Source organism: Canis lupus, chromosome 14 (genome assembly GCF_048164855.1).
Source record: "Canis lupus baileyi chromosome 14, mCanLup2.hap1, whole genome shotgun sequence".
NCBI classification, from domain to species: Eukaryota; Metazoa; Chordata; class Mammalia; order Carnivora; family Canidae; genus Canis; species Canis lupus.
The window spans coordinates 47333022-47399517 of NC_132851.1; the positions used below are offsets into that span (position 1 = coordinate 47333022).

General features: G+C 42.0%; 2 long non-coding RNA genes across 3 annotated transcripts; one reads left to right on the forward strand and one right to left on the reverse strand.

Moving 5' to 3' along the window:
• Positions 1 to 16898: 16898 nt before the first annotated feature.
• LOC140603471 (uncharacterized) lies at positions 16899 to 17911 on the reverse strand. The gene is made up of 2 exons (XR_012006450.1): positions 17807 to 17911; positions 16899 to 17065 (listed from the first exon to the last, which is right to left on the reverse strand). It is a non-coding gene; the product is annotated as an uncharacterized lncRNA (long non-coding RNA).
• Positions 17912 to 46823: 28912 nt separating this feature from the next.
• LOC140603472 (uncharacterized) lies at positions 46824 to 51408 on the forward strand. Of its 2 annotated transcripts, none has more exons than XR_012006452.1 (3): positions 46824 to 46981; positions 47452 to 48545; positions 50420 to 51408. It is a non-coding gene; the product is annotated as an uncharacterized lncRNA (long non-coding RNA). The 2 variants fall into 2 exon arrangements; XR_012006451.1 differs by having other exon boundaries at positions 48481 to 48545.
• The last annotated feature ends 15088 nt before the right edge of the window (positions 51409 to 66496 follow it).

Genomic DNA, 66496 nt, shown 5'->3' on the forward strand with positions numbered 1-66496 from the left:
TCGGTTATGAGACAGCCTGGGGCCTCAATTTCAGACCAGAAAGGAGACATGAGCAAGCCAAGAGAAATGGGGGCCAGCGTAAACAAACTTTGGGAGCCCACCATCTGTTTGATGTCTAATGGGGCATGACCACTTTGCACTGGATCAGACCTGGCAATGATTTCTAAGAAATTTTAGTGGGTGGGTAGGCAATCCAAGCAGGATTACCTGGTTTTATGGATGGCAGTGCCTTGTTGCCAAGTAGAGAAATGGTAAGAGAACAGGAACCCCATCTCTGGTAATGAGGATGTGAGATGGGAAAAATATATAGGAGAAGAGCTACGCAAGAGGTCAGAGTCCTGGCCATACGGATTGCATTTGGATTAATCTCCAGGAAAGGATTCTAGGTCCAGTATGGGAAACTGGTGTGCTCTCAGCAAATCAAGGCAGAAGATGATAAAGAAGAGGTCATAACAAGATCAATGTGAGCAGACTAATATTGTTCTGATAAAATTTAGAGAGCATATAATCCTATAGGTAGTGAGATTCATTTCAAGAGCAATTAGTGATAGTTCTTGATACTGATTTTACTCAGGACCATCACACTCTGGAAGAGTTGAAAATTATAGGCCAAAGACACTCAGAAGAACCATGTGAGCAAGGCTGGGGAAGTTAAGGGCTAGAGGCACAGACCAGATGAAAAGACAAAGAGAAAAATTCACTACAGCCTCCAAACCACCTCTAATGCATTCTGTGTGGTTTTTGTGACCATAAATTCCATCATCTAAAAAGAACAAACACTGGGTGTTATATGCAACTAATAAATTATTGAACAGTACATCTGAAACTAATATGTTGGCTAATTTAATTTAAATTTTAAAAAAGCTAAAATGGTTTAATATTTTAAAATATTTTTAAAAAGAATAAAGACAAAAGGTTTTATACACTGATTTATACACTGATCAGTATTTATTCCAGAAAAACAAAAGTAGGTGGAAGTAGCTTTCGTGTCTTTGGATCTGATGGAACACTACTTTTGCCTTTTCTTCATCTCAGGGTTGTTGCCTCGTCTGGTTTTCTCCTCATGAGGCTCTACTACCATTACTGGTTCAAAGTGTGTAACATTTTATCAGGGCAAAGCACAAAACCGTTGTATCCCCTGCGCGCATCTAAGCAGGGAAGGCAATAATCTATGTCCCATATTTCAGATCAGTGGGGTTTCAAATCAACTTTCCCAAACCTCCCATGGAGGGGAAACCCTGCTATTCTGAAAATGTGTCTTGTGTTTTGTAATTAAAAATAACAAGTACCTTCTGTTTTCAATGCTTTTAAATCCTAGTGAATATAGTGCGTATGTCTCTGGGTCTGAGCCTGTACATTATATGTGTGCCCACAGATGCTTTATTTCTTCATGAGGCTTTAATCACATGAATCAAGAACATAACTCTTTCAGCTAGAGAAAATAACTTCCTACTTCTACATAGAAATCAATCCTGAAACATCTATACATATTTTCTAGAAGTAATTGTTACATTAACATAGAGAACTGAAGCCAAAGACTTCAACCTTAAGCAGTCTTTCTTCAAGGGTGAATGGAATCTACCTATATTTGAAATACTACATAGGGTTCTAGAGAACCAGTAACTTGAAAACAGAGTTTGTAATAAAACATAATAAAATCTTCAAGCAAATAAATCAACCCAAATAACAACAATAAACTTACCAGAAAACTTGGGGGAGAAATATATGTTTAGAAATACAGCAAATGACTCAAAAAGACCATTTTTATTGTAGCATTATTTCAAATAACCAAGATATGGAAATGCTCACAGACAGATGAATGGATAAAGAAAAGGCGATGTGTATACAATGAAATACTATTCAACCGTGAAAAATAATGAAATCTTGGGGCTAAGGGAAACAAGTCAAATAGAGAAGGACAAACATTGTATGATTTCATCATATATAAAATCCCCCCCAAAAAAATGCAAAAAGGAAAACCAAAAACCCACAAGCTCATGGACACACAGAATAGATTGGTGGATGACAGATGTGGGAGTTAGGGGGGTGGGAAAGTGACAAAATGAATGAGAGAGGCCAAAAGGTACAAACTTCCAGTTATATAATAAATAATCCATGGGGATGTGATGTACAGCATTGTGACTATGGTTAATAATACTGTAGTGTATATTTGAAAGTTGCTAAAACAGTAAATCTTAAAAGTTCTCATCACAAGAAAAAAAATTCTGTAATTGTGTATGGTGACAGATGTTAACTAGACTATTTTGCTGAATGTTTCACAATATATACAAATATTGAATCATGGTGTACATCTGAAACTAATATAATAATGTATACCAATGAAACCTCGATTTAAAAAAGAAACAGTAAATAGAATAAAAATAAAACAAACTTTTTCTGTCTCACTTTTGGAAAAGATTTCTAATTGTAAAAATAATACAGCAACCCTTTAAAAGCACTAGAGCCAGATGGTTTTACAGGTGACATTAAAAAAATGTTCCAAGAATGTACAAGTCCCGTGTTATAGAAATTGTCCCAGAATATGAAAAAAGTTGAGACTCAATTTTTGTTTTGTTTTTAAAATTGTTTATTTAAATTCATTACATCAAGTGCCCTCTGAGACTCAACTCAGTTTTAAGGCTAACCTAACACCGATTCTAAAACCAGACACAGTTGGTACAGAGAAGAGAATGGCAGGCTAATTTCGCTTTCAAACACTGATACAAAAATCCTAAATAAAATGTTGGAAAATCCAATCTTAAATAAAATGTTGGCAAACCAACTCTAGTAGTGGGTTGAAAGAACATTATATCATAACAACGTAGGATTTAACCTAAAAATGCAAAAATACAGTTCAAATTTTTAAGGATCTTTTAATGTTACTCACTGTGGCAACAGATTGAAGGATACAAACCACAGGAACATCTCAATAGATGCTAAAAGGTATTTTCCAAAATCGAGCAGGTATTCCTCATTAAAAGACACACACACACACACACACACACACACACACAGTAGGAGTCACTACCAGAAAACAGCAGAAAAGTATCATGCTAAAGTATGAAATATACAAACCAATGATGTTCATAACCAATTAGAAGGAAAATGATTCAATCATAATAGCAATGGTAAAATATTCAAGATGTACTGGAAGAAAGCTGCAAAACTTTACTGAAAAGACATTAAGGAAAGCCTGGATAAGTAGAGTAATATACAATGTTTCTAAAAGGGAACACAGAAGATTATAAATATACCAATGCTTCCCAAATTAATTTACAAATGTAATATATTTCTATTGAAAACATTAAGATTTTTCATGGAAATTTCAAGCTGATTATAATTTCATCTGAAAAACTGTAGGTAACAGACTTTTGGGAAACAGTAATGTGAGAGAGTGTGAAATACCAGATGTCAAAATATACTGTAAAGTCAGCCATCAAAATCAAGACAAGAATTAAGACACAAATACACAGATTAGTTGTCAGATACGAAGTATGAAAAACAGATTCACATACATGCATATGAAAATATAGTAACCGATGAAAGTGACATTTAATCAATGGCTAAACGGACTATTCAATAGGTAGTTTTTTGTATGAAAATATAATAATCAATGAAGGTGGGGCGCCTGGATGGCTCAGCGGTTGAGCATTTGCCTTAGGCTCAGGGCATGATCCCAGGGTCCCAGGATCGAGTCCTACATCAGGTGCCTTGTGGGGAGCCTGCTTCTCCCTCTGCCTGTGTCTCTGCCTCTCTCTCTGTGTGTGTCTCTCATGAATGAATAAATAAAATCTTTTAAAAAATAACCGATGGAAAATAAATAAATAAATAAATAAAATAAATAAAAAATAACCGATGAAGGTGACATTTAATCAATGGCTAAACATTGGACTATTCAACAGATAGTTTTTTGACAGTTGGCCATCCAGTTGTAGAAAAAGGAAAACAAGATTCTTAACTCATATAAAAGCAAAATTGCAGATAGGTTGAGCAATCAGGGTGTCCAGTGTGGCTGCAGGCATTTCAGAGATTGACTGGGAATGATACACATCTCGGATGGCTCTCGGTTGTTGGCAGGATTTAGTTTCTTGCCCGCTGGTAGATGAGACCCCCAATACCTCACTGGCTATCTTTGCAACTTGGGCGGCTCACAAGATGGCAGCAGGTTTTATCAGAGTGAGCAAATGAGAAAGACCCAGAGACCACGCCATCAAGACAACAACAGTCACAGGTTTTATAACCTAAACTCTGAAGTGACATCCCATCATTTTTGCTGTATTTTGTGTGTTCAAGGTGAGCCATGAGGGGCAGCCCACTCTCGAAGGAAGGTGATCACCTAGGATGTGACTGCTAGGAGGAGGGGATCATTGGGTTCCATCATATTTTGTGCTCAATGCCCACCTCAGCAAGAAATGGTCACAAATGGGAGATTCATAGAAGAAAATGAAAGCCCAGCAAACATAATACAAAACGGACAGGATAATTCAAAACAAGAACGTTCAACTTTCCTCCAGTTTGACTAGCAGAACACAAGCTCTGGGGTCATGTCCCAGTTACTATCCCAGCTTCACCACTTGCTAACTGTGTGACTTTGAGCATTTGCTTGACTCAATGGCCTCTATTTCCTTATCAAAGGACAATAGTACCTACCACGGATGTTCAATAGACATTATTTATTTATTTATTTATTTATTTATTTATTTATTTATTTTTATAAATTTATTTTTTATTAGTGTTCAGTTTGCCAACATATAGAATAACACCCAGTACTCATCCCATCAAATGCACCCCTCAGTGCCCATCACCCAGTCACCCCCACCCCCCGCCCACCTCCCCTTCCACCACCCCTAGTTCGTTTCCCAGAGTTAGGAGTCTCTCATGTTCTGCAATAGACATTTTTTAAAAAGCCTTGTTATTCGAGGTATAGAAAAATGACATGTACTACTTGTAATATAAATTGGTAAATATTTTTTGCTATGAATTTACTATTAATTCACTAGTTAATTATATATCCCCTTCCACCCCAACAGTTTTGCTTGTCTAGAGTTCAACTCACAGTTTCTTGAAAACACATGTTCGCAAATGTTTATTGTAATTTTGTTTATAACAGAGAAAAAAATGGCCCATTAAAATGTTTGTTGATAGGGAAAGGGTAAATAGACTCGAATATAGCTGTACTTTGTAATTCTCTGATTAGAAAGACATTTTAAAATGTAAGTAACCCAAACCCAGAGTTACAAACTGACAGCAAACATCGGAACCCATTTATTTATCCTGGTACTTAATTAACATTTATTGAGTGAATGAACCACTAAATTAAAAAGAAGTAATTCTGTAAATACTGAAATGAAATATCAGTATGAAATTAGGCTTCTAAGAAATATTGTTATCAAAAAGAAAGAAAGTGCAGAATAGAATGTTCAGGGTGGCACTATAGATACACAAATGACCACAATTTACATATATGTATATAAATGCTTTTAAAAAGAAATGACACGGATTTGGGGTGATAATGCTATGTTAATGCAGGCTCATGGATTGTAGGTAACAAATGCACCACTCTGGTGCTGGATTTTTCTTATGATTTATTTATTTATTTTTAGAGATAGAGAGTTTATGTGTGTGCACGTGGGCATGAGTGCCCAAGGGGGAGGAGCAGTAAGAGGGAGAGAGAGAATCTCAAGCAGACTCCCGCTGAAGGTAGACCCCACTCAACATGTGGGGCTCGATCTCATAACCCTGAGATCATGACCTGAACTGAAATCGAGAGTCAGGCACTTAACCAACTGAGCCACCCAGGGGCCCCTCTGGTGCTGGATTTTGATAGTGGGAGAAGCTGGGCATCTGTAGGCAAGGAATATATGGAAATTTCTGCACTTGCCACTAAATTTTGCTATAAACCTAGAAAGTCCTTGGAAATGTATTAAGAAAAAGGATCTGGAAAGATTCAGGCCCACCTGATGGTGAATATGAGCTCTGGGGAAAGGACTAGGGTCACAGGTTTTGGTCCGGGGAGACTGTCCATTTATTTGTATTGCTTGAGTTTTTCACAAGGGCCTATGTGTTATATATTACTTGTGCACTTTTTAAAAAAATAAAAATATGTGTTTATTTTTGAGAATTTAGAAAACACAGGAAGCCATCAAGAAAGAAAATTTAAAGTGTCTATAGCCTTGGGGTTCCTGGGTGGCTCAGTGGGTTAAGCCTTGACTCTTGATTTCAGCTCAGGTCATGATCTCAGCATCCTGGGATTGAGCCCCGCTTCAGGCTCCCTGGGCTCAGTGGGGAGTCTGCTTCTGCCTCTGCCCCTCCTCTCCACCCATGCTCTCTTTCTGGCTCTCGCTCTCTTTCTTAAATAAATAAAATCTTTTTTTAAAAAAAGATATGTGGGCCATGTAACTAAGGACAAGCATAAAAAATAGAACAGAAAAAGTGGTGCATGCATCTATCAGAAAAGTGTCAAAAAGACTATATTCCAAAATGTGCTAAATATTCTAAAAAAGAAGTCGATCACCAGGCCAACAGAACAGCAGAGATGAGGAGTGGAGGATGGTACAGCTGGGATCGTACACAAAGAGATTTGATGGTGGAACTATGAATTTGGAAGAGCAGTGGGAATGAGGAGATTGAGGAAACCAGCCCTCTGCTTTGAGCTAAGTGGGTGAGAAGAAATAAACAACCTTCCTTCCTACGTCCCTGGAAGTGATATTGAAAACCCTAAATTTGAAAATTGGAAAGCTGGTCCTAGAGTTCATTTTATTTGGGAATTCCTCTCCCAATAGTGATTGTAGGCAGAGGAGACCTCCGTGAGATGAAGCAGGACACACTGGGTTAGAGGTGACAATGAAGCTTTGTGTCCCTCCCTGAAAGGACAAGATCCTTCGTATACATATGTTTAAATGGGTACAAACACACATAGAAAAAACCCAGAAAAAAAAGAAAAAAAAAAAAGAAAAAACCCAGGAGAATATATCACTAAATGCCAATAGTAGCTACTTTTGTGCAGTGAGACTATGGATACTTTTTTTTAATTTATTATTTTTTTTTTAGAGAAAGAGAGAATATGTGAACAGGGGGAGGGGCAGAGGGAAAGAGAGAGGGAGAGAGAGAGAGAAAGAGAGAAGGCAAGTGAGCAGACCAGAGGGAGAGGGATAGAATCTTAAGCAGGCTCCACACCCAGACTCTTAACCGATCGAGCCACCCAGGTGCCCCCCACATATCTTTTCTTACACATTCCTTTCAAATTTAGGCTCAGAGAGCCAGGGTTTCTTTACATAGCTTTGCTTGCCTTCCTCATCAAGATCCTTGATGGTTGTTTTGCCAGAATTCAACTTTAGAGACTCTGATCCCATTTTAATTGAATTTTTAAGAGTTCCTAACCCTGGTATCATAGCTATCATTTCTCTCAACTTTATCTAGAGTCTGTATATAGCTGTCTATAATCACCATACTTATTATTATTATTATTATTATTAATTATTGCTATGTTAAGATATGTGATTACTTGCTCCAGACTTACTTTTACTTCCCTAGTCAATCTTTCCTATTTGGTTGACATCAAGGCCATAGTAATCATTTCCTTAACATTTTGTTCTGATTCCTGAGGGAGTTCGCATTGTCCACATGGGAATCAAAGTTTTGCCTAACACTCTTCTTTGAACAATCTGAGGCTTTCTGCAGAGGTCTACATACCACTCCTTGTTGCAATGCAGTGTGTGTATGTGTGTGTGTGTGTGTGTGTGTGTGTGTGATTTGTATCATATGGTTCATTCATCCTGCTGTCTGGCTTGTTATCTGTAGTAAATTTCCTTAATTAAACCATTGGCTTTGCCCTCTGCATTTTTTTCCTTTCAATTTTATTGAGCTCTAACCGATGTACAGCCCCCTGTAGAAGCTGAGGTGTACGGCATGATGTCTTGACTTACATATATTGTGAAATAATTACCATAATAGTTATCATTCACCACCTCATACAAGTACAAAAAGACAAAAGAAAGAAAAAAAATTTTTTCCTTGTGATGAGAAATTTCAGGACCTACTCTCCTAGCAACTTTTGGATGTACCATACAGCAAGCAGTGTGAACTATAGTCATCATGTTGTCCATTGTTTCCCCAGTGCTTATTTATAACTGGAAGCTTTATTTTTTGACAACCTTTTCACCATTTCCCCACCCTCTATCTCTTAGTTTGCCTTCCCAAAACGATGGGGTTCTAAGAGCTTTTGGGTTGGTGAACACAAGGTGACTTGGAGAGAAGGAAGCATTGGGAAAGCATAGGAGCTCTGCGCTGCCTCCCCATACCTGCCCTATGCACCTTGTCCATCTGGCTATTCCTGAATTATAGATCTTTTTGTAATAAACTGGTCACCTAGAGAGCAAAATGTTTCTCTGAGTTCTGTGAGCTGCTCCAACAGGGTTGGACCTAAGGAGGAGATCACTAGAATCTCTGGTCTATCTATAGCAGGTCAGTCAGAAGCACAGGTAACAACCGGGACTTGGGTTTGGTGTCTTAAGTGGGGAATGAAGGGCAGTTTTGTAGAACTGAGCCTTTAACCTGCAGGATCTGAAGCTATCCCATGGTAAATAGTGTCAGAATTTAGTTGAATTATAGGACACCCAGCTGGGTGACCAAAGGAGTAGAGCCCAGAAGAGTCACAGTCAACAGAAATAAATCTTTGCTTTTGCAAACTACAAAAATATGGAGGCCCTTTGTGACCACAGCAAAGGCCATCAATATCCTTTTGGTTAGCCACCTCTATTCATCACACAGTTACCCCTGTACCCCAAAGATGGGAGATACAAAACTCCATTTCTTGGGGCATCTGGGTGACTCAGTCAGTTAAGCATCCAACCTTTGATTTCAGCTCAGATCACAGTCTCAGGGTCATGAGATCAAGCCCTGTGTTGGCCGTGCTGAGCATGGAGCCTGCTTAGGATTTTCTCTCTCCTTCTCCCTCTCCTTCTGCCCACACCCTCCTCACTCTATTTCTTGTCCTTCCCTCCTGCGACCAGCCAGCAAGATTCATCCCTGGGAAAACACTGTTCCATGGAGCATGGGAGTTTAATTCTTTTTCTGAATGTGCAGATCTGTCTCCTGCAAAAAGAGGCTCCTTGTAGAACAACGCCAGCAGGAGTATCTTCTCTTTCCCTCCGTGTCACAAGTTAATATTCAATCCTTGATGTGAGATTTAGTTCTCCTTGATTCCTTGAAATCTTGAAAAACAGAAAACAAAAAAATCTGCTTCCTTCTTAGAAGGTTCCTTTCATCCTCTCCAGAAATTCTTAATATTCTCTAGGGAGCAGAGAAGGGCAGGCCAGAGGGTCCCACAGTGGCAAACAGACAAGGCTCTACCGTCATACGTTGATGTTCTAGTGGAGAAGATGGGCAAGAAACAGTAACATCGCATGTCACTGGCTACATCGCACGATGTCACTTGTCAACATTCCTCAGCACTTACTGTTGTTGGCTCCTCTAGCACATTCTGGGTCTGTCCCACCTGAGAATACCCACCAGCCCCCCACTTCAATTCTACTCACTGAATATTTAGGGACTCCTTTCTTAACTCTACACCAAGATATTGGCTACTGACCTCAGGTTTTGTTTATCACATTATTTTAAAATATTTCCTCTTGCGCCTGAGATTTTTGAGTGGAACTCAAGAGGGCACTGGGGAAATAAAAAAATAAGTGAGAAGAAATATTTTTATAGATTGGCAAGAGAGCACCCAGAAGCAGCCTAGATGTGCTCCTTCACAACTTCATCGTCTCCCCCACCCCTGGGCTTGGGGTTCATTTATGACAAAGAAGCAGCCTGGTAAGAAACAAACATAACTTATCTGTAATATTTCATTCACTTTAAGAAAGAAAGACTGGAAACAAATAGGACTAAACTTAAATTACTAATTTTGCATGGTAGAAAGGTAGGTGTTTGTTACGTTCCCTTCCGCATTTTAAAAATGCCTTTTAAAAAAAGTTTCTTCCAGGACACCTGGGTGGCTCCGTGGTTGCAGATCGGCCTTTGGCTCAGGTCATGATTCCAGGGTCTTGGGATCAAGTCCCAGGTCGGGCCCCCTGAAGGGAGCCTGCTTCTCCCTCTGCCTGTGTCTCTGCCTCTCTCTATATATCTCTCATAAATAAATAAATAAAATCTTTTTTAAAAAAGTTTCTTCAGGCTCTTAAGGACAGAGAACAAATAGATGGTCACCAGAAGGGAGATGGGCATGGGGAGGGTGACATAGGGGATGGGGATTAAGAAGAGCACTTGTCATCATGAGCACTGAGTAATGTATAGAATTGTTAAATCACCATATTGCACACCTGACACTAATACAACACTGTAAGTTAACTATATGGGAATTAAAATTAAGAACGTAATTAAAAATTTTTCTTAAGGAGAAAGAACATACAATGTAGGGTTCAAAACCTTTGGCCTCTGCCCTTGCACTACCCTTGCCTGGCTGTGTGTCCTTGAGCAGGTAACTGAAATCCTCTACACCTGGTTGGCCGTGCCTGTAGAGTGGGGATGATGAGGCCCAATGTTGAGGTTGTGATGAATACACCGTGAGAAGATGTATGCAGAGCACCCAGCATTAGATGAGTCCGTCCTGAGTCTGTGGTGGCCGTGTGGTTACTCTGTGATTTCCCAAAGTGGGTCTATGGGACACTAATATCATTAAGTGGTCTCTGAGCGAAGGGCACCAAGGTCATTGAGGTTTAGGAGACTATACATTGCAGTTTCTTCTTGGGGACTCAGTGACTTTAGGATATTAATGGTCCTGAGAAGTTCTATAGTAAAGAGATCTGCTTTCTTGTTTTTCTTTTTTCTTTTTCTTTTTCTTTCTTTCTTTCTTTTCTTTTCTTTTCTTTTCTTTTTTTTTTTTTTGTTGTTGTTGTTGTTGTTGTTGTTTTTTCATTTAAATTGGTGTTTCCAGATTTGGAGCATGAAACACCGGCCTACAGTGTCCCTGCCTAAAAGGCCCGAGTGAGGCCACCCTGGTAGCTGCTTAACTTAGTGAGAAAGGCTCCTCTTCCTTGAAGAGTACGTATGGCACAGAGGCTGGGGTGCTAACGGTGAGCGTGTTCTTCCTACCACCGTGACATGTGGCAAACTGAAAGGCATGGTGACACGAAGCTGCACCTGACGGGGAGGCCACCCAGAAAAGCTTTGAAGTACCCTGGCGGATGCCCATTAACTGGTTGAAAAGAATCCCCTAAACTGGCATCCTTCCCAGTTGGAAAATTATGGGAAATTTGGAAGATCTCAACCAAAACAAACAAAAAATAAAAACAAATGGAAACCCTACATTTTAGATGAGTATGTATTTCTAGCTACTAGTAATGGCCCAAGAGGCAAGAATCGATGTCAAGTGAAAGCACACATTTTGTGCCCTGATTTTCAGGGAAGAGGTTGTTAATAACGGCCCCACCGCTAATCCTACTGGCAGATTGTCACTCAGCATGAAAATACCAAATATAGATGAGTGTCTTGCCTGGAGCTCATTTTTATGATCTGTTTGAGAGCTTAAGAGTTTGACCATGAAGGGGCTACGCCCTCCCTGCTCTGGGCTGCATATGTGAGGACCAGAGAGCCCAAGTGGGGGCTGGAAGGAGGCTGCATTATTCCTGGCAGCCGGTCCCAGCTGGGTGTGATCTCAGAGGATGCAGACAGACCTTCAAAATTGATGACAACATGTCTCCAAGGAGGATGAGTGGCCAAAGAAAAAACAACACGCCCAGAAGCCCGGGCAGGAACAGAAAATAACACAGACAAGTATCTCGTTTCCAGAGAGGAGGGCTTCTCTCACCCAGTGTTTCTTTCCATGCAGCAGAATTTTCTAAACAAGGCAAGACTGGAAGTGGGGAAGGGGTGAAGGGAGACCCTCACTAGGTGTGGAGGCTATGGTCAGGGAAGTGGCCACCCTCTCTAAGGCTTGATCTAACCTACAGAACAAGGATGGTAATCGTACCTCCCTTGGGGGGTGGTTGTGCGGATTAGGTGAGATTAACCCCAGAGTCCAAGCACGGTACCTGGCATGCAGGAGGAGCTCTGTTGCATGTAATTTAGATCGTGACAGTAGAGGATTCAACTTGTTGGTCGCATGTCATATGCTGGCCACATTTACCCTGCCTCTCCCAAGAGGACCTGTGTCCCAGCAGGTTCTTGGCTGAAGCATGCTTGTTGTAACTGAATCTAGGGTCTGGTCGTGCTGTGTAAAGAATAATTGATATGCAGAGACTCTGAAGCAAGCTTTGGGAATCAAACATCTGGTTTGGAAGGCAGCCTTGTAGGCCAACCCCCTGTAGACCCAGGGAGGAGAGGAAAACAGGAAGTTTTATTCATCTTACTTTCTTGGTTTTTCAAGTTACAGTCTCCAGCTGTTTACATCAACTTTGTTTTTCCTAAAGAAAAGAGAGTGGGGTGGGGGGGGGGTCGCTATAAAGCAGCAAGTCACAATCTTTCCATGAAGTAGCCCTTTGTGGAAAATCGGAGTTGTTCTTTTACTTGGCTAACTCATCTTTTATTTTTCTCTTCTCCTCCCAAAGCAAATATCTGCTCTCTGGGTCCTCTTCAGGCCTGAATAAGTCAAGGAGAAGGAAGAGAGAAGTTTAGGGAGAAAGAAGGTGAGGAGGAGGCAGAAAGAAACAGGAGAAAACTCTGGAGAGGAAGAAAGGAAAGGAGGTCACACCCCTGGAATTTAAGATGTTTCCAGAATTGGCAGTTTTGCCCCATGGCTGAATGTGAATTCAGTGGGACACCGCAGATGTGGGTCGTCGTTCTCGGGGCTGAGGAGGATGGAGGGGGAAGAAACACTCCCAACGAAGGCCAAGGAAGGTCTGTTGTCTTGTTTCTCAAAATAACTGAGATTGAAGTTATTGTCCCCACGTCAGCCAAACATCAGTGCAAACATTTCATGCGGCCTGTCCTAATCTGCCTGTGGTTCTCCTCTCACCTCCACCTTCCAGAACAGGGGTGAAGTGAAGGGTCTCTGGCCTTAGGCTACAGGGGTTCAAGCCCCAGCGAGGGGACTTGCAAACTAGGCAACCTTGGACAAGCCACCTGCCCCTCTGGGTCTCAGCATCCTCATTTGTAAAGAGGAGGTGATGATAAGGATGAAAATGATGGTTTGCCTCTAACCGAGGCTGTTATGAGGATTTAAAGAAGTCGTCAAGGATAGAGTACCTACCCTCGGGGTAAGTGCTCTATGAGTGTTAACTGTCATCAACCTAGCCCACTTTGATTCGAGTGTTAAATCCCACCCCCACGAAGTGCCATGCATTGGTCATTCGTAGCATTGGCTATTTGCAGCCATCCTACGGGATACTTCACATAGAAGAAATCATTTCACATCACACCAACCCTAGGAGGCAGGTGCACTATTATCTCCTGAGTGATAGATAAGGAGACTGAGGCACAAAGAGATTAAGTAAGTTGCTTCCTTGTACACATCTGATAAGTGGCATGGAGGTCTTTAAGCCTGAGTAGTTTAGCTCTACAACAGACCTGTGCAAACTAGGGCCTGCTGCTTGTTTTATAAATAAAGCTTTACTGGGCCCGTGGCCACACCCATTCATTTGCATATCATCCACGGCTGCTTTTGCACAATAATGGCAAACCTGAAAATATTTGTTATGTGGGGTTTTTATAATAAATGTCTGCTGATACCTGATTTAGAGCCTATCTCCATTCTATGAAGGTGGAATTGCCAAAAATAGCAAATGAAAATGAGGGGCTCAGTTAAAATCTGATTTTTAGATAAACCATGAATAATTTCTTGGCATAATATATCGTATGCAACATTTGGTACCTGTGCATTAAGGTGACCTGCCTCTCTGATCTGCCATGAATCGATGGTCAAGATTTTTCAGAAGCCAGCTTGTCCCTATGAATCATGGTAGGTTTGAGTTGTGCAGGACCTAAGATGGCATGTGACTTGCCCAGCCTCAACTCAGGAGTTCATCACAGTGCTGGGCTAGAACCATCTCTTTGTATAGCACATGACCCAGTTAAAGTTTTACGTTTTAGTGGTGATGAAGCAGTAAGACTTCTGGGAAGGAGAACTAGACGAGTAGCATGGCCAAGCCTGTGAAAAATCATGACATAGAAAATCATCTTTGTGATTTCCTGACCACCTGTCGCCTTGCCAGCCTCAGTGACCCCAACAGCCAACCTGATTCTCTTTATCGTGTATACAACTGACTTTCCCTGAACCATCTTTACTGCCTTCTTTCATACCCTATAAAATAAAAACAATAACGCTTGGGGTGCCTAGGTGGTTTCAGTTCAGGTCAGGATCTCCAGGTCCTGCGATTGAGCCCTGCATTGGGCTCCCCACACAGCAGGTAGTCTGCTTCTCTCTCTCTCCCTCTGCCCCTCCTCACTACTCATCCTCTCTCTCTGTCTCTCAAATAAATAAATAAAATATTTAAAAAAAAAAACAAACAAACAGTAGTGCTATGCCCAGGTAAACTGAGACTTCTTTCCTCTCCCCTGTGACCTAGGGAGAATCTTGAAGATGAGAGAGAAGTGGTTCAGAAACAGACCCATTTTTGTCAGGTCATGCAAGGAGATTTTGTAATGTGGATTGGAAGGAGGAACTCCCTCACCCCCAACTAAGGCCCAAGCCATACCCTGAGGTGGTGAGTCTTCCTTTTTATGGGTTGAGGGTAAGAAGTAGTAGATCAGGGCATCATGTCTGATTCCCTCTCCCACCTCCAGTTCTGTATGACTTTATAGAAACTACCCAAATCCATTGACATGCAGATAGTCATGACAGGGTCCAATACACACTGTGTTCTTGGCAACAGGTGGGGAGGTACGTTTAAGATCCATTTCCTTCATGTTCCTACCTTTAGAAGGCAGTTAGAGACCTCCATCCTGGAGTCATGGAAGGACAGGGGCTGCCCTGTGGGTTATATTACCAACTTACCTTCTATCTCCTAAGAATAAACTGATTGGTGTCCAAGGAGTTTCAAAATCTTAGAAATACATCCAAATAAAATGAAAATTTAGTAAAGGTCAATTGGTTTTAAAATATGGCCACAAAATTCTTTGATATTCCTCTTATCGAGAGGTGGGATCTATATCCACTCGTCTTTATCTGCTTTGACCAATGAAGTTTGGTGAAAGTAATGACATGAGATTTCCAAGGCTAGGATAAAGGGTCATGGAACTTTCTAATATCCAAGGTTGTTCCCTAGAACACTTGTTCTTAGACCATGTAAGAAATCTTGAGGAGTCCTGGAGTGAGGGAACCCAGCTACATGTACACACCACATGTAGATACTCTGGTCAACAGTCTCTGCTGAGCTAGCCTTTGAGTTACAGGTATAAGACATTTGAGTGCAGAAGCTTCCATAGGTACCAGCACCCAAAAGTCCAGGGGATTCAAGTCTTCTAAGCTGTGACCCCAGATATCAGAGAGTATAGACAAGCTATCCCCCATTGCCCAAATTCCTAATCAACAGATCTACGAACATAACAAAAATGATTATTGGTTTGTGCCACCACATTGAAGTGGTTTGTCATGCAGCAATAAATAACTGGAACAGTCATCAGGATTCGTTGAGATAGATGGATGGGTAGACAGCTCTGTATATGGTCACATCGTGCTATTATGATATCATAAGAAATATACCTTTGGTCTTTATCCCAAGTTCCCAGCACAGAGGTCCTAAAGTAATCCTCAGTGATAAGGATAAGAGGAGCATCTTTTGTTATTTATTATAAGCCCCTTCCAACCATACCTGAATTTATGCTTCTGAAAGATGGGGGCCAGTTGCCAGGAATGGATCATGTGATTAGAGAATTGGCACTTTCAGCACCACCCCCAACCGCTTGGAAGAAGGGCTGGAGGTTGAGTGCATCACTAACGGCCAAAGAATTAATCATACCTACGTAATGCGTTCCTATATAATGAAGCCTCCGTTAAAAAACAAAACAAAAACCTCCTAACAGAAGGGATTTGGGGAGCTTCCAGGTTGATGAACATATGGAGAGGCTGGGAGTGTGGTACACCCAGGGCGAGCAGGGAAGCTCCGTGGCCCTTCCCATATACCTTGTCCTGGGCATCTTCTCCATTTGGCTGTTCCCAAGCTGTAATCTGTATAACACCCAGGCAGTAGTAAGCCAAGCACCTTCCTGAGTTCTGTGAGCCACTCTAACAAATTATCAAACCTGAAGGAGGGGGTTGTGGGAAACCACAATTTACAGCCAGTTGGTCAGAAATAAAGGTGACAACGGGGGACTTGCTGTTGGCATCTGAAGTGGGAAGCAATCTTACGGGACTGGGCCTTTGACCCGTGGGGTGTGCACTAACTCCTGGTGGTTGGTGTCATAACTGAATTGGGGAACACCCAGTTGGTGTCCAGAGAGTTGGAGAATTGGCTGGTGTGGGAGGAACGTGCACATCTGGTGTCAGCAATGTTGAGAGAAGAAGAAACAGAGGCTTTTCTTTTATGTGTACATAGCATTGTATAATAAGCCTTTGGGGTCTAATATTAAAATTTGCCTTTTAGAGTTTTAAAACATAGTGGGCAAGATCAGATAAATAGAGGTGTAACTGATAAAAATGATGAAAATATGGAAGTGATTTGTCTGACTTCTAATTTGACCTCTTTTCTTTAAAGAGGTCTTCTCAGGGAGGACTCCAGGGCTTGAACAGCTCACTCTTGAAAAGGTGGCATCCCGGGGTTTGAAAGAGCAGAAGTTTATTTTCTAGGGAGATGTTTACTTTTACTTCCCCATAGGGTCTGACTCAATATTATTCTTTTATTCCTCCCTCCTTGTATATAATCTTTCAGTAAACGGTCAAACTCTGGCTCTGGTCCCCCTGACACCAATGAAGGAAAGAACAAGAGAAACACTTGGATCTGAGGAAGTCCAGGGAGACCTAGTGTAACTAGGAGATGTGCCATTTGCATTTATTTATTTTATATATGGTTTCGAATTCTTTGAGATCCTCAAGAACTTCAGTTTGGCAGACGTCAGGGCACTTGGTGACAAAGCTTATGTGGTCTGGCATTTGGTTGGGTACTTCTGATCTCCGCTTTGCTCCCCTTCCTAAAACCTGTTTTGTGTAGTGGACAAACACAAGTGAACACCTGGAATTTGGCATTAAGATGGATTCCAGATATTAGGTAAGACTTCAAAACAGAAGATTAAAAAGATGAGCTATTAGGCTTGATGGCAGACTCAAACCTCATTAATAATGAAAATATTTGCCACATGAAACTGGCCCTATAGTAAAGAGTAGTCAATGCCTGAAGACTAAATTAAATCAAATAACAATTGCACCTTACAGTGGTTAAAACAAAAGGGGGGGGGGAGAAAGTGCTGGGGGGAGTGTTTATGCCAAAAGGATTTTGGTGTCTGTGCAGGTTCTTCCTCTTTCCAGACCCTTTTGCAAACACTGTAATTATACTAATTTTCCAAAAAAAAAAAAAAAAGTTTACTTCCATCTCGACGCGCTGGAAAATATTTGCTCCAACCATCTCATTTTGGATTGGAGAAACTGAAACCCAGAAAGGTGATTTGGCCAAGGCACACAACTGCTTCCTGAATGGGAGCCCAGATCACCCCAATATCCAGCGAAACAATATACTTCCTGAAGGCAGAGACATTGAGAGGAGCAGAGATGGAGAACAACCAAGAGACCCGAGCTATTACCCAGGTGCTGCTATGCCTTAGCTGCTTTTGGGGTCAAGTCTAAAAGCTTTAGCGACTGGTTCTCACTGCAGTCAGAACTCCACCCCCTTTTCTGACCCACCTCCAACTAAACTTTCAATCTGAGCATTACTTATCCACCTACTGTTCTGCAAGTCACTTCCCTTGTCCCCCTGCCATGTTTTTGCTCATTTGGTTCTTCCAGCTTTTTCTCTCCCCCATCCTCCAAATTCCAAATTCCAGTTTCGACATCCAACTCAAGTGCCCCGTATCTAGAATGTCCTCACCAAGCCCACCAAAGCCTCTACCTTCCACAGCATTGTTACAGAAGACAATGCCAGAGACGTGATCTACGTTGGCCCCATGGCCTTCAGGGATGCTCTAGGAAGCTTGCTGCTGCTGCTCAGTGCCTGTAAGCGTGTCAGTCATTCTCTACACCAATGTTGACGATCGAGCAGGAAACAAGGCTCGTTTAGGACTCCTTGCAGGGGACTATCTGGAACAGTGCTGGCTTTCACCCCAGCGGTGCCCAAACGAAACTTCCCATAGGACAGGGAGCTTCCTCTCCCAGAGAAGGAGGCATGCCGTGCACCACCCACCACATGGGTCCCAAGGAATCCAGGTGCTGAGCACCTTGCATTCTGCAGCCTTTCCTAAGCATCTGGTATCCAATTCAGACTGGGACTATCCACTCCTACTCAAATTGATAGGGCTCACTGCCAAGTTCAGCCCAAACACTGGAGAGCAAAGGGAGGGCGGGACACCCCTCCTGGAACATAACCCTGTGTGTTCAGCAAGCTGACCGGACACCTGTCTGTAGAATCGGGGAGATGGGGGTGGGGTGGGGTGGCACACGTCCTCTCCTACTAAGCCTTAATGTATGATCTCCTTCTGATAAAACCCGACACCGTGCGGCTTTGTGGGATGCCCCTTCTTCACCTTGTCCCAGCAGCTGAGTGCACTGGGCTCCACAGCTAACCTGGGAACCACTGGAGCTTCTGGGCTGAGTTCTCAGCCCTCTGGGCACAAATCAAGGCAACAGATTTTCTGTTTGACACGCAGAATGCAATGCTCGTAACCTTGGAACTCGTCATGTTAGTAGTAGCTACTTTGAATTGAGCACATATTAAGTGCCTGACCCTGAGGTTTTTTTTTTTTTTTTTTTTTTTTTTTCATTTAATCCTCACAATGATCTGATGAGACTGGGTATATTCAAGACACCTGCTCAAGGCCTCTCAGCTATTAAGTGGCCAAGACAAAAACCTGGACCCATTTAACTGCTAAGCTCATTAAAAATAAAATATAAAATAAAATAAAATAAAATAAAATAAAATAAAATAAAATAAAATAAAATAAAATAAAATAATAAAAATATGTTTTTCCTATCATCTAGAACTAATAACTTAGCATTTTTAAAAATTTGTCTTTGTTTTTTAATGAAAAAAAAAGTAAAGTCCCCTTATATCAGGCAATCTAAATTCCACCATTACCATGAGTTTATTGTATATTCTTACAATTGTGTTTTATATTTTTACATGAATACCTGTGTGTCTATTTACCATATGCTTTACCAGGTATGTGTTTAAAGGTTACGTAAATGTTATCAAAGCAGATATGTCTTTCTTAGAGCCTATCTTTCTCACTCTCTAGGTCACCCCGTGTCTTGGCGCACCAGCAGTGTGGTTATGGGAGTGAGTGGACCAGTGGAGTCTGCTGCTAACTGGGCTGCTGTGTTAGAGAAGGCGAGCTCCTGGTTCTGCTGCCGCCTGCCTTCACTCTGGAGCCTGACCCGCCTGGATCAGCATGGCCCTGGCCTGGAACCACATGCGTGTGCTTGTGTGTCAGTGGTGTTTATGCCAAGGTGGCTTTTTTTGTGTGTATGTGTGTGTGTGTGTGTGTTTTAAGTGGGCATGAGGCTCCACACCCAGCAAGGAGCCCAACATGGGACTTGAACTCAGGACTCAGTTCAAGAACTGAGCTGAGATCAAGAATCAGATGCCCAACTGACTGAGCCAGCCAGGGGCCCCTGTGCCAAAGTGGTTTGAGTATCTCCATGTCAATAGGAGGATGAGGTTGTGTAAAGTAGGAAAAGCCTTATTGTTTATTCCAGGCTCACTTTGTGCTGAAATGTTTGCAGATTCGAACTTGTTTCCGTGAGATCGCTGTGAGTCCGCCTGTAGCTTTTATCAGTAATGCTAGTGCTGTGACTAATGAAACAGCCAGATGTGAGTCTGTGTTCCAGTAAACAAACGCAACTTCCAGATCTATGCAATCAACTTTTTATTGATTCGTAAGTTTTACATTTCTTAGGGTGATTTTTTTTCCCCAGTTGCCAAGTCATCCTCCAATAATAAATGCCTTTCCAAGAAATAGTGTCCTTTACCTGTGAAGGTCTACAGAAAGCTGCAGGAAGGTTCCAGCCTGCCCTGGGTGAGCTGACCTAGCCCTGGCTGCAGAGTGAGGCACCCTAGTTTCTAGGGCATGTGTCAGCTTGCTCCCTGAGCCAGATTACAGTCAGTTATGAATTGCCTTTGGAGGATTGTATTCGTTTGACTCTAAAGCCCATTAAAAAACATATGCAATATCAACTTTTCCCCCATCATCCGGAGCTTAACACTTGATGTATATCCATCAGCAGTCCACAGTTTGCTTATGTCTAAATATTACCTAAAATGTTAAGATTGCCTAAAATGTTAAGATTACATGCAATGTAATCTACACTGGGCTAGGGTTTTAAACCCATTCCAAAGGGCAGTCACATAGAACCCTGTTCTCCCTGGATCCTCCTTAAATAACCCTTAAGATACAATATGGAAATGTGACACTCAAAATTTTAGCATTGGGTTCGGCACAGCCGTGACCCATAAAATGGAGCCCTGGTTGTACACTGGTATCCGTGCATGCAGGTGCACCTCTGCATGGCACAGGGCACAGTGCACATCAGCGGTTCCCAGTTGGCAAGGAGCCTTCCTGCCCTCCAGGACATTGGGCAATACCTGGAAACATCACTTTGTTATCATGCCCAAGGTTGGGGCTCTTACTGGCACCTGGTGGGTAGAACTCATACACACTGCGAAACATCCTACGACCCACAGGAGAGCCCCCCCAAGGAAGAACTTACCTGGTCCAAAATGCCATAGTGCTGAGGTGAAGACCCCTCAGTACATGGGACTTTGTGTGCAGTGTGTTTATGCGTTTGCACAAATGTACCATGTTCACCATCTCTTTAAACACACGGTGAGATATACAAGCAATGAGCCTTCGTTCAAGCTCAGTGTCTCCATCTCTGCTCTCTGAGGCATGTGTTCATGGAGTGAGTGACTGGTGGGTGGAGTCGTTTGCACGCCCAGAGATTTCCACGTGTGTGTACGTGCGTGCTTGCTCTTATAGGTTCTTTCTTCGGCTATGAACTGAAAATTTCTTCAGTCATGTAAAAGTCAGCCCTAACCATGGAAATCTTTAATGAACGGATAACTGTAAAATGGTTTATACTTGGACTTTTCCCCAAAAAGTTTTAGTTATCAGAGTAATATATCATAATCATGAAAAAAAATAAAACAAGAAACTGGCCAGAACACCTCCATCTGGAAAATATGACTGTTAAAATTTTAGTGGGGTTCCTTTTTGTATTTTTCGGTTCTGTTCTGTTTCCAGTTTTATTGAGATATAATTGACAAATAACATTGCGTAGGTTTAAGCCTTCTACACAATGACTCGATATACGTACATATTGTGCAATGGTGATCACAGCAAAGTTGGTGAACCCATCTACCACTTCACAGCTACTTTTTTTTTGTGGTGAGAACATTTAAGATCTATCTCGCAGCAATTTTCATGTAAATGACACAGTGTTGTTAACTATAGCCACCATGATGAACAGCCTTCTATATTCTTTTCATAAATGCATATTTTTCCTCTGCTTGACCTTATACTATCATCTTACTTTTGCCCCTTAGCTTTATAAACAGTTCATGGTTATATAATTAGATCCTGTAGCTCACAACATACTTACCTATTTCGTTTCTGTGAAAAATCTAGATTGTTTACACTTATTTTTACTGGAGTGAATTGTACTGCACTAAATATTTTCCTGCATGACCCTCTGTCTACATTTCTGATTCGTAACAGATTTCCAGAAATTTAGTAGTTGGAGCAAAGATTATGCATTGATTTAAAACTATCAATGGACAGTGCTCTTGTGAAAAGTTGCATCCTATTTGCACTCCTGAAAGTAGCACAAGAGACTGACCACCTCATCATTCTCTCCAGCACTGCATACCATTCGTTGATGTTTTAAGGTTTGGGCATTGGATAGGTGAAAAATAGGATTTTTGTCGTCTTAATTGCCTTTCTCTCATTTACAGTTAGGCCAACATTTTAAACTATATTGATTACTCATGTTTTTACTCTTCATGTTCTCTTGATGATTTTCCCAGGACTGGTTTTGATAAGCCATTTTTCCAATAGCACTGCTTCATGATTCTGGAAAACTCAATATTTCTATAAATATGCAAGGTAGTGACCCACCAGCCCTTTAGAAATATGCTTACTCATCTTTAAATTTGACCTGAGGTTAGGACAGCAGCTGCCTTTTTGTCTACTGCTTGAGAATATGACTAGGAGTTCTCAAACTTGTCCTTGGAGATCAAACACCTGAAGGTCATGTGATCTTTACAAAGCAAGCTAAAATACTAATATATTCATCTCAAAATAACAAGATATGTTGGTGTTTGATCAATTTCCATCTTAGAGTCTAGTACTGAAGCTTTAAGAAAAATTTGATTAAAATCTTTAACAATGAGAAAGTGAATCCTATTAACTCACTCTATCCATGAACTGGGGCAAAATCTCTCTTATGCACTTGTTTTTAACAGGAAAACATGAAACTGAAACTTAAGCATCTGAGAAAAACCTAACTTCGAGTGTAATGACACAGTCAACACCAAGTCCTACACCTTCCACTAGAATGTAAACATCCTAAGGGCAGGGATTTTTGTCTGTTTTAATTACTACTGGCTTCTCAATGCTCAAAACAAGCCAGGCATATAATACTTGCTCAATAAATATTTCTTGAATAAATAAATTCCGCCTCCTTCAGGAGATAGTATGGTACCTTAGAAAGAGCAGGGTCTTTGGGATTAGACCTTTATGGAAGTCAGATGTTAGTAATTAATTTTTATCAGAAATAACTGCTGAGTAACTAGGGTACTGAACCTGCTTCCTTTCTTTCTCTGAGCTAAGAAGGACCAGACGAAGCTGTCTCAGGGATTTCTGGGAAAGACTGCTTTCTGAAGCAGCAGCTCTTTTAGAGAAGGAGAAAATGGCCATATAAAATTTAGGGCATAGTGTAACTTGAGTTCTTTGTAAGTTCTCAAACTATTTGTAATGAAGGACTTGATTCTTTCGTTTTTTACTTTTTTATTGTCACAGATGAATACTTTTGAAAATACAAATGAAATAATTACTAGGAAAATTAAATGAAAAAAATACAAAATATATGACCAATTTTTTATTATTATTCGATTCAATAAACATAAAATTAAAGTTCAATGAATGTAGTCGTAGCAAACACAGAGAAAAAGAAAAAAATCACAAAAACTATTCATGTTGCTCATTAAAAGGGCAAACATAGGTGATTAAAGCAGAATTGCAATTACACTTGTAAATTTTGTTTTCTGCAATCTTAAAAAAAGAATTAGTGAGTGAATAACCTAGTTGAAACATCTGTATGCACTTAGAACAACTCCAAGTTCATTAGTTTTTAAAGTTTTAATGTAACTAAATGAGCTTGCTTCTTGCTGAGGGATTTGTCACCTACGCAGCCACTTTGCCATCAAACGATCCTCACAGAGGCTAATATATACCTTAATAATTTGTGTATTTTGCTTACACAGAAGAAAGACTAATCTCACAAAAGCATATCGATAGGAATGAAAGAAGAGATTTTAAAGCAATTTGAGCAATGTCGAGATATTGATTTTTAAATTTTATCCAAAGTTAAGCAAGTGGAGCTGTAATTTCAAACCTTTCCTCAGTAACCAGTCCCTGCATGCACGTAGGCCCAAGTATAGCAGAAAGAAAGCTCAGAGTCAGAAATGAATTTGAGTTACGGAAAATATAGTTGTATTTCTCCATACTGGAGTTTGTGGAAAGAGATTCTCATGCAATGTTCATATATCCCCCAAAAAATGGCTTTTAATGGTATCTTGGGAAATTCCTAAAATCTACCAGACTGCTGTTTTGTTTGATTCAGTTGGTGAACACAACTCCTCTGAGATGTGGCATTTTCAAAAACAGCTAGCAATGGTAAAATGTCTTCCTTTAATTGGACCCCTTTCCTGTGTATTTAATGTAAAGGAGAGTCATATTTTCCAGAGAAAGATATATTTCATAAGACATTAGATTGGGGTCATAGCCAAATGGAACATGGCAAAATGTAGGGTGCACGGCAGCAAATGGAGAGGGGCGGGCAGCCCTGCCCAGGTGCTCTGAGAGCCTTCCTCAAAGTCTGAGTAAAGCCCAAATGAACCCCACATGCCAAGCACTGGGGGAGAAGGTGGGGAAACACCCTACTGCTCCTCCAGCATCTCTTTTGGCTACAACTGAACTCACTTAGCAAACAATAAAAAAGTAAATTGAATGAATTTTGCTCTTCTTAATAGCTGACATTGCTATTTTGATCCTTTCCCATACAATAACAGAGGCAATCGTGCCAATAACAGATTTTAGTCCATTCGGTGACATTTTCTTGAAGGAGTCCCAAGTTTAATAAAGTGGAGAAACATTTTTTTTTTCAAATCGACAAAAAGCTTTGTGTCTGTAAGTAATAAAATCTAGAAGAAAACACCTCTAATATTTAGTCCGCTTTTCTGTTTTCCCCCAGGGTGGTTGATTAACAAATTCATGGAGCTAGCCAAAAAAATCCAATCATGTGTCTACCAACAAAAGAAAAAACTGTCGCTGAATCTGCTGTAAGAAGTAATTACTAGAAGGCAAATAACGACACTGTGGGATTAGAAGGAGGAACAAAAACCATTAAAATACTCTTGGTTTACTTAAATTATTCTTGGTTTACTTACTTAAAGGAGTTTGCATGTTTAAGTGGATTACACTGGAGAACACTGAGGACGCTCAGCATCTGTTTTATTAACCACCAGGAACCTGTGCAGACACCTTGGCTAACCTCTTCCTGGTCCGCTGAGGTACACATGCCAGAAAAGGAATTGGATTTGGCCAAGAATGAAACATTTTCTGTTCCATCAAGCATGTTTTTCCCTTTGTCATAAGGGAGTGCTCAACTGGTATTCCAAAGGCACACGTGCAAGATGGAATGATCTCTGCCTGGTTGTGGTGGCTCTTCCTGTCTCCATACACTTTCATAAGGGCTGTGTCTGTCCCCAGTGGGATGCGTGTGGCTTATTACTCTGGAGGGAAGCTTACGCTCCATCTAATTGGGTGGTCGACATTTGGACTCAATTTTAGAGTTCTTTTTCTTCTGCTGTCCTTATAAACCAAACAGAATAAAACAAGTGTAGTTAATTTGGTGGTGTCTGGGCTTTAATTTTCATCCATCTGTACCTTGCAGCTTAAATTTATTTTTGTTATTTTTGTTTTTGAAAGATTTTATTTACGTATTCATGAGAGACATGGAGAGAGGCAGAGACACAGGCAGAGGGAGAAGCAGGCTCCCTGCAGGGGACTCGATCCCAGGACCCCAGGATCATGACCTAAGCCAAAGGCAGATGCTCAACCACTGAACCACCTAGGCGTCCCGCAGCTTAAATTTAAAAACAATTTGACCAGATGACTCTTGCTGTCAGAAAAATCATCCTCTCAAAGTGTGTGTGTATCTGTGTGCGCACATGTGTGATTCCAACACAGAAACATCCGGAGACACCAGACTGTAAGCTTCTTGAGGGCAGATCTCGTTTTACTAAACTTTGCATTTCTCTGTCTCTGCTGAGTACGTGGTATGAAGCAGGCACTCACAACGTGTTTCATTCAGTTATTTTTTTTAATTTTTTAAATTTAAAATTGTTTATTTTTTTAAATTTAATTATCACAACAACCCTATCGGGTAGGTACCATTATTCCTACTTCCGAGGTGTGGGACTGCAATGCAAAGAGGTTAAGTAACTTCCCTGGGATTGCACAGCTCATAAGTGAGGGAGCCCTTGCAGTCTGACTCCAGGCATCTATGCTCCTGATCATGCCACACTCCCTCCCCGGCCTGCCCTCCTGCCCAGTTCCTACGTGGCAAAGAGGCAGGCCTACTACGTAGGGCCCCATCCACCCAGGGGCAAACTTTCTTTTTCACCCACAATCACAACTTCAATAAGGAAACAGGATTTGGTTGAGCTATACCGACCAACGAACAAGCAAGAGCTTCATGAACCAACATTAGCGTAGGAATTCCATTTGCCCAGCATTGCGTGTGCCTCTGTGTGTGTGTGTGGTGTGTGTGTGTGTGTGTGTGTGTGTGTAAACTGATGCATAAAAGAATACCTACCAAAATACGATGTTTGTAATCTCAGGGTCATGGGATTTCAGGTGAGTTTGACCTTTTCCCTTACATTTTCTTGCCCTGTTTGAATTTTCACAATATTGACAAGTCATATAATCAAAAATAAAACATACTAAAGTATTTTCTTTTTTTGTTTGTTTATTTTTTATTGGAGTTCCATTTGCTAACATATAGTATAAACCCAGTGCTCGTCCCATCAAGTGCCCCCCTCCGTACATTAACGTCACCCAGTATACTAACGTATTTTCATTGTGAAATAAACAGTAATGGCTCTGGAGTCAGGTAGGGTTTGAATCACAAAGTCAAGTTCCTGAACTTGAACAAGTTTCTTATCATTTCCACTTTGGGCTTCTCTGTGGGCAGACAGGACTGATGCAAGTGCCTGCTGTGACCCTGGAGGCGGTGAGCAGGACGGAGCACAGCGCAGAGCCCTATTCACAGGTGCTGGGACTCTCCACAGGCCTGAGGATGACAAAGGACAAATGACCCTGTGTTCAAGGAGCTCATGCGGTTGGCTTCTGGAGAACAAATGGAATTTGCAAGCTGAGCCCCACCCATTGGCTGTCGTTTCCAAGGAGGCCAGGGCCACCCCAGGGCCGCAACTCAGTTAGACCTGCTCCAACTCCATTTGGGTTGTCAAAACCTCTTTTCTGGTTTGTGTCAGGAATTCAGAACAGTCCCAGGCAGCAGCACTCCTAATGACTCTGCCCTTGGCTTTTTTTTGCACAGGAATCTGTGTGTGAGCAACATTCCAGAATCTTTAGTCCCATCTTTTATCCAGGCCAAAGAGGAGGCATTGCACAGAAGACAGGTACAGTAGTTCTGCTCTTTCATGTGGTCACTACCTGTTTGCTCTTTGAAAAAAGCAGGGATTGGCAGTAAAATCCATCCTGGACAGCAGGGGAAGATGGAGAGAACTGGGACAACTGGTTTCACGGTTGCTTGGGGGGTGGAGGAACCTCCTGGACAGGGTCCTGGCAGCTCAGAAAAGAAAAATGTAGGAGTCCTGGGTCTGAGCGTAGTAAACACACCTAGTCACCTCCGCTGCCTGCGGAAGAACCTTGTGATATTCGGAGGAATTCCCTGACTTCCATGGCCAGGGTCAATAAGAACCTGCATCCCTGGGTTTCCGTAACAGCCAGGGCAGGGCTTGTGACAGGGGCTCCTCTAATCAAGGTCACTCAGCTAAGACTTGTACTCCGGGAGACTCGTTCTACTGGTAAGAGCTGCGTGGAGGTGTCTGGCTTTCAGGGGTGCCAGAAGTTTACAATGTCAAGTTCCTGGTGGGGCTGTGACCTCAGTGGTTCTCCCCACGTCTGGTGGGGCAGCCACTGGAGTTTCCTGATCAGGCCATCCTGGGCTTGGTTTTGTGCACCAGTCCAGGAAACAGCCTCAAATCACCCCATATCTTTTTACTAAACTCTCTCTGCTTAGTTAGCAACAAGCTTCCTTTTTTTTTTTTTTTTAAGGTTTTATCTATTTATTCATGAGAGACACACAGAGAGAGGCAGAGACACAGGCAGAGGGAGAAACAGGCTCCACACAGGGAGCCCAATGCGGGACTCAATCCCAGGACCCCAGGATCACGCCCTGGGCTGAAGGCCGGTGCTCAACCCCTAGGCTACCCAGGTACCACGACAAGCCTCTTTATGTACTAAGAACCCTGAGAGGTACGAGTGCTGAATACTGCTGGGCACAGTTGCTGCTAGCAAGTCATGCACTTGGAGACTTTGCCTGCCCTTTTATCACCATTCGGGGCCACAGTCATCCGACAGAGCTGGTCAGCACTTCACGCGCCCTGGGATTCCAATGCCCTCACTGGTCCTCACGTGAGTTTTTGCTCCCATGTCAGCGGTTCTCAAACTTTACCACGCATTATAACCATCTGGGGAGCTTTGAAAATCTCGAATTTGATCTCAATCAAATTCAAGGAGTCCCTGGGGCCAAGGGGAGAGGGGGTGTTGTGGGCATCATTCATTTTTATGTGGCCGAGTCTCAGAGCCTGTGGTCTCACCAGTGGTTCTGTAAGTGCCTCCCCAGACCAGCATCACCTGAGAGCTTGTTAGAGATGCAGATTCTCCGGGTGCCTGGGTGGCTCAGTCGGTTAAGCATCTGCCTTGGGCTCAGGTCATGGTCTCAGGGTCCTGGGATCCAGCCCCACCTTGGGCTCCCTGCTCAGCAGGAAGCCTGCTTCTGCTCCCCCTGCTTGTACGCTCTCTGCCTCTCTCGCTCTCTCTCTGTCAAATAAATAAATAAAATATTTTAAAAAAACAAACAACAACAACAAAAAAGAAGTGCAGGTTCTCCAGCTGCACCCAGACTGAATCAGGAACTCTAGGGAACTCTATTGCCATCCCACAAGAGCCCTCCAGGTGGCTTCAGTGCATACTTGACTTTGAGAATCTCTGGCCTAGAATCACTCTCAGGCTATCGCTCAGGCATTTTTAAAGCTCACTCTTTCAGTTCAGTGCTTAAGAAAATTTTTATTCTTGCAATGAATAGGTCATGATACAAATTTCCGCAGAGAGAATTTTCTGGGTCCCAAAGTACAGATTCCAAACCAACTCTATTCCTCCCACTCAAGCTTAGAGTGAATCTGTTTGTTAAAGCCTAAAGTATCTATTTCATCATGTTTATTTAACCAGACTAATTTAATTTTGAAAGGTCGCACTAAAAGGAAAATAAGGGGGATGCTTAGCATGTGGACTGCAACCTGACACTAGAACCGTAGCAAATGCACGGCTACGTGCATGCATGCACGCAAACGCACATATCCACACACAGGCGCAGGCTCTCGTGTACACACACACGATTCCGTGGGGTGACTACGACCTGTCCCTAGCAGATCTCCTGGACCTAAGGGACAGGAGGAAATTGGTGGTTGGTCAGGAAAGACCTAAATGAGATACTGCATTGCTCAGCACAAACTCATACCGTCCTGGGTGAGGAAAGGTCAACCTGGGACCATGTCTGTGTAACAGAAGATTGGACTTGCTTTCCAAGTCAACTTCTGACACTTACTGGCAATGACATGAGAATAGTAGTTTTAATCCTGTAGTAACAAGTCCCATCAAGAAATGGTTTTATGGTTGTTAATTTTATTATTCCTATTAGCATCCTCATGGCAGTGGGCACCTGGAGTGCTTCCACATACAACCGCCCACTTGAGACTTGCAAGCACCAAGAAAGATTTTCTTTTTTTTTTTAAGATTTAAAAAAAATTTTTTTTATTTTTTATTTATGATAGTCATACAGAGACAGAGAGAGAGAGAGAGGCAGAGACACAGACAGAGGGAGAAGCAGGCTCCATACCAGGAGCCTGACGCGGGACTTGATCCCAGGACTCCAGGATCACGCCCTGGGCCAAAGGCAGGCACTAAACCCCTGAGCCACCCAGGGATCCCCAAAGATTTTCTCATCAAACATATTTTTTCTGTCCAATCTTAAAAAAATAAAAAGGAGACTTTAAAAAAGCCTGAATGGGGAGGGTGGATAAACTTTAGCCACAATACCCCTCCCAAACCCTCAAAATAAAATGGAGCATCTGGATTTCAGGAAGTCATGTAAGAAAGGTGGGTAATTAAGAATAAGATGTCTGGTCCATAGCTAACACGCTCCTATGTGTTATTTTTAAGATAGTGGTGTGATTAGCAGCCAACACCCTTCCCTGAAAGCCTATTAAGAGACCAGCAGAAAAAGAAAGGGGGAGCACCTGCTCAGCAGGGAGTTGCTTCTCCCTCTGCCCCTCCCTCCTGCCTGAGCTCTCTCTCTCTCTCTCTCTTTCAAATAAAAAATAAATAAATAAATAATATTTTTTTAAAAAGGAAGAAAAAGAAGAGAGATGTTTATGCCACATTTTATGCAATGGAAACCCTGAGAGAAGATCATAGCAACTTAGCCATGAAGAAAGCGGAATGCCAGGGGTCTCAGAAGTAATGGTAAAACCACAACCAACATTAATGAAGCCATTAATGCAAATTAAGCACTAATTGTCAGGTCCTGAGATGAGAACTCCACCTCATTTTATCCATGTTCAACCATGAGTCCTGTTGCAGGTGGAAACTGAGGCATAGGGACATTACATAAGTGAAGTCTTTCCGTTGGTGAATGTCTAAAGTTGAATCTGTTGGTCACTCTTGACCAGCCAAAGAGTAAGAGGTGACTACCCTCCTTCCCATGACTGAAGCCTCTTGAGTCCTCCTTATCCCTGCTATAAAGACACCATCGTGTTACCTGTCTACCTGTGAGCAGCACTGCCTTAGTTTGGAGGGGATGTAACGGTGGGTGAGGTAGGCAGCTGCCATCTTCCTGTGGGTGTACGGAATAATAGCTGCAGTGGGATGTGACTGGCGTCACTCTGGGGGCCTGTCAGTGGGAGTTACAGCTGAGACCTGACACCGTTATCACTGACCAAGGAGGGTGAAGAGAGTCCCCAGCAGAGAGAGCAGGCTAGTGCAGATGGGGAGGCTGGAGAGCATGACCATTCAGCAAGATTTGAGTTCAGCATGGCTGGAATGCAGGCCAAGACCCTTATTAGCTTCCTTCAGGGCTTTTGACTTGCCCTTGGTCACTAAGGAGTCATTAAAAGGTCCTAAATGGAGAAAAGCTCTTGACCAGATTTGAGTTTTACAAAGATCGTCCTGCTTGCAGCCTGGAAAATGTACTGGGTTGACTCTGCTGACCAGAGGCACGGAGCCCATCAACAAATATTTAGTGAGTGTTTACTAGGTCACCATTCGAGCACTGGATTCTGTGATAAACAAGACAACACAAGCCATGTTCTCCTGGAACTCACATTCTAACAGGGGAAGGGAAAAGAGTAAGTCTCCACATACGCAGAGACCAGGGTAACCTCCATTCAGTGAGAGGCCCCCTCGCCCATATTTCTTAAGCTATCTGCACTGAAAGATTTTATTTTTCCCCCATTCATCCCGGATGTGTAATTCTAATGGGCATGATTAGTACACCCTCAGGCCACATGGGACCCAACACCTGAGTCTGACAATGCCTGAATAAGCCACTACTCCATTCTGAGAGCTACAAGTCCACTGATTTTGCACATAGATGTTGCAGCAGTGGGAAATTGCCATAGAAACGTGAAACCCTTATTCTCAATTGCTCACAACTGGAGAAGTTACAGGATGGTTGGAGGCCTGGAAGAAGGGTCAGTGTTGGAGGCACTGATTATACCTAGAAGACTACAAGAGATATCTGGGCAAATGGATAGCGGGTTTGAATTTTAACCCACAAACTCAAGTAGGAAGGGAAATAAGCATGGTTCTCTCCATTAGTTCCTTCAAATCGACTTAAATCTGCTTCTGATCAGTGTCCCAGCATCTGGGACCAACTAGTTCAAATGATAAAGCTTATTGCAAAAGACTCTAGGTGAAAAAGAAACAAATGATATTGTTAACCAAATTTGCGTTCAGGGCCTTGAGTGGTGGGGGAAGGGAACCTGAGTGGGAGAGAGTCTGAAGCAGCAGGATTCCTAGTGTATACAGCAGACCCGGTGACCTGGATCCTGCTTGTAGGACACTGTATTTTCCCAAGAGGCCTTGACTCCCCAGTGAGGTCTGAGGTCTGAAACCTGAAGAGAAGTCCATCAGGTATTGGAAGCTGAGGGAGACCCCAGCTTTCTCCTGTTGGGAGAAGCTGTTTCAGTGACCTTCTCTCCACCCTTGCAGTCAAGTTCTGGGGCCAGGGCCTGGTTCTAGGCTCTTCTGATGGCCTTCTGCGCTGAGGCAGTGCCTGGCAGTAACCAGCCATCCCAGGGAAGCTCTACACAGAGGCACTTCAGACTCCTTCCTACCCCCAAGAGAAGTTTTCTAACAAACATGGCATCCAAGGGGAAGGGTACACAGCATTTTACCTTGCTTGTGGGGTATTAGGAAGACTGGGGTTGGGGACAAGTCTATACTTTCCACCTCCCCCTTCTCTTGCTTCCTTTCATTCACCTTCCCTGGAGGCTCCCAGAGAGCCAGTCTCCCTCTGCACTATCACGGGGAGGGTGGGAAGGCCTTTCTGCCTCACTGCACTATGGGAAAAGGCCTTGCCAGTCACCCCAAATGCAGTGTCAGATGCAGTCACAGACCAAGATATACTAATACATTGAAAGAAGACTCTATTATGTCCCATCGCTAGGCCAACTACCACCATACTTTGAATTGATACTTTTGCAAATCTAATCCTTTCATGGAAACACAATTATAGTATATTGTATTTGTGTGTGTTTAAAAATACCAAGCAGTTAAATATAAACATATTTTAAATATCACAGTTACCATTTGTTCATTTTTTTAAAGTGAACTAAGAATCTCAAACAATGGAAATTGGCTCTCTCCCTCCTTCTAAGATACTTTGCTTCTCCCTAATACCTCCGTCCGTAGGAATCTGTTCAGTTCATCTCCTTAATTTTAAATGAAAACAAAAATAAAAACAAAAACAAGGAAAAAGGATTTGCCCAGCAGGGGGCAGCAAGAGACAAAGAATATAACAGTACTTCAGTTTCCCCCCCACCCCCAACCCCCAACTTTGTCTGAAATCCTAGATTAGAAGGGTTTAAATTGAGAAGAGGGCGGTAGGGGAGCAGGGATGGAATCCAAACCACAGAACCCGAATTCATAAAGTTAAGTGGATGCAGAACTTGCTGGAACAAGATCTACCAAGAACAATAGCTAGACTGCCATTTTTTTGGAGCTCCATGGAAGAAGGCAGCCCAGTGGAATTTTTAAAGAAAATCTGGCTCTCTGTGGTGATGTCCACAAAATTGGTAATATGAATGTGATTTAGAAAATATCCCATGGATAAGATGAAAGAATGTGGTTCCCTTTGAAAAAAAATCTCACAACCTGTATTCATGCCACTGTGAGTCGGAAACATGGCTCTCACAGGCCAGGAATACCTGGGCGGTCGGCATGTGTGGTACTCATCCCTGGGCATCTTACATAGGACTTACCTGGTCAGGTGAGAAGAGGTATGGGATGCTGGGAAGAGGGTGGAGGAAGCGGGCAGGCATGTGGCCTGGGACAAAATCTCTCACTGGCCCAGGAATCCTTGAGGTATGTAAAACTGTGAACCCTAATATAAAGGACCCCAGACCTGAAGGAAGAGTGTAAAGAGAAACAGGGGATAAAAGGATTGGGATGGGGAGTTCAGGTTGGGAAATGTTTATTTGGGACCCCAGGCAGTAAATGATGTGATCAAAACGCCCAGCAACAATGGTATGGAACACATGGGCTTGCGTCCATTTCAGGAAATCTATATTGGTTTCCCAGGGCCGCCATGACAAAGCACTACCAACAGGGTGTCTTCTACAACACAAATGTGTTCTCCTACAGTTCTGGAGACTGGAGGTCCTAAATAAAGTGTCGGTGGGCGCTATTCTAAAGTCTCTAGGGAAGAAAACTTCTTTGTCTCTTCCTAGCTTCTGGTGGCTGCCAGCAATCCCTGCGGTTGCTTGGTTGGTGCTTCATGGCTCGGTTCCTACCTCCATCATCATATGGCCTTCTTCCCTGGATATATGTGTCTATGTGTCTGAATCTTCTTTCCTTTCTCTTATAAAGACACCAGTCACTGGACTTAGGGCCCACCTTGATCCACTGTGATCTCATTTTAGTGTAACTCATTACATGTACAAAGACCCTATTTCCAAATAAGGTCACATTCTGAGGTTCTGGGTGGACATAAATTTGGGAAGGGACGCTATTCAATCCAGACCGTACCCGAATCGTAGTCATGTTAGGGTAATAAAGCTAGACGATGCTGCTCTCAGATCCTGGCTCACCCTCCTCCTGTCCCTTTGTTTCCTTAAACCTTGAAGAGGTAGTGAGACTCCCTAATGGGATTGTGAGATGGATCGGAAATTATGTGCTTACTGCAGTCAGTGCACAACAGTGGTGCAGCCAAGAGGCTGGGAGAGATGCAGAGGATGCTCCTCTTTCCCATGCGCAGGCTCCCCCAAGGGACCGGTCCAGAGCCCCCAGAATGTTCCAGGCAGCTTCCCAATCACTTTGCCACAGACTTTACTTTCAGGAGTTCTACTTACTAGGTTTCTGCTTGGGGTCCGATTTAATTATCTTTACTTATGAGTTGGTGTGTGTCTCCTCCCAGGTGAGATACCTTTAAAGGGGATATGTCATACTTAGATTCTGCTTCGACTTCAATAAGTGGCAGCAGGAGTCTCAGAGACTGTTGCGGATCAATGGTGGAAAAGGTTGGGGGGACTTTGGGCCGGGCTATGATTCCAAAAACCCCAAGTGACATGGGGGGCGGGGGGTTCAAGGCTGTAGCAGAGCTTTGTTTGGGAAATCTGGTGCAATCAACAGTCACAAATCTTGGTGGTGGTGAGGGCTGAGACACAGGAACATTCAGAGTTGTGCTGCAGGCTTTTTATAGGAATATTTCTTGTTTCCAGTGACTCTGACTTTTTTTTTTTACATTTTGTTTAATTTAAATTCAATTTGCCAACGTATAGTATAACCCCCAGTGCTCATCCCATCAAGTGCCCTCCTCAGTGCCTGTCACCCAGTCACCCCATCCCCCAGCCCACCTTTCCTTTTGCAACCCTTTGGTCATTTCCCAGAGTTAGGAGCCTCTCATGGTTTGTCTCCCTCTCTAATTTTTCCTACTCAGTTCCCCTCCTTCCCTTATAATCCCTTTCACTCTTTCTTGCATTCACCAGATGAGTGAAACCATATGATGATTGTCCTTCTCTGACTGACTTACTTCACTCAGCATAATACCCTCCAGTTCCGTCCACGTCGAAGCAAATGGTGGGTATTTGTCCTTTCTGACGGCTGAGTAATATTCCGTTGTCTATATAGACCACATCCTCTACCCAGCGACTCTGACTTTGAGGCTGGTCTAGGCCTGGTTTCTGTGGTTGGTCTCCCCACCAGATTTACTGAGATAACTACAGAAATTATTTGGTATTGGTATTCACTCATTTATTAATCTAAAGTCTTGACTGTATCTCTTTTGGGCAAATTTATTAATTCCAAAAGTGCATTTTGGGGTGGCAGTGGTGGGGGGGCTGATAACAATCCTTTTCTATTTAATCAAGGAAAGATTTTCTTTTATAAGCCCAAGATTTTTATAAGCTTGAATCTTTCTGAGTGAGTCAATGACAGCTCACTGAAAATGCCTACTTTCCACAGTCAGGTTGGCAGAAACCAACTAGACACAAATAAACATTTTAAGGAAGTGCCCTCTCCATGCCCTATGGATTCAACAAAGCTGTAAGGACACCTAACTTTCTAACAATTAGAGCATTCCATGAACAGGGAACAGTATTTATTGTCTCATAGCTTCTGTGGGGGCAGAAATCTGGCCATGGTTTAGCTGGATGCCTCACTGAAAGGTACTTTGTTTTTGTTGTCTCTTAGATTTTATTTATTTATTCATGAGAGACACAGAGAGCAGGGCAGAGACACAGGCAGAGGGAGAAGCAGGCTCCCTGCAGGGAGCCCGATGTGGGACTCGATCCTGGGACCCCGGGATCACGACCTGAGCTGAAGGTAGACGCTCAACTGCTGAGCCACCCAGGCATCCTTCGCTGAAAGGTACTTTGACCTAGAGGTGTCAACCAGATGAGTTGACTTTGTCAAGAGCGTCATATGGCTTGTTCCTTCATAATAATTGGCATCAGACTATATAACCTCATTTATCCGGTTATTCTTTCATTCAACAAATGTCCAGCATCCTATGGTAGTCTGCTTTTAAAACGTCTCCCAACCGTGTCTACCTCTTGGTACTATGCGCTTATATATCTCCTTTCACATGAGGGTGGACTGGGCCAAGTGACTTGCTTCTGATAAAAAGAACAGTGCAAAGTGATGGAATGTCACTTAAAAATTGGATTACAAAAGACTGACTTCTGTCTTGCTCTCTTTCTGCATTCTCCCCCCCCCCCCTCCCCAAGTCTCTTCTCTTTTGCTTACTCTGATGAAGTAGGCGACCATGTCGTGAGCTGGCTCTTGAAGTAAGAGGCTCATGAGGTGAGAAACTGAATCCTATGAACCATGTGAATGGTTCACCTGAACTCAGGAGAATATTCCACCCCAGTCCAGCCTCATGTTAACTGCATCCCAGGTTGACATCTTCATTCCAGCTGTTGAGTGACCTTGACTCACAAGACCCAACTAAGCCATGCCCAGATTTCTGATCCGCAGAAACTATGAGACAATAAGTATTGTTGCTTTAAGCCATCAAATTATGGAGTAATTTGTCACACGGAGGGAGATAAGTAATGCACACTTTACTGGCTCCAAATAGACAAACTGGAAAAAAAAAATCTGCCATCTTTTTCTCAAGCCATGTAATAATTTCCACAGGAAGGAGTAAATACCCTCATTGGATCTCTGTTCAAAATACAGTGGGCATATAAATGAAGATGTGATCTCCGTTTTTAGTCTAAACATATAGAAGTCATGAAATTGGCCAAATGTTAAAGTGATTTGGAAAGATGTTAATTATAGGAGATACCTCTGACTGCTTAGAAATTGTTCACTGTGGACTGGAGAATATGCACACATTTCAGAATAAAAGGTGTCTGGAGTTTGGAATAGGATTTGTATCAGGGATTATATCTGCCTCTGCAAAACTTATCTTTATTAATAGAACCATTGAAAACAAAACTAGATAAGGGGGTAATAAGATCTTCCCACCAAGTGCTGTTATCTCATTTTCATTCGCTATTATGTTTTTTTGCCCTAGAGCAGTTGTAAAAGATGGGCTAAAAATGAAGTGTACAAACCGTACGTATGCCAGTGAGAAGAGAAAGGCTTTGACGAGAATCTAAAAGAAAACTTCCGGATAAAAGTTTGGACCATGAGGCTCTGACTCAAGATACTGAACTTTAGGATCTGTTAGAAATCTCCTGCATTTCTTCCCTATCCATATCCATGTTGTCAGATTTATTTCCAGAAAATGAGGTTGCTACCCTCCAAACGGAGTGAAGATACGTAGCGGAATGTAGGAGCCTGGAGCTCAGGAGAAGGGGCCAGGCCAGATGAGGTCTCCAAGGGAGTCGTGGAGACTCAGAAGAATGGAGATCCAAGGACTGAAGGCTGATACAGCCCAGTGATAGGAGGTTGAAAGAAAAGGAGTCACAGAGAAAACTGAGAAGGTCTAGCTCAGCCCAGTACAAAGCCAGGTTCACTGGGGTGGGGGTGGGGGGTTGTCCATGATGCCCCAGAAAGGTGGTGTGCTTGGTTCTTGCTCTCCCCTCCACGCCCTCACTATTGGTTATCTCATTCATTCCCATAGCTCCTACATATCCTTCTCCATGAAAATGAGTCAAAATCTATGTTTCTATTCCTACCTCTGGACATCTCTACCTGGATGTGTATACCCCACTGGCACCCCAGGGCACAACATGTCCCGAATAAAACTGTCTTAAATCTCCACACTGGGAGTCTCCTGAGAGACCTGCCTGGATCACCTTCCCTAAACAAGCCTCTCATCCTTTCCCTAATCACAATCTCCTCAAGTTGTTTTATTTTCCATAATAGCACTTGCCAACATTTCTTTGTTCCTTCTCTCTCTCCTGTACTAGACTATAAGCCCCATGAGAGCAGGGATTTGGCCTCTTCCATTCCTGATGGATCCTTAACTCCCCAAATGGTCCATGGCCATAGGAAGCTGCTTAATAAGTATTTTCTGGTCCTGATTTTTTTTAATCCTCTCATTACTGGATTTTCTTTTTTTTTTAATTTATTTATTATAGTCACAGAGAGAGAGAGAGAGAGAGAGAGAGAGGCAGAGACACAGGCAGAGGGAGAAGCAGGCTCCATGCACCGGGAGCCCGACGTGGGATTCGACCCCGGGTCTCCAGGATCGCGCCCCGGGCCAAAGGCAGGCACCAAACCGCTGCGCCACCCAGGGATCCCTCATTACTGGATTTTCAAAATCAAGCCTATGATTTTAACAAATCTCGATAAGTTTAAAATTAAAATCATAGTTCTAATTTTGAGATGATTTTAGATTTACATGCAATTGTAAGAAATAAATCAGAAGGGATCCAATGCACCTGTTACCCAATTTCTCTCGTCTGACATAACTGCTGAGCAATATCACAACCACAGTATTGACATTGATACAGTCAAGACAGAACATTTCCATCGCCGCCAAGGTCGCTCACGGTGACTTTTACAACCACATTCGCTTCTTTCTTACCCCCACTCCCTCTGGAAACCACTAATCTGTCCTCCATTTCTATAACTGTATCATTTCAGGAATTTTATATCGATGGAATCATATGGTATGTAAACTTTTTGGATTTGAATTTTTTCACTTAGCATAATTTTTTGGAGGTTGATCTGGGTTGTTACATGTATTAACACCTCCTTCCTTCCTGTGTCGGAGCCAATCCTACACAGTGTGTGTGTGTGTGTGTGTCAGTTTGTTTAACCATTCAACCACTCAAGGACCTCTAAGTTGTTCCCAGTTTAGGACTATTACAAATGAAGCTGCCATAAATATTTGTGTATAGGTTTCCCCGTAAACATGTCTTCATGTCTCTGGGACAAATGCCCCAAAGTGTGATTTCTGGGTTGAATAGTAGCTACATATTGAGATGTTAAAGACATTGTCAAACCTTTTTTTTAGAGTGGCTGTACCATTGTACATTCCTCCCAGGGATGTAGGAATGATCCAGTTTCTCCACATCCTTACTAGCATTTTGTGTTTTCTTTCTTTTTTACTTTAGTCATCCCGCTAGGTGTGCGGTGATACCTTATTTCCATTTCCAAAGACCAATGATGTTTAGCATCTTTTCATGCATTTACTTTCCGTCTGTATATCCACTTGATGAAACTTCCGCCTATGGTTTAACTGGATTGAGACTTGTTTTTGGGTTTTGTTGTTTTTAGAGTTCTTCATATATTTAAATACTAGTCTTTTGTTTCAAACTATACAATATAGTTTGAAAATGTGTTCTCCCAGTCTGTAGCTTGTCTTCTCCACCTCTTAATAGGGTCTTTCATAGAGCAGAAGTTTTCATTTTAATGAAGTTCAATTTATCAATTTCTCTTTGATGGATCATGCTTTTGGTGTTAAATGTAAAAACTCTTTGTGTAACTCTAGATCCTCGAGATTTCTCCTTTGCTTACTTTTTTCTACAAGTTTTATAGTTTCACATTTAGGCTTACCATCCATTTTGAGTTAATTTCCGTCTAAGTTGTGAGACTTAGGTCAAGGTTCATTTTTTTTTCTTTTTTCTTTTTCTTTTTTTTTTTTTGTCTGTGGATATCCAATCACTTCAGGATCATTTGCTGAAAAGGTTATATTTCTTCCATTGAATTACTTTTGCACCTTCGTAAAAAAAAAAAAAAAAAAAAAAAAGGCAGGGCATATTTTGGGAGCTCTATTTCTGTTCCATCGATCTGTGTGTCAACCCCTCTGGCAATACCACACAGTCAGTCTTGATAACTCTATTTAATAAGTCTTGAAATGAAATACACCAATTCCTCTCACTTTAATCTTCCTTTTCAAAAATGGTGTTAGCTATTGTAGTTCTTTTGTCTTTCCATATGAATTTTGGAATAATATTGCTGTATACAAAAAATATCTTGTTGGCCTTTTGATAGGAATTTCTTTCTTTCTTTTTTTTTTTTTTTAATTTATTCATGAGAAACACAGAGAGAGAGAGAGGCAGAGACACCAGCAGAGAGAAGCAGGCTCCATGCAGGGAGCCCAATGTGGAACTCAATCCCCGGACTCCAAGATCACGCCCTGGGCCAAAGGCAGGCACCAAACCACTGAACCACCCAGGTGTCCCAATTGATATGAATTTCATGATATACATCAACTTGGGGAGAATTGGCATCTTTGCCATTGAGTCTGACAATCTATGAACATGGCATATCTCTTCATTTATCTAGATGTTCTTTAATTTCTTTTACCAGCATTCTGTGGTTCTCAGCTTTCAAGTCCTGTACGTGTCTTGTTAGATTTATACCTACATATTTCTCCCCCACCCCTGCGATTATCAATTGTAATTGCAATTGTAGTTTTGGTGTCCACATGTTTTGTACTTTACGAATTCTATTTGCTAGTATTTCATTAAGGATCTTTTGTAGCCATATAGTCATGAAGAATATTAGTCTGCAGTATTCTTTTTATATACTGTATTTATTTGATTTTCATATCAAGGCAATACCACCTTTATAAAATGAGTTGAGAAATAGTCCTTTCTCTTCTATTTGGTGGAAGAGATTGTGAAGAATAGGTTTAATTTTTCTTTATGTGTTTGATAGATATCTCCTGTGAAACCATTTGTGCTGGAGATTTCTTTTGGTGGAATTTTAAAATTACATATTCAGTTGCCTTAATTGTTATAGAGCTATTCAAACTATTTAAATATGGTTGATTTATGGTTTGTGTTTTCTGAGGAGTAAGTTTATCAATGTAATGTCAACATGATGTCAAATTTGTCATCAACAAACATCAAATTTATGTGTGGAGAGATATTCAGAGTATTTTACCAATTCAGAGTATTTTACTGCTTTGGTATTGCAAGGTCTGTGGTGATATTCTTTGCTTCATTCCTGATGTTGATAATTTGTGTTTTCTCTTTTTTCTCAGTCGTGCTAAAGTTTTGTCAATGTTTTTAATCTTTTCTAAGATTCAGCACTTTCTTTCATTGATTTTTTTTTGCTATTGTTTTTCTGTTTCAACTTCATTGATTTCAGTTCTTATCTTTCTTTCTTACCTTTTCTTTCTACTTGTTTTGGGTTTAGTTTGCTCTTCTTATCATGTGTTCTTGAAATGGTAGCTTTTAGTATTTATTTGAAATTTTTTTCTTTTCTAATGTATGCATTCAATGCTATAAATTTCCCTATCCACACTACTTCACTGTCTCACAATTTTTTTTCAGTTTTGTTGACATAAAATTGACAAATGAAAATTGTATTTTTTCTTAAGGTATACAGCTTGATATTTTGAGATACACACACACACTGTGAAATAATCTCCACAATCAAGTTACTTAACTTCACTTTTCCTTCTATCATTCTGCCTTCTATGACTTCACATAGTTGCTATTTTCTGTGCGTGTGTGTGGTAAGAACACTTACAATCTACCTCCTTGACGAATTTTATGTGTACGATACAGTATTGTTAACTATAGTCACATTGCTGTACATAAGGTCTCCAGAACTTATCCATTTGTATAACTAAAACTGTCTCACACGTTTTTGTATGTTGTATTATCATCTTCATTCAATGTATTTTTTTAATTTCCCTCGAGACTTTCTCTTTGATCCCCAGAGTATTTAGAAGTGTGCCGTTTCCAAGTGTTCGGAGATTTTCCTGTTATCTCTTTTATTGATTTCTACTTTAATTCCTTTGTGGTTCGAGAACACTCTCTCAACACTGTATGATTTCCATTCTTTTCAATTTGTTGAGGTTTGTTTTATAGCCCAGGATGTGGTCTGTCCTGGTACACATTATACGGGCACTTGAAAAGAATGGGTATCCTGCTATTGTTGGTAGACTATTCTATAAATGTCAATTCTATCTTGGGTTGATGGCGTTGTTGAGTTCTTCTATATCTTTGCTGCTTTTGTTCTGTTTCAATTGTTGAAATAGGACATTGAAGTTATCAGCTGTAACTATGAATTTATCTATTTGTTCTTTCAGTTCTCTCAGTTTTGCTTCACAGTTTTTGTACCTCTGTTGAATAAACATTTAGGATTGCTATGTTTTCTTAGTAGATCAGCCCTTTTCTCATTATATACATTTTTCTTTGTCTCCGGTAATTTTCTTTGCTCTGAGGTCTACTGTATTTGATATTAAAATAGCCACTCCTTTTTTCCTTTGACTAATGTTTAAATGATTTAACTTTTCCCATCCTTTTGGTTTCAATGGGCCCATACCATTATATTTGGAGTGAATTTCTTATAGACAGCATATTGATGTGCATTTTTTTAATTCCCTTTGTCAATCTCTATCTTTTAATTAGTGTATTTGGACAATTTCCATTTAATGTAATTATTAATGTTAGTGCATGTGTGCCATTAAAATGTTTTGTTTATTCATTTTTCTGTTTTTCCTTTTTCCTTTCTGTGGATTACTTGAATTATTTTTTAGAATTCTGGTTTTTATTTATCTATAGCATTTTTTTTACTGTATATTAATACAGATTTTTTTTAGTGGTTGCTGTACATATTACTTTGGATATACAGATGTTAACACAATCTACTGGTGTTGCAATTTTACCAGTTTAAATGAAGTATAGAAAACGTACCTTTCTCTATGTCCCTTTATTTTTCCCCATTTATAATATAATTATTGTAGATATTATCTCTACAGTTAGAACCCTAGAGACAATATTATCCCTTTTGCTCTCACCATAAAAAATAATTTAGAAAATGCAAGAGAAGGGAAGTCTGTTGTATTTATCTGTATTTTTGCTGTGATCTTTCTTCCTTCTTGATGATTCAAGATTTCTTCTTTTATTGTTTGTTTGTTTGTTTTCTGCTTAGAGAACTTAAGCAGAAATTTAGCCATTCTTTTAGGGTTGGTATGCTACTGACATATTCTCTTAGTTCCTTCATCTGAAAAAGTTTTTTCCTCCTTCATTTCCTGAAGCATGTTTTCACTGGGATTAGGATTCCAAGTTCATAGTATCTTTCAACACTTGGAGATTGTTGTACACTGGCTTCCATGGTTTCTGATGAGAAACATCATCCAATGTCATTCAATTTGTTTTCCCCCTTTAGATAAGGTTTTATTTCCTACTTATTGATTTCAAGATATTTTTCTTCACTTTTATTTTTCAGAAGTTTGAGTATGTGTTTTTGTCTTAATTCCTTTAGGTTAACCCTGTTTAGGATTCATCCAGCTTCTTACATCTGTGAACTCAGATCTTTTACCGAATTGGGGAACTTTTCAGCCATTATTGCTTCAAGTACTTTTTCAGCCCCACTCATTTTCTTCTTCTCCTTTGGGGACTCTGATGACATGAACATTAGATCTTCTGTTATAGTCTGGCTATCTTTAGTATAAGAAACGTCATTCTGATAAATTGCAGGGATGGAGTTTGCCATTTTTCTTACAGTCCTTGACCAGGCACTGCATCCAGCATGTACACAAAAAGAAACCTACGCCCACTGTGAATCCATTTTTCTCACAATGCAGTGACCTTCTGTTAGGGCTCTCATATTTCTTTCTTTATTAAAGGTAGGTTAGGACTTCACAGCATTTAATGGGCTCTTTATTTCTTACAGACAGTTTTATAAAGGATGCATAGGAAAAGCAGAATGAAACTTGGAATAATGAAAATAATTTTTACAGAAAAAAGATCAAAGTGGTAAAAAAGATTAAACATAATGCTTTGTTAAAAGCCTGGCTCTGAACATAATACTCCCTCAAAAAGGCTTGAAGAGAAATAAAATGATGCTCTAAAACTCTTAATGCAGTCTTCACAGCAGAATGATTTCCACTTGATTAACAATTGGAAAGCCCTGTTGTGGGAGCAGTTTGAGCCTCCTTTATTGAAGATGGGTGCTGCCACTAAACAGTTTATCAGTGTTTATAAAGATGACAAATTTATCATTGCATAAGCTCTGGTCCCCTCATATGGGACTCATGCCTTTGCTACCCAGAAAATAATGTGGCTTGACTGACAGGTACAGAGTCTATTTGTCCCCAGTCCTCCAAGTGCTTCTGAAGCCTCTTGAACTTGCCCTGTTAACACTTTTCACACATTGCTGATACTCCTTCTTGAGCATCTGACTCCTGAGGTAGACTCTGCTCTGTGAGGTCCCATCTTTTTGGGGCACCGGGGTGGCTCAGTCTGTTGAATGCTGGCTCTTGGTTTCAGCTCGGGTGGTCATCTTGGGTTGTAAAATCAAGCCCTGTCAGGCTCCAGGCTTGGTGTGGAATCTGCTTGAGATTCTTTTCCTCTCCCTCTCCCTTCCCCCCTGCTCCTGCCCCTACCCCTGCCACTTGCTTGCACTCTCTCTCTCTAAAATAAATGAATGAATTAAATCTTTTTTTTTTAAATCCCATATTTTTATTCATCAAATGGGGGCTCTGAGTAAATGTTTGTCAAGTAAATGCCTAAATGAACAAGATCTCTTTGAAAGTATAGAAAAATATCTGCCCACTTCAAACTCTATACCTCATTCATACAGTCATTTATTCCAAAAAGGTTTTAAGGAATATTTGCTATGTTCCAGGTGAGGTGCTAGACACTAAGTACAAGAAAAAAATAGAATGTGATTTATATTCTGGCCAGGAGTGTCCATGGAAATATATCTGACGTATGCTCATATGTTTTGGCTTGGGCTCCCACATGAGTCTCTAGATCAGGGATTGGCAAATTATGCCTAGGGGGCCAAATAGCCTAGCTCCTATGGCTAGGGGGCCAATAATGGCTAGGGGGGGCATCACTTTTGTTTTTGTAAATAAATTTTGTTGGAACATAACCACACTCATTTATTAACGTAATACCTATACCTGCTTTCACATTACAGTGACCAGTAAATCCCTAAACTGTATACTACCTGAACATCTCTGGAAAAAATGTTGCCAACTCCTGGCCTAAATCACGAATTGGGGAATGTCTGACACTCCCTCCCCTTACCTGGAAGTTCCTGCAATGTCAAACAGGCAAAATCATGGTTCTAAGCTTTAGTCAATACACCTTATGATCAAGATTATTGAGGGGATGATAATTAATAAGCAAAATATATGTCATCCCTGAAACTCTCCAGATACCATATTAGGTCAACCAAAGTCCTTGATTTTAATAGAATGTCTTTTATCTTCATTAAAACTCACAGAATAGAAACAAAAAAAAAGGTGATCTGCAATCAGAGTTCAGGACAATTGTTTGGTTCCCACCATTCAGCAGGGAGGAACACTTAATGTTTAGGCATATGCAATGTACAGCTCACATCTCTTGGCATGCTTGGCATGTTTGAGCTGTTTGGGGAATAGTCAGGGGTTCAGTGAGACTGCAGGAGAGTGAACGAGGGGGTGCAATGGGAGATAAGCGGGCTGGGAGGGTGGGGAAGAGGGAGCCACTGAAATGATGAGCCATTAGTGAGTTTGGAGCAGAAGAGTGATCTGATCTGATTTGTGTTTTGGGAAGACCACCCTGGTTGATGTGTAGGGACTAGACTGTAGGAGTGCAAGGGCAGAAGCAGGGCTATCAGTGAGGAGGTCACTGGAATGATCCAGATGAGACATGACAGTGGCTAAGCCCAGGGAGCGTAGTAGTTAGATTCTGCAATTTAATGATGGAGCCAATAAAAATTTCTGATGGGGGATCCCTGGGTGGCGCAGCGGTTTAGCGCCTGCCTTTGGCCCAGGGCGCGATCCTGGAGACCCAGGATCAAGTCCCACATCGGGCTCCCGGTGCATGGAGCCTGCTTCTCCCTCTGCCTATGTCTCTGCCTCTCTCTCTCTCTCTCTCTCTCTCTCTGTGTGACTATCATAAAAAATTAAAAAAAAAAAACTTAAAAAAAATTTCTGATGGAAGAAAAATAGGAAGAAGGGAAGAGTCAAGGATGATCACAAGGCTTTCGGCCCGAACAAGTGGAAAGATAGAACTGCCATTGACTAAGGTGGGAAAGACTGGGGAGAATCAGGGTTCAGGGGTGACATCAAGAGTTCATTTTAGACACGGTATGTTTGGTATGTCTTATTTTTTTCTCAAATTTTATCCCTCTCTCTTGGGTCACCCTCATTCTGAAACCAAGATTTCTCCCAGTCTCTAGGTCCATCCCATCCCTGCCCCTCATCAGCCCTCTCCTCTGAGATAGCACTGGAGCATAGTAGTTAGAAGAGTGGACTCTAGAGACAAAATTCTGCATTCGAATCTGGGTCAGCCATTTTCTAGCTGTGTAACACTGAGAGAATTACTTAAGTTGACTGAAATTTAGTTCCTCTGTTTCTAAAGTAGAAGAAAATAATCATTGCCTTTCTCTTAAGAGTTAATGTGAGGATCGAAAGGGATAGTATATGTGAAACGGGCAAGTGCACAGTACGAGTCAGCTCTCTGGCTATATCCCAGGCTTTTGTCTCCAAAATTTTTCCGGTTTCCTCTGTCATACATGAGAACTAGGGTGTGAGGATGAGGTTCATTTCTTTTTAAAGACTTTATTTATTTATTTATGAGAGACACAAAGAGAGAGGCAGAGACACAGGCAGAGGGAGAAGCAGGCTCCCCATTTGGACCCCAATGTGGGACTTGATCCCGGAACCCCAGGATCACGACCTGGGCTGAAGGCAAATGCTCAACCACTGAGCCACCCAAACGCCCCAAGGATGAGATTCTTGTGGGGAAGGAGACAAGATGAGGTGAGTGAGAGGGGAAGGAGCCAGGATCCAGTACAAGAACCCTTGTCTACTAGAATGGGCTGGAGGTTGGGCACAGGTAGGATTGACAAAAGAGAGCCGACCAGGCAAGCAAGGCACGTTAGCACCCTGCTGGTTCTTGGAAATAAACCGTGGCACCTCTCAGCTGTAGAAGGGGGAAGTAGGTGGGGGAAGCCAGGACCTGACATGAGGCAGGGCCTGGAGAAGGGGACAGGGGAACAGTAGCTGACTAAGTGATGCCTGATGTCTAAGGATGAAGCAAGAAGCATTATGATGCAGGCAGAGGCAGTGGCCTGTTCAGTGAGTTTCCAAGTAGATGATGGGATTCCCACAAGGCAGAAACATAGTGATGCGAATGAGGCAGCATCTAGAAGGTTTGTCTGTGGCTGGGGTTCACTGGCAGAGCGCAGGCCCTCGGAGAGGAGAGGGCGAGAATGACAAAGTTACTCCTCCAGACCCATGACCCAGGTACACCTGCCTGAATCTAGGCTCTGATTCTGTGCTCTCAATCTCTGCCCTTCCCATGCCCAGGTACCTTAGCCGCTGAGCCTTTCTTTTGGGAAAACTCTTCTACTGCCCATCCCCCTTGCTGAGGAGGCAGATTCCCCTCACCTTCTGACAAGTAGTCAAGTCCTCCAGCTCGAGACTCTGAAGGCCTGATCTCAACACCAGCCACTATCCCTGCTATATAACAGAGCACTTCTCTCATGCTCTTAAGTCTCAGTTTCCTGATCTATAAAATGGGTACCTCAGGAGCACCTCCCTCTCAATATTATTAGTTGAGTTTCCATGAGACTTAGCACTGAACCTGTCACACAGTGGGTGCTCCTGGGATGGCAGCTGTGGTTATGAAGGTAACCTGCCTCCTTGGTGATCAGGCTGGGTGACTATATCTTGTGGTATAGAAAAAGATAAAATGAGTCTAAATTTCCTTTTAGGGTTTAAAAACTGGATATCAATGCAATTCTTCAAGAATTTTAGCAATCACATTAGGTTCCTGTGGCAAGATCTTTGAAAGATGATCCTTGTTTACATGCAAGAATTCTCGTGCGTCTATTAAAAAGCAGTCACACTTACATGTATGAGATACAAATCTCAGGAGTGGGGAAAGGAAAAGCTTCCATTACAGTTATGAGAGTTCAAGTATCCAGAGCAAAACAGTTTTGCCTCAGAAAATTCTGATCAAGGTGGCCTTGGTGGTAATTTCTCCTACATGTGCAGCCCACATGGCTACCTCGCCCAGTGCTTTTTAATTCTTTCTAAGGAGATGCTTCATCCATCAATCGTCCAGACTCTTGCCCTATGGAGACATCTGCATAGAGTTCATAGCAAGACATCCTCCCGAAGCTCTAATCTAGTTCTCTAAGTTAGCAGAAGTGCTTTTGCAAAGCAATATGGTAATGTAGCAGAGACCACAAGGATGTCAGAAAGTCTCCTCCGAAGCATTTATTCTAAGGCCATGTTATTCAGAAGGCAAAAAATATGTGCAAGAAGATGCTTCCTGCAAATGCTACCTTTTAAAAAATACCAGAAATATGAGGAGCAAACCAACTGCACAACAATGTGGGAATAATTTAGGAAGTTACGGAATATTGTGCAAACACTGAGATTTCTAAATATGCAGGCTTTGGAAGCATAGAAACTGTTTTTGATGTGCTGTTAAGTCAAATGGCAGAATTTGAAAAAGACATTGCCTCGTGGCTGCAAGTCTATAAAATGTGTAATCATGGATGAGCAGGGCTAGGTAATGGGCAAAAACGAAACATTACCTGAAGGTGCTGGAAATAGAATTTGTCCCTTCAAAATATTTGTTGACACTGTTGCTATGAAAACTTATCAACAAAAAAAATGTTTAAAATAATTAAGTAAACCCAAGGCACCAAAGATGTGAACGCCCCAAGGCTGGGTGCAATGCTATGCTCTTACATACACTGATTACACAAGAAAATTCCTTCTCTGCTGTTTAGGCACAGAGTATAGATCACCTGCTGATATTTGCCTTCTCACCATGGAAGGAAGCCACTACTGCCTGGTAAGTCTTCCATACGTGACTCATGGACATCAAAGCCCCCACACCCACGTAGCCAGAACTAGAAACACTTGCAGCCCCCACCTGGAATCTTATAATGATTGATTTCCTGTCCAGAGAAAGTGGGTCTGGGTAAAAGACAAAGTTTGACTTATATTCCTTTACCTATAGGAACCATATGGTCCACACTTTTGAATAATTAGTCCTCTAAGCCCGACTAGGCTTGTAAACAAATTCCTTTTTCCTGGCCTGTAGTCATTTGTTCATTTGCTCACTCACCCAGCCCTTAGGAAACATCTTTCATGTGTCCAGCATTTGCTCTGCATGAAGAATTAAAATTCAAAAGAAATAGTCATACCAAGGAGCTCCAAATCTAATCAGAAAGGACAGACACATCTTTAATTTTATATGATGAGTTAAGGTCTTGCTTTCATCATCTGTGAAGTGGAGGGAGGAATTCCTACTTCACAAACTTAAGAGAGGATTTGATGAAATGACACATGTACTAAACACCCAGAAAAGAGAAAATCCTCAGGAAATACTGGTTTCTTTCCCATTGACATTGAGTGTTGGACTGCTGTGGCCTTCTAACATGGGGGAAGAACAGAATTCCTGGGATTTTGCTAATGATGGACAGAGAAGCCTCCTCAGAAGCAGGGGCCAGGAAGATGAGTGGGATTTCTCCAGGGGGAAGGGAGAAGGCCATCCAGAGAGAAGGAATAGGGCACACAGGCACAGAAGAAGAGGAAGCATGCCACACATGTGCTTCTCCATGACTTGAGTAACCTGGGGTTCAAGGGTAAGCTACATTACTCTCAACGTTCCATGGAAGTAAATGAAGACTGACCAAATGAGAACAAATGAGCTATTTATTCAGAGCTTACTATAGCGAAGCTGTCATCATTTATGTTTTGGCCAAGACCCACAGGCAGGTAGAGCCACAGGAAAGCTCTGTAGTGGGAAGAGAGGAGGCTTCAGGTGCACCCTGATTGGAGGCAGTTGGCCTGGGCAAGCTGTAGGTGGGCTAACTAGAAGCAGGCATCCTATGTGATCACTAAATAGTGCATATTTGGTTTTCTCTGGTTGGTCCTAAGTTCCAAGTAGGGACACACATTGGGGAAGCTGTCAGTTATTAATCAAGTCCTAGCCATTTGGGAATGATTGCTATGGGAGTTACTATTTGGCTTCCTGGACTAGTGTCCAGAGATCATAGACCTCCTACAAGTCCCCCTCACAGCAGGCTGGCTTCCTGGGCTGGTTATTCAAAATAATAGGTTGATTTCCTGGACAGTTTGCTGCGAGTGTGGGTCAGAGTTCTATTCTTTAAGAGTTCTATTTTTTTTTAAAGATTTTATTTATTTTAGAGAAAGAGATAGAGAGAGCAGGAGGGAGGGGCAAAGGGAAAGGGAAGGAGAGAGACAATCTCAAGCAGACTCTCTACCGAGCACGGAGCCGGATGTAGGGCTTGATCTCACAACCCTGAGATCATGACCTGATCCAAACTCAAGAGTCTTAATGCTTAACCACCCAGGCACCCTCAGGGTTCTATTCTTATCTACAGTCTGGCCACTGTCTATATATTCAGTCTTTCTTTTTTTTTTTTTTTTTTTTTTTTACGATTTTATTTATTTATTTATGAGAGACACAGAGGAAGAGAGAAAGAGGCAGAGACACAGGCAGAGGAAGAAGCAGGCTCCATGCAGGGAACCCAATGTGGGACCCGGTCCCGGGTCTCTAGGATCGCACCCTGGGCCGAAGGCGGCGCTAAACCACTGGGCCACCAGGGCTGCCCTATATATATTCAGTCTTGATTAAAATTAAATGGCCCAGGCATCCCATCTCACTTAGAGTGAAAATGTCTTTTTTTTCTTCCCTAGGTTTCACCTGAGGGCTTACCGGTGTCCAAAGGACCAATTCCGAAGGCTTGGAAGATGCCCCCACTCCATCCCAGGCCCCAAGCTAGCTACTTCTTCAGAGCATGTTTCATTCCTTTCATGAGGTCATTATTGTCATTCCCTCTGGCCATCCCTGATGCTGGCCTTGGAACCTGCCCATATTCTGTCCAAAGGCTTTTTCTTCCCTCACTGCTGGCGCCGGAACTCAGCCCACTCTTAGGAAGCAGACATTGGATTATAACCAACAACTTTGACTATGATTCTTCAAAAGACAGATTTCTCCCACAAATGATATTTCCCTCTCAAAAAAAAAAAAAAAAAAAAAAAAAAAAAAAGGCCAACTCACTACCTAGTCTCACCAAAAACACTACTGTGGAAAGCTTGAATAACAGAGCCCAGACTTACCATTTTCCTAATAGGATGACTCTGGACAGAGGTAGGAGGGAACCGAATGAAATGGGGAGCTAATTTGCCATCTAGATGGCCTCCCTGCAAATCAGATGTCTCGATCGCACTCTTGGCAAACGCTGAAGTGCAATCAATTCTTGGATAAATTCTCTGACAGGTGTTCAAAGCAATGATATGCAGGGCTGTTGATTAAAGAGTCATCCACATGTTTTAGATGCCAGATGTGCAGGCAGCAAAGTCAACAGTTAGTTGAGAAAATGTAGGAGCCTGGCTGATATGTTCCCCAGATGGACTGCAGGGACATTGGCAAGTGAGCAAACTTTTTTTTTTTTTTTAGGGGTTAGGTCATAAGGCATGAAAGAGATCATTCTGGCCTGCAAAAATAGAAAGCACACTCAAAAATCATTTTAAATCTGCTTGGATCTCAATCAGTTTATTTTTAAATGACCTACCCTTCCATTTAAGGAAGTAAATGTACACTGAATGCCTACGAGGCTGGCTTTCAATTTACTGCAAGAGACAGGCATCTTAAGGGTAACCATAATATAAAATAAAATTATGTATTGGCTGATCCCCATAATGCTATTTTGTGCCAGGGCACGGCTCCTGGCTAATGGAATAGGACCGTTGGGCTCAAAGGGGGATCTGTCCTCAACTTGCACATAGACCTACTAGATGCAAACACTAGACTTTATTCTCTGGTTGGGTGGTCAAAGCAGGGTGATAGCTGTCTCAGGCAGTGGCTCTCAGCTGAGCCATTCTGTCTCCTGGGAGACACTTGGCAAAGTGTAGGCAGACATTTGCGGTTGTCACAACTTGGGACACGCTATGGGCATCTAGCGGGCAGGGGCCAGGGTTGCTGCTAAACATCTTACAATGCACAGGAATCCTCCTACAGCAAAGAGTTACCAGGCCCCAAATGTCACTAGTGCAGAGGTGGAGAAACCCCTGGCCTCGGGGAAACTGTCTACTGACCTCCTCTTTCTAGCCTCACCTTCCTGGCCCCCCATGTACCAGCCACTCACTCCCTGGGCAACCCATGAATCTTGACTCACAGTCGTCTCTTTGCCTCCACATCCCTCTCCTCCTTTCTCTCGGGCAATTTCTTACCTGTCCTGTTTGAATGCTAGCCGCCTGCTTTCTGACACCTCCGATCCCCTCCTCCCAGCCCACCCCACCTCTCTAAGGCAGAGAAAATTCTCTCCTCCCCCTGCCTCTCACTATGGCTGCATCACATTGCATTACGAGTGTTTGTTTGCATTTTTGAGAAAATTGAGTTCCTGGAAAATGAGACATGGAGCTTTTTCCATCCCTGCGTTCCAAAGACCTGGCACTGACATTCTAACACCTAGTAGGTGAGCAGTGATTTTATGCCAAATTATTCCTTTAAAAAGATGCCCAAGTACCATGCCTTTCCCACAGGGAGCCCAAATTTCACAGAGAGAAACAGCTTTTGTTGTGACTCAGGGAGAGCATGTGTTGTCTGGGTTGTATGTAAATCACCTAGCAGAGTGCCTGACACATAGATTTTATTAAGTGAGCATCGTCGCCTTCAGTTTCCCTTCGAAGCAGCCGCGGTAGCTCAGTGAGACTCGTGGTGGTTTGGGGGGGATGGGACACACGGGTGTGAAGGTGCCACACCACGCTGCTGTCACAGACCGGTAATTGTCACCGAGCAGATGGTAAATCTGCCCAGGTCTCACCATCGCTTCTCCCCTGCACTCCAGGCCTGTTCACATGTGGCAAAGGTGTACAACCAGGTGGACAATCACATCCATCCTTCTTGTCATCACATGCAGGTGCCACTGACAAGAAGGGCCTGGTTAGGGACCACGTTGTCCAGGCTCCTCGAATCTTGCTGTGCGCATAGGACCAGCTCTCATCAGTAGTATGAGCAGATGCGATGCGTGTGCTGCTGGCCCAAAGCTTTTGGGAAGCACCCATGCCCCCTCCCCACCCTCTTTTCTCTTCCGCTGGCCACGCACACTAAGGATGGCAAACCACAAGGGTTCCAGAATCCCTGCGTTTAGGAGAGCTACTGCTGGAAACCTAGTGTGAAATAACCTATTATGTCAAGTGCATTTTAGGATCAATGTGTCACAGCAATTTAGCCTACCTTAATCCACACAATACACCGTGTTTTTATTAAAACAAACGGAGCAGTGTCTAAGGTAACAAATGGAGCATCATGTTTATCTCCTCTCTCCCATGATCACATTAAAGTGACACTAAAGAATGACAGCCAGGACAAGAGGGAGCCCATCAGAGTATGAAAGATCTTAACAGGGGGATCCCTGCGTGGCTCAGCGGTTTAGCGCCTGCCTTTGGCCCAGGGCCCAGGGCGCGATCCTGAAGTCCCGTCATGGAGCCTGCTTCTCCCTCCTCCTGTGTCTCTGCCTCTCTCTCTCTCTATGTCTATCATGAATAAATAAATAAATAAATAAATAAATAAATAAATAAATAAATATTAAAAAAAAAAAAAAGATCTTAACAAGTTCCAGGGGGATTGGAAGCAGATGAAGAATACAGAGCGATGAAGTAGACTGGACAATGCAGCACGTAGTCCTGGCAGACCCTGCTAGGGACAAAGGCTGCAGTGTATCCGGATGCTGCTTGCTATAGTCCTGGGGACTGGCCAGCCTAGCAAACTGCATATAACGGAGGGCAAAAATGAGAAGTGAGATAGGACACACAGGCGTTACGCAAGAGTCAAACAGAACAAATGGCCCCCCCATTGACCCCTCTCCCCCAGTCCTGTGCTCAGAACAACCAGCAGTCAGGCATTTAGCACCCCCACCCACATAAAGACATAAAGGGCTCTCCTCTAAAGAGATGACAGGAGAAAATGGAACTAATATGCACTACAGGTGAGAATGTAAACTGGTGCAGCCACCGTGGAAAAGTATGAAGGTGCTTCAAAAAACTACAGCACCTGGGTGGCTCAGTCAGTCAAGCATCTGCTTTTGGTTCAGGTCATGATCCCATAGTCTTGGGATCAAGCCCCGCATTGGGCTCCCTGCTCAGTGGGGTGTCTGATCCTTCGTCTCCCTCTGCCCCCTCTACTCCACCATCCGCCCCCCCTCAATGCTCATGCTCTCTTCCTCTCACTCTGTCCAGGAGGTCTCTCTCTTAAATAAATAAAATCTTTCTCAAAAAAAAAAAAAAAGAAAAAGAAAAGAAAAACAACCCTAAAAGTAGAATTATCATATGATCCAGTAATTCCACTACTGGATATCTACCCAGAGAAAACAAAACACTAATTTGATAAGGTATATAGCATCCCTATGTTTATTGCAGTAATAGTCAAGTCATGAAAGCAATTCTAGTATCCATATCAGTAGATGAATAGATAAAGAAGTTGTGAGATATAGATAGATGATAGATAGATAGATAGATAGATAGATAGATAGATAGAGATAATGGAGTATTACTTGGTGATCAAAAAGAATGAAGTCTTGCCATTTGCAATCACATGGATGGAGCTAGAAAGTATAATGCTCAGTGAAATAAGTCAGTCAAAGACAAATACCCTTATGATTTCACTTAACATCTGTAATTTAAGAAACAAAACAAATGAACAAAGAAAAAAAGACAAACCAAAAAACCGACTCCCAGATACAAAGAACTAGTGGTTGCCAAAGGGGAGGGGGGCATGGGGATGGGTAAAATAGATAAAGGGAATCAGGAATACCCTTATCTTGATAAGCACTGAAAAATGTATAGAATTATTGAATCATTGTATACCTGAAATTAATGTAACACCATATATGTCAAGTATAGCTCAATAAAAACTTTTTAAAATAAAATATGTTAGCTTAAAATTTGTTTGGAAAATAAAGAAACCACATAAGCTGTCTATGAATAACCAGGATAGCTAGTGTGAGTGTTGGTGTCTCAGATAAATGTCTCTGCATTCTGAAGCCCCTCCCTGACCCCAGCATAGGGGACTGCTCTCTTCTTACCCTAAAGTGACACCTGTTAGCCAACAAGCTCTACTCCCACAGACAGAGCTCTGAGCCCTCCTGTTTATTGATTTCTCTCCGGATATAAAAAAAGCAACCAAGGATCTCCAGAAATTTGAGAACAAATTGAAATGTCAGAGAAAGACTAAGATAAGCAAACTTCTGAAGAAATGGAGAAATTCAGGAAACTAATGAGACTCTTCCTGCCAAAACTTCTAATGCTATCATCAGAAAAATGAGAGAAGAAATAGCATATGTGAGTGGGACACTCTGAGAAAAGGACCATCAGAAAACAGGTTTGGGGTTTTGGAAATTAAAAATGCCATTACTGAGCAGAGGAGACAAGTCTCCCATGCAGAAGAATTCCAAATAGTTTTCGTAGGTACTTCATCCTCAAGGAGAGAAGAACTTAACGCTTCACTCCTTAGGGATGGACTGCGCATAGTGACATCCTTTCAAAGACCAGGGTGTGGAAAGGGGAGAGAGAAGGAGTAGCTCTGCAGTGGAGAAAAATGATAAGCCCTACTTCAGCCGGGTGATCAAGGCCAGGATCAACAGTCATAAATCATGCTGATGGAACATGCCCTTGATAGTGATGTGATAAAAATGACACTCTGCGGTCTTCCTCTCAGTCATCTCTGACCCTGTTTATCATGAGAAAAATATCAAACAAATTCCAATAGTGGGACAGGAGCCAAAAGAGCCTTGACAATTCAATGTAATATGGTCTCCTGGATGGGGTCCAGGAAAAGATAAAGGACTCAAGCAAAAGCTAAAGAAATCCAGAAGAACTAGGAACTTTAGTTAATAATGTATCAGTATTGTTTCATTAATTGCAACCGTGTAACCAATGCATCTTACTAATAAGATGTTAATAATAAAGGAAATGGAGTGTAAGGTGTGCGAGAACTCTCTGTGCCATCTTCCCAATTTTTCTATAAATCTAGGACTGTTGTAAAAAATAAAGTTAATTTTTTTAAAGGTGGCTACTGAATTCAAAAAGTCAATAGACAGGTTGAATAAAAATACTGAAGATTTTTCCAAATGGAAAGAAAAGGAAAAAAAAATAAGAAAATAGGAGATAACGGTCATAAAGTAAGTGATATTAATGATTTATTTGGTAGATTCAGCTTACTACTCATGGGCTCCAGAAAGAGAAAATTAGGGAAAATGGAGGGGGGAAATTATTAAAGAGAGAGTACAGGGACATTCCTGAAATACAACTTAAGTTTTCAAAGTAAAAGTATCCACCAAATGCCAAGCAGGATAAGCAAAAAAAAAAAAAAAAAAAAAAAAATTCTGCTATAGGAGAAAAGAAAATAAATAGAATGAATGAAACTCATAACGTGTCTTAAGCACAGATAAATAGTAAGCAGAGCATGTATGTGCTAAACATAGAAGGGATAGAAGAACCAAAAGATAATTAATATGCATGAGCAACTAAATATATACAAGGTCCCTGGGATACTAAATATTCATGATATATGGAATACACACCAGGCTAAAAACTCAAAATTCACTGAATATACGTGAGGCATGAAGCACTCAGCAGGTATCAGAGGCCTAACTCAACCAGTCATTAGTGATGCCCATTCTGGCTCTATGTGCCCTCAGCTCAAGAAATGATAATAAAATCCATGGCTAAGGGATGCCTGGGTAGCTCAGCGGTTGAGCATCTGCCTTTAGCTCAGGGCATGATCCCGGGGTCCTGGGATCAAGTCCCACATCAGGCTCCCTGCAGGGAGCCTGCTTCTCCCTCTGCCTGTCTCTCTGTGTGTCTCTCATGAATAAATAAATAAAATCTTTTTAAATAAATAAAATAAATAAAATAAATAAAATAAAATCCATGGCTACAAGGCAGGCTACTTGGCTAGCTATAGCAGTGGCCCGGCATACTTGTTCTGAATCTCTCCAACGAAACAAGTCTGTACCACTGGCCCAGGGCACCTTCCATCTGTGAGCCCCCTTGCTCAAACACTCCAGTCCTAGTAACCTACCATCACTGGGGGAAGCTGGAGTTGCAGAATGAGTTGAGGAGCGCGGGGAGAGAAAGCTGACAAAGGTACATTGCATACTGCAGGATCAGTAGTGTTCCTTTACCTGTTTACACCTTATCCTAAGGGTTAACTTACCCAAAACTTGCCCTACCTTCTTGCTGTATGATCTCCACTGACTTCACAAACCATGTGCTCTGAACATTTTAATTTGCTCTTCAAGCCTTTCTCTTCTGCAGTATCTGGAGTAGTACACTAATGCTACTTCTACTAGCAAGCAGGTATATTTGAAAGCTACGTGGCATCTAGCAAATTTCCCACGTGACAGTACCTGGATGTATCATTGTGAAATTTCAGAACATTAAGGATGAAGAGAACATTTTAAGGCTTTCAGAAAGACAAAGGGTTCACTTACAAAAAAAAAAAAAGAATTGGGCAAAAGACATCCCACTGACAAGGACTATAAGACATTTGAGCAATGCCTCCAAAAAACTCCGAAGTTATTTTCAAACTACAATTCTATATACTACCAAAATGTCAGGAAATGTGGATTCATATGAAAGTTACTGGCAGGTATGCAAGGATTCTAAAAAAACTACCTCCTTTCATACCTTTTGTCAAAAGCTATTGGAGGATGTTGTCTGGCAAAATGAAGGAGTACAAAATCAAAAAGACACAGATATAGAAGGCTGAAAACTAATATTTTCCTCCTATAAAGAGGGGTCTCAAGAGACAATCTTTGTATTGGATAATTCAAGAAACAATGATGTAAATATTTTGTTTAAATTTTCAGTGTTAGCACTAGAAAGTGGATTGAAACTGTTTGGAAAACTGTTTCATGTGGACTAATCCCTTATCTATATCAGGGGGAAATTAATACATAATTTCTAAAATTGGAGTCATATAGTCATATACTTAGTGACATGGAGGACCCATTAGAAGAATTAAAAATAGAAACTACTAAATCAATTATAAGTTGTCATCTCTGGAGAGCTGATCTCAGGAAGATGTTGACCAGGGGACTGTTGCTTTAAGTTCTAAGTCTTTGCATATAATTTTTATAAAACCATATACTCACATTGCTTCGATAAATATTTGTGATGCTCCTCACTCTAGGCTGGCACCAGGCACCTGGCTCAGCATCTTCCTTTTGCAAGCAGCCATGAGGAGGGAAGCTGAGCTCTTGGGCATCTCCTCTCTCATGAAACAAGCCTTGGTTAAGTTTAAAGGCACAGCCCAAAATAATTTTTTTAGTAATCAGGGTCTTTCAGTTACAAGTGCAGCCCATACATGCTACAAAACATTGGTTCTTACAGGAGGAGTATGCGAAGAAGAAGAAGAAGAAGAAGAAGAAGAAGAAGAAGAAGAAGAAGAAGAAGAAGAAGAAGGAGGAGGAGGAGGAGGAGGCGGAGGAGGAGGAGGAGGAAGAAGATCAAGAAGAAGAAGAAAGCAGAAACTGATTTTGTTCAATCTGTTCAGAAATTCTTTCCTCTCTTGAATGTCCCCCCTACCTACCTCCACTACCACACATACACATATACACACATACAAACTCATACACACATCCACATACATTTACACACATCCACACTCACACTCACACACACACATCCACACGCACACATCCACACAAACTCATACAGACAAATTCTTTTTTTTTTTTTTTTAGGATTTTGCTTATTTATTTGAGAAAGAGTGTGTGTGTGCACCAGCAGGGGTGGAGGAGCAGAGAGAGAGGTAGAAGCAGACTCCCCGCTGAGCAGAGAGACTGACTTGGGGCTCTCGATCCCAGGACCTGAGCCAAAGGCAGCCACTTAACCAACTGAGCCATGCAGATGTCTCCATACAAATAAATTCGTATTTAATCTGTTCACCCATCTGGAATTTTTCATATAGTTTCTCCTCTCCTGAATGGCTTCTTCACCCACCACTTCCACCATCATACAGATTCACATACACACACATGTGTACATGTATTTTACCCACCTGGGAAACTCCTAGTCAGCTCTCAATGGTACCTAGCCCATAGTAGGGTCTCAAAAATATTTATTGAGTAAATGTGTCAGGGAATGTTCTAGCTCTGAATGTCACTTTCTCCACTATGACTGATCTCCTCCAAAGCAGGGACCAAGTCTTCTCTTTCTTTCTTTCTTTCTTTTCTTTCTAAAGATTTGATTGATTGGTTGATTTGAGGTGGGGGGGAGCGCATGTGTGTGCGAGCAGGGGTAGGGGTGGGGGGCAGAGGGAGAGACACAAGCAGAAACTGTGCTGAGTACAGAGCTGAATGTTGGGCTCGGTCTCACAACCCTGAGATCATGGCCCGAGTCGAAATCAAGAGTCGGGATGCTTAACCAACTGAGTCATCCAGGCACCCCCCACCTCCCCCCCACACACACACACCATGTCTTTTCTGCTGTGGCTCCATAGCAGAGTGATTTAAGGCTTAAAAGCAATAAATGGAATTTTAAAAATTGCTAAGTCGAAAAGTAGTAAATATGAAATGCAGTAATGCAAATCAAAGAGCTTTTAAATTAAACAGAATTTCCATAAGTAAATTTTAATTTACTACTAATTCATACATTTTGGCTAAGTTGTGGTGTCTTAGGTCAAATCAATACTTTTGAACTGAAAACAGGTTTTTTTTCAAAATTACTTTCACTATTTGCATGCTTTCAAAGATGCTTATTTTCTCCATAATTTAAGGAGGGTGTGTTTGTTGGTTTGATGGTATCAGGCTGAAGCAAATATGTGGAACTTGAATTCTAGAGTTAGGTCACCTGGGTTCAAGTTCTAATCTCCGCCACATAATAACTGAGTATTTGGGAGCATTTTCTCCCATTTCTGAAGACTGGAAGCCCAGGATTAAGATGCCCGAGTTTGATAAGAACTCTCTGCTGGAGTTGCAGATGGGTGCACCTCTTGCTGGGTGCTCATTAGGACTTCCCTCTGTGTATGTGGTTGTTAGGGGAGGGAGTGAGCGTGCTAAGGCTCTCTGGTATCTCTTCTAACAAGGACACGAGTCCTATTGGATCAGGACCTCACTGTTGTGACCTCACTTAACCTTAATTACTTCCTTAGAGGCCCCATCTCCAAATATAGCCACACAGGAAGAGGTTAGGGCTTCCATTAATGAATTCTGGGTCAATGCAAACATTGCGCCCATAGGGTACATGGAAGGCAGTTAGCAGGATACCTGGTGTCTGTGGGCAAAAATGTTAACTGTTTCTGTAACCTTCATTCTATTTACAAGAAGAATCATGCTGGACGTCTCAGATGCCAACCATAAATGTTTATTTTATGCCTCAACCTGCAGCTGGCTTAAATTTGACTCAGTCTGGATGAAAAGATCAGAAGCTAAAGCAAGGAGGTGAGTGTAAACCAGGCAAGATGTTAATGGTGAGGGAAAGCCAGGAGCCATGACAAGGTAGCAGATGAGACCACAGCAGAGAATTCAAAAAGAGATGGGAGAGGGAGGAGAAAGGGAAGGCAGAGCAGCGGACAGGCAGGGAGAGACTGATGGACAGAGAGGAGGACAGGCTATCTGTTGACCCAGCAGGGCCTCAAGAGCACCCATCTCAATACTTTTGCAACATTCTTGGGCTTGGCTTAGATTCATACACTCAGAATCGGGATTTTGTCTTCTCATTAAGAATGAGTCACCTTCGGGGCACCAGGGTGGCTCAGTCGGTTAGGCATCTGCCTTCAGCTCAGATCATGATCCCAGGGTCCTGGGATGGAGCCCCATGTCGGGTTCCCTGCTCAGCAGGGAGCCTGCTTCTCCCTCTCCACCTGCCTGCAGCTCCCCTTGCTTGTGCTCTCTCTTCCTCTCAAATAAATAAATAAAATCTTTTTAAAAGTTTTTAAAAAGAATGAGTCACTTTTTGAAAAGAAACTCCTGATAAACAAGTCAGTGAAAATAAAAAGGATTAATCATATCATCGATGTCTTTATTTTTAATAATAGGCATATCTTCCCAAAGTCATGAATGCTCCCCTGGTATCTACTATCAATATACTTGAGAAATACAATCAGCAGAAGATGCTCTTCATAAGCAAAGCAACAGATCAAAAACTGATCTAGAAACATATCGTACAAGAAAGGAACCCATTCTAGAATAACCCTCACCTACTTCCAGCAGATCCAGAATGTTCATAGAGGGTTTTTCCTCTTACTTTCTTGGCTCACTCTCTCTTAGACAGAAGGACTAAAGCTTAAAAACTAATCTCATTGAAAATCTTTCTCAGTCCCCAGAAGTAGGGCTGGATAGGCACTTAGAAAGTCAGACTCCTAGCTAAAGGTTGTTTTTTTGGTGTTTGTTTAGATTTATTTTATATATTTGAGAGGGAGACAGAGAGCCAACACATGAGTGGTAGGAGGGGTAGAGGAAGATCATCTTAAGCAGACCATGCCCTGAGCTAGGAGCCAGAGGCAGAGTTCATCTCAGGACTCTGAGATCATGACCTGAGCCGAAATCAAGAGTCAGAGGTTCAACTGACTGAGCCACCCAGGCGCTTCCTAGTTGGAGTTATTTCAAGGGGTGGTAGGAGGGGAAGTCTTAGCGTACATGCTGTATACTAGGCACTCTGCTGGCTGTTTGAAATATTTCGTGACTTTTAATCCTCCCAACACCATTTTATTCTCCTCTAATTCTCAGTTAAGGAAATTAAGGCTCAGAAGCATTGTTACTGACCAAAGCAAGATCACACATCTGACCAGACTTTGAAGTAGGTCTAACCAGCAAACATGATTGTTGGAGACTTTTGAACACAAAGGCATGAAGATATGAAGAGCCCACGGCCATCATGAGAGCTAGTGGTTGGAGAACACGCAGGTGGAACAAAATTATCAGTAGGCTACCAAATACTAGAAATCAGCAAATAGTCAGTGTTAGGGTAATACTGATATTCTTATATTTGAACTCAGGGGTGGAAGGAAAGCCTCAGTGATTTGTCGCTAGGCAAGGGTAGTTACAGTTTAAAGCTTATTAATAATGTAGGCTGTGTCTCTGAGCTGAAGCAAAGGGAACCCAGGGAATCCAGATAGATGTCTTCTAATTAAAAGCAAATGCAGCTCTTTGACAAATATGATTAGTACAAGTTATGTTGGATGTTAGGAAAGAAAATCTGAGCTTGTGTGATGGCAAACATCTGGGTTTGGGGGAATGGATGACTGGCTGAACTGAGTTGTACGTATTTGGACAGCTGGATTATATCATATTTAGGGCGATGTCTTCTCACCACCCTTGCCCCGGCTTCCCACCAAACAAAAATAAGTGACTTCTCCCAAGCAGCGCCAGGTCATGTTTCCAATCTCCGCTGGTGCTCAGATGGTCGGGGCTAGGGGCTATCACTTCCTCATGTGAGTGACCTGCTGCCTGAGGTTACCAGGGTCAGGCTGGAAGCTGAAAGCCAGCCAGTCATCAGCTTAGCTTTCGGGAGACTTTGGCAATAAACATCTCTCTTGGTTTCTGAAAGAGCAAAGTCATGTCATCTTGCTGCAGCTCTGTCTCTCTTTGCTTTCTGCGTAGAAAAGGAAATAAGGTCATCATCAGCTGTGTCCATGAAAAAAAGAAATGGAGACAGCAAAAATATCTGATAATAAGGGGTTGGTTAAATAAATCACGGAACATCTGTAACTACGTACTTTGGCACTATTAAAAATTGTGCATTTAAAGAAACATATAATGGCATACAAAAATGTTCACAATAAAACATATTGACTGTTAAAAAAAATCAGATCAGCCTCAGTTTTGTTGAAGAAACACAATTAGGTATAATGAGTAAGATCGTTACAGTGTAAGATGTACCCTTGGTATATCTTACCATATTGCTGGTATTTTTTAAGGAATGTATTTATTCCAACGTGGCTTTAATTTAAAAAAAAAAAAAAAAAACTGTTTGAAATCCTTTCCAGGAGTGGCTTTAAGACTTTGGTAGATTGCAAAATGGCCCCAGTTCACTATCCCCCCTGTATCCACGCCCTTTGCCAGGGGACTTTACCATGCCCCCCTGCTCCACCTCTAGGCCCAGCCATATGACTTCTTTAGACCAGTGGGATGATGACAAACACAACACAAGCAGGATCTCGAACAACTATTATCACAAGAAACTATCCAGGTTACCTGCTAGTGAACAAGGGGCCGGGTAACAGAGTGAAGGTTGCCCCAGCAGAGCCGGCCTAGGGCATGAACAGCCAGCCAACATCCTGACGTGCAGTGAGCCCAGCCAGGATCAGCAGAGGCCCTACCTGACCACCCCACATATGTGAACCGTGAACACCTGTTGTTAAATGCCACCCTGATTTTGTGTGGCTGTGAGTTAGCAACCCCACATTGTTGTAGCAAAAGATAATTGATGCCATAATTACCACATTTAAAAATTCTGACCTTTTCAGGGCACCTGGGTGGCTCAGTGGTTAAGTGTCTGGCTTTGGCTCAGGTCGTGATCCTGGGGTCTTGGGATCGAGTCCTATGTTGGGCTCCCCGCAGGGAGCCTGCTTCTCCTTCTGCCTGTGTCTCTGCCTCTCTCTCTGTGTCTCTCATGAAAAATAAATAAAAAGAGAAAGAGAGAGAGAGACCTACTCCTGACTCTAGCTCAGGTCATGATCGCAAGGTCCTTAGATCAAGCCCCAGGTTAGGTTGGCATTGAGCATGAAACTGCTTAAGATTCTCTCTCTTTCCCCCTGCCCCTCACCTCCCATCCCACACCCCATTTGCACACACACATTCACTTTCTCTCTTTCTCTTAAAAAACAAAAAATAGTGACCTTTTCAATGGACTCCTGTCTGGGGTCATAATATTTTAAGTTAAGAACATTTTCTCCCTGTAGCTGCTGAGGTACTTGGTAGTTTTGGAGCTCACTGTGGTAAGTGGATGCTATTCTCTATTCTTTGTATTTTTTCATATCAAAATGTAAAATCATCCTAACTGAAATATTTTCTCTTTTCAGAATTCAGGTTGTCATTTGGAACCCGAGGAGGAGGGTGGGGAGACGCTGGCGTGCATGACCACTGGTGACCGCTGGCGTGCATGACCACTGGTGACAAGTCATAGAGGTGATGGTGGCAGTGATGATGCTAGGGGGTATCAGTGGAAGAAGAAGAAGGGAAAGTGGCCTTTATGTTTCTTGAGAGAGAATCAATACATTCTGAGCAGCACCTACTCCACCCTCTCTACGTGTTTAGCTTCTCTCGATGGTCCCAAACAAATGGTCAAGTCATGCAAGTGCCGCCATCACTGTTTTGACATATTCAAGTCTTCCCTGAACTATTGTTTGCTCCTTTCAATCACTCACCTTTCAAATTCAAGGAATATTATTTTGTTAAGATTTTATTTATCACTATTAATGAGAAATTGATTTTGAAAAGGAAACCCAACTGTTCATTTTTACAAATGAAAAGAATATATCATTTGTCATAAATTAAAAATGTTAGCAGAATTGAAAACTGCAAAAAAAAAAAAAAAAAGCTCCTCTGTAATTAAATTCTTAATGATCTGCTCTTCCCCTGTTACAAATGAAGACTGAAATGCTAGAGAAATGTTCAAGCATAATTGTGCAACCCCGAGACTCTCTCCTTCATGGAATCAAAAGGACTAAAGGAGAATTGAAAAGAAAATGGTTTTCTCAGAATGTGATAAAATGCCATTAAATGCTGCATCTGTGTGTCACCTAAAATCACCTATAATCATATCCCACAGCCATGAAACACTGTTCTAGGGAAAAATTATCTCTGTATGCCTGGAACACCGGGGACTCCTCTTTCTCAGGAAAACAGGACTCGTGAGAGATGGAGGAGAAGAAGAAGGGACGGAGACAAACAGGCAGGGTCTGTTCACATGGCAAAGCCACCGAGGGATGGTGTGTAAAAATACCTTCACTTTCAGTCTTTAAAAAAAAAAGAAAGAAAAAGAAAAAAAGGAAAATCAGCACCAATAGGAAGAAAGAAGCCATACATAACCATGTGAGTACTTCATGGTCAAGAAGTCAAAAACTGAAAGAGAAAAAGAACTTTGGTACCAACAAGCTTTGGAAAATGCCCATATGAGCAAACACATTGTCGCTGGCAGGCTCGTGGAACGCCATCTGCGAAGCGGTGGAGTGGCTGGGGTGTCATCGTCTGTGGAAATGTAGAAGTGTGTATTTCTTTTCTATTTGGGAAGGAAAAAAAAAACAACACACAGAACCTTGACATATGCCTCCCAATTTATGGAGCTGGTTTCTTACACTCTTAAGAATCTAATCATGTCTTCAGCACTAAGAACATTTTTTTTTCCCTCTGGGAAGAGGATGGAAGGAGTGAGACAGACCTCTTAGCATCTCCCCAAAACTCCACAGATGTTTGCATAAATATTCTCATTTCTATCCTCACAACAGCCCTACCAGTTATGCTAGCAGTGCCCTCCCTCCAGTCTGGTGAACGGCTAGTTGACGGTTCATCCCAAGTCCCTGCCTTTCCCGCCATCCCACTGCTCCCAGGCCAAGGGAATGATCTCTTTGGTGTTTCAGGATGTGTGTGTGTGTGTGTGTGTGTGTGTGCACACGTGCGTGTTTCTTCTCCTCTTTGATTGTGCTCATAGGGACTTCCACGCTTTGCTCAGCATGACCATCAGGTGACAAAGAGCAGCCCTCAGCAATTTGATGGTTTTTCTGCACCTAGTTATTAAGCTGCCTGAGACTCTGGTCAGCCCACAGACATCTCAAATAAGTGAGCAAAAGCAAACAGCCAGTCCTGGTTCCAAATAATATCCAGAAAACCCTCTGAGTCATTTGATTTTAAGACCACGGTTTTCACATTCGGTATATACTTTTCTTTAAAAGGGGTTGTTATTCAGCAACTGGGCAACGTCTCTTAGTTTGATGAATAGATATTAGCCTCCCCAAGTAGCATTTACCCAGTGCTCACACAAGCGTGTGAAAACTGCAGTATTGTTTGGTGTGCATGCAAATTAATTAGTGGCTTAAATGTTAATAACACGTATCTTGGAAGTACCTCAAAGGAAGTTGCCAGAGAAGCATCTTGAAGCTGACTCGAAGGGAAGTCCTGTGGTTATAATCAGCACAGAGGTACTGAGCTGCTTCCTGCGTTCCAGGATAATTTTTACTCTCCCACAAACACCATTTAAAATACCCCAAGAAGCAAATGTAATGTCATAGAGTGATGTGCCTTCTGTTTATCCACACGCCTCTACTAGAAAACTTTTCTTCCGGCCTCAGAAAGCACCACACAGCTGGAGAGTGAGTCAGTGACATTATAGTCGGTCAGTGAGTCAATCTTTTGGGGACTGTCTGTGTGCCCAGATCTGTTTTCATAGAGGATCGAGAGTTCCCAGTTTTCTGAATGAGCAGATGATATTAGAAGGTTGATTATTCAGGGTGGTATGTGGATGGGGATCAAGATGACAGATTTCTATTTCTACTTTTGCTAACTTGCTGGGTCTTACGAGACGTGTTACATTTTACCTCTGTAAAATGAAGAAGAGTTAGAGTCCCTCCCATTCCAAAAAGCAAGCAATTTAAAAAAAGTTTTTTAAAACCCCAAACCTCTAGAGAGTAAATTCAGTAGAAAAATCTAAAGAGTGCAGTGTTTCTCAGTGTGAACGATCATCGTGAAGCTGAAATGTAAAGAGGCTCTGTGATTAATCAGGTCTACAATAAGCCAGAGCAATGTCATCCCCAAGTCATTCCCTGCACTTGGT